We start from the raw sequence: 72,089 nt of genomic DNA on the forward strand, positions 1-72,089 counted from the left end.
GAACTCCAAATCTCCCTGCCTGCTCCCCCAAAAAAGGAACAAAAAACCTTCAAAACCTACCACCCCGCAATCCAAGAAGCCTTAGTTTAGCAACTACTGCCAACTCCAAACATCAGGATTTTCCAACAAGAATCTTTATAGGAAGAGAATTCACTCAGCTGGAGCACAACACTTTGTGTAAACACTGAAGTCAAGGCTACTAACCACCACTCTGCACCAATTAGTGAAGCTAGTAGAGCAGGTGAGATCCAGTATCAAGCCACACCTGTCTGCTTTAAAGAGTGGTGAAATGGGAAGAAAATGCTTTCAATCACAACAGCAAAATATTGGTTCATGGCACTGCTTTAACTCCACACGTCACTGACCTCAGGAACCCTTGGTGGAGGTCGTTTTGTCTTTTCTTCAGGAATCTTCTCCTTCAAAAGGACCGTCTGCACATCCAGTGCTCCTATCAAAGTATTTGGCTTGTAACTCAAGGGTTGTTGCATGGCCCAAGACCTCAGTTCAAGACTATGTTGGGCTGGATTCAGGTGATACCGACTGCATAAGTCAACCAACAGATCCATCACAGCTTTACTGCAAAAAAGATGTTGCTTGTGGTTAGTAGAGAGGAAAAAATAGCTGCCAAAAATACCACCACAGTTTTAATACGCAAGCGAAAAGACAGTCCAAGCTGTGGATGTGTCACAAGTTAACAACTTCTCTTCGGTAGAGAACAGCGCTAATGCTTCGAAACACTAAATGGATCAGATAAAATGTTAGGAATTAAATATTCTAACTTCAGTGTTTATGAACTGACAACTAACTCTTCACTAGGAGGCAAATACCAGTGCCAGTAATAGCCCTTACAAACATAAGCCAATACAAGCAAAGTGCATCTCATCTGTTAAGTGCATATATTAAGTTCTGCAATTCAAACACTGGTCTTTAACATGTAGACAAGCTATAAATAACTGTAGCTCTTTGAGTACCTAAACTCTACCTAGATAAACTCTACCACCACATAAATCAAACTTGAGTGTGTGAATCTGGAAAAAGAGGTAGATGGGACTTTCTTCCAACTTAGAAGTTTGTGGGTTCTTTCCCACCTCAATTCATTCCACACCAATAATCTTTCCAAGACTAACAGATCCCCTCCGCATTTATTTTGATGAGAAAATTTACCCCGTAGAAAAAGATCTGGCTTCAAGTATGTGTCTTATGATTAGTTCTCCTTGCTGTTGTGATGCTTAGAGCTTTGGATTCAAAAGACATGTCAAAAGATTTGTCATCAACAAAGTAACAGAAGTTGAGGGGGGGGGAAAAAAGAAAAAAAAGAAAAAAAGAAAAAACAAGAAAACAAAAAGGGAGGAAAAGGGGGGGGGAGGAAAAGGGGGGGGGAGGAAAAGGGGGGGGGAGGAAAAGGGGGGGGGAGGAAAAGGGGGGGGGAGGAAAAGGGGGGGGGAGGAAAAGGGGGGGGAGGAAAAGGGGGGGGAGGAAAAGGGGGGGGAGGAAAAGGGGGGGGAGGAAAAGGGGGGGGGAGGAAAAGGGGGGGGGAGGAAAAGGGGGGGGGAGGAAAAGGGGGGGGGAGGAAAAGGGGGGGGGAGGAAAAGGGGGGGAGGAAAAGGGGGGGGGAGGAAAAGGGGGGGGAGGAAAAGGGGGGGGGAGGAAAAGGGGGGGGAGGAAAAGGGGGGGAGGAAAAGGGGGGGGGAGGAAAAGGGGGGGGGAGGAAAAGGGGGGGGGAGGAAAAGGGGGGGGGAGGAAAAGGGGGGGGGAGGAAAAGGGGGGGGGAGGAAAAGGGGGGGAGGAAAAGGGGGGGGGAGGAAAAGGGGGGGGAGGAAAAGGGGGGGGGAGGAAAAGGGGGGGGAGGAAAAGGGGGGGGAGGAAAAGGGGGGGGGAGGAAAAGGGGGGGGAGGAAAAGGGGGGGGGAGGAAAAGGGGGGGGGAGGAAAAGGGGGGGGGGGAAAAGGGGGGGGAGGAAAGAAAAAAAGAAAAAAAAAGAAAGAAAAAAGAAAAAAGAGCAACCCTACTTAAAACCTGCAATATACATGGGATATTCTTGAGGAAGAGGAGTTAACTTTATAGACAGTACATTTCCCAAAGGACTTGCACTTTTTTCTATGCACAAACTGGAAAAAGTACATACATATTCAAAAAATGGACAAATTCACATGCACATCAAGCCTTCCCAGCTTATGAGCCACCACCATTACAACTGTACCTCAAGACTGCCTTCAGCTATAAGCTGTTGGCAGCTGAGACACAGCTCTGTAGAGGCTACCAATTTTCTTCCTAGGCATACGAGGATGGCCAGTATCTGGTTAAGAAGTCAGTGAAAGTCTTTGGGGGTTAACTAGAGAGATGACAATGACAGAAATCAAACAAGGAGGACTGATATCATTAGATGTGTCAGAGGCTTCAGAAAAATAGAGCACAGGGATAGCCAGTGAGCTTGTATAAAGGGTATCCAAAGGGAATGCATCAGGTAATTTTGTGACATTCTCATAGCTATCACTCTGGCCCTGGCCTATGTTGTCAAGGTCTGCATTTTGCAACCATAGTCAGTTCCAACACAACAACTCACAAAAGTGACCTGCTCGCACATACCAAGTCCAAAATAGAGAGAACCTAACATATACCAATATTTACATTGGCACTCATTACGGTGTGCAGCAGTGAACATTTTGAAGAGTGTCAGCCCCTCCGATACGTATCTGTGAACAGACAAGCTGAGATCTGTATCTTTTAAAGTGAAGTGTGCATGCTTCTTTTCTCCCTTTCATTACTATTGTTTCAGAGAAAAGCAAATAACCTTGAAGAACCACAGGACATGGTGTTCTATTTACTAGACTCTTTTATTTAAAGTAGAATGATAATGTGGAATGATAATTTTATTTAAAGTAGAATGATTATGTGTTGCAGCATATAATATTGGGATACTGCATTCGTATTTGGAACGTTAGCTTACCTGAGGTAAGCTATCAAAACACTTTAAAAAAAAAAAAAAAAAAAAAGGCAAGGCACTTCAGTTTTTTTTTTAATTACTGAAACCTCAAAAGATGACTCTGCAATTCTGTCTAGGTGCTACAGAAATTATGGAATGTGTTCGGCACAGGTAGTACTACCCTTGCACTATATTAAATTCCACTCTGAAAGCAAGGTGCTGTCAGTCATACATGTTGAACAAACTCATTGAGACAACAAACAGCTGAAACCCATCCCAGTGTGAATTATTTTCACCTAATTGTTAATTACAGAGCACTTGAAATCTAGCACTTGGAATGAAGTCTGCAGCATCCCATCCCATTTCCTACTGCTCAGAATTATGCAGCTGCTCCCAAGCTGCATCCCAAGATGAGGAGCATCCCAAGCTTCATCTGCACCCCTTTGGAGTTCACGAATTAGACAATATCTCAGATGTTTTTGAAACAACTTAAAACCGTACAGTATTCCTGTCTGAAACTGAAACTCCTTATAACGATTGTAAATCATCTCCTTAAACTTCTGAAGGATAAAAAGAGAGCAAGAGAAATTCTAAGAACTATATTCAAAATTCATGCCTTACCAAAGAAGCAGGTGTTAGAGCATAAAAAGAAAACTAGAGAATGTGTCTAGTTTAAAACTCAGACAAGAAGATCCAGATCACTCTTATTAGCAAGGAGCAGCAAGCAGGTTCCAATCCACTCTTGTTTTATTAAGCTATTTGACATATAAAATCAGTTCTGGAAAGCAAAGGGTAACAATTGTATCAACAATATTTATCATTGACCATTCATGTCATGCTATTCACCAGTCCCTTTCAAAGACATTTATAGTTTAGGGGACAGTAAACAGAGTTGATTTAGGGGTGGCTTGGCCTGATCTTTACTGAGATCAACAGAATAAACCATTTAAAAATACAGACTTGTATAACTAGAAAACACATGTGTAGGACAAAGCTTTGCTTTATAATATGATCTTGACATTGCTCCTCCCTTCATTTTTGTGCTGCAAGCATCCACAAAGAAAGTCTTAAATGGAGGCAAGAATCTTTATCTAGTTCAACTTCAAACATAAATGAGAAATCTGAAAAGATAGTTGATCAGAGGCTGGGAGGGCAGGGGGAATTAAAAAGGATAAACAAGAACAATAGTGTAAAGTGAGTGACTTGAAGGGGTCAAGTCACCCCCCAAGGGGTCAAGATTTGATGGGGCTCTAATATATCCATTTAAAAATGAAAAAATCCTAAATAATAGACCTATAAAAACAAAGTTTTGCACAACCAGACCAGTTGTGCAAACTGACTCTTAACGTGAAGTCCCTGGAATCAGAATTTTACCTTACAGCAGTGAAGTATTAGGGTGTGTGATTAAAAGGCAGAAGATTCAAGGACTGGGTCAACACCCTAAAATAAATATTCCTAGGAATGGGGTAGAACCAGCTGGACAAACAAGACATTCTAAGGGTCAGCTAGTCACTGGGATTCATCCCTGGCCTCTTAGGTAAAACATCACCGATCACCCTTTCTAAGTGTGCTGAGCTAGTCATTAAGTGTACCTCCCAAGACTATGGTGGATCTGTTTTGTCCCACCTTCAAGCAGTGCTCTTTTTCTTCTGTTCATGTGTTTTAATATTTAAGTGTAAAAGATGCTTAACTCTTCGCTGGCGTATATAAATATGCATGCATATATAAATATTGCATACGTAAGTATGCATTTGCGTGCATACTTACTTATGACAAAAAAGAAAATAGACTAAGTGTAATTTAAGATACAAATCCTTGACAATAGATAAAGGATACTTATAGATCACAGATGCAAAAATAAGAAACACAAAATACTAGAAGTATTTTATTTCTATTCCCAGCAAAAGGTATTTAATAAGATCCTAAACCAAAACTCATGCAGATCTGAAAGGCTATAAATTCATATGGCCATGTTGTCCAGAAGCACTATTTGATAATAATGTTATATTCCAAAAATATCCTGGAATAAAGGAGGCAGAACATTTCCAGCAAACCTTTCACGCCTTCAAGAAAGACATATTGTAACATTTAAATGAAAATGTAATTAAGACTGCAAATTAAGTCAGTGTTAATAACAGAAAGGTTTATTCCCAAGAGTGCTCAGTAATAAAGCAGGAACACATGGGTCCAAACTGTCCTTGGCATTTTCTGTATGGCTTGAGAACTCCTGTGCTCCATAGGTCCTAGTGCTGCAGGAACAACAGACTGTTAGAAGCACATGGGGGGAAAAGGCTGGGTCAAAACAGGGAAAAGCAGACCAGGGAAGCCTCAAGCCCTACAGAGAGGCTCTGGTTTGGCTCCACTCTCAAAAAAAGCAAAATCCACCCTTCACCCTTTGGCTGGCTCACCAGAAATTCAGGGAAGAGGACTGGACATCTTAAGGGTGAAGAACGCTGAGAGTTTTCATGAAGACTTATGTTTGACAGTGAAATAAATACTCCCTGTGAATTCTAAACAGGAAAACAAGTGTATTTTAATACATTTCTATTACTACACCCACTAAAGTGGTGCCACCTTTGTGCTTATATTTGCAGTATATGTTTCCCAAAGCTGGAATAAACTGTGTGTGTAACAAGATGAAAAACTCTTAAAGACAAACTTTCAAACTGAATTCAATTTTACATTTTTTTAAATGGAGACTCTAATAGAATATCCTTAAGTAGCACATCCAAATTTCCTTTTTCCTTAAACTATTTTTCTTAAAAAAAAAAAAAAAATTAAACCATCTCTGGATATTTACAGAGACCTAACAAAATAGAGTTAACTACAAGCTGCTTGACTGAGTGCACACAGAAGACAAATCGAAAGAGCTAGTTTTGACCTTTTATTTGGTTCATTTATAATAATCTTACATGATACTAATTACTACAGTAGTGCTTATGTTTTTGCACAATTTCCTTCTTCATTCTCTGAACCAATTTCCTGAAATTGGTGAACCCTTTTTCTTTTTGACGATGTCCAGAGAAAGGTTTTGTAAATTCTTCTGATATTTTGGGCACTCAAAAACAGATTTTATAAAACATATTTCAGTGGCTGCAGTAACATCACCAAAGATTTACAGCAGTATAGGTGATAGTAGAATTTCTCTGAAGTATCCTTTTCTGATATCAACATAGATAAAATGGATGAACTTACGAATCAGAACTTATTTAACTGAATCAGCTCCCATGCTTGCCTCAAACCAAAGTTAAACTTTTCTTTAACCCCATATATTCCTCAGATGCTTGCTTATCAGTATCATTATATTTTTATACATATCATTATATTTTTATATCTTTATATCCAATATATAAATACACAACACATCTTCTATATACTTGGTATCCAATCTACAATACTGAAAAAATGCAACAATATCAAAATACTTGTGCTTTTATCCAGATCTGGAGATTTAAGACAGAAGAACCCTATAAAAAATGTAAATGTCTTTGGAATTTTAAAATTTATTTTCCGTATCCTTTTTTCCCCCCCCACCCAGATTGATTGCACAACAGCGTTTTTAAAGTTTATTTTTAACTTGTTAAAAATAGCTTACCTCCTTCCTCATTTTCCATAATCTGCTATCACCTCCTAAAGAAGGCTGTAGGAGATTGACATTTCCTTCTAACTCGCCACCCGAGTGCTTAGTCCAGTATGGAAAAAGAGCACTTAGTGCCTATGTTGGGCACTTGTGACACTCAAATAAGGAGACCAGACTACAATTTCCTCTTGATCGCACCAGGTAATAGAAGAATTCCTCTATTCCCAAGGAATATCAAGATATAAAACAGCCTAAGACTAGCTCAGGAAAACATGGATCCATGCGCATGTGAGGGTCATCTGTGGGGAATGCAAAGACACCAACCGCCAATTCCTCCTTTCTACACAAACACTCTCTCGTGTGTGCCTCTCAGTACTCTCAGTGAGATCCACCTAAAACAGAGGAAAGCATGACTGAAATGCTCCATCACTGCGGACAGAGAAAGATGAATACCAGTAAGTGTGTGTTCCTATATAGATACATATATATATTTTACACACTTACTGGTGTATATATACATATATATATAAAGAAAATATATATGCATATATATATATATATATATGTATACATAATGTAGTGTAATTGAAAAGCTCCGGAACGAGGGAGCTAATCCATGCCTTACCTTCCTTGTACTGTGCTCTTCTGCTCCACCCCATTGGGCAAAATGACTGTGAAGTCCACCAATCTGTTAATCATGTTCTCCTTCACGCTCACAAGGCTCTGACCAGAAATTGCATCTAGCTCCGCAGGTGGCTTTTGCTCGCTGTGAATTCTACTTCCTGCAGAAGGTTGATTTGGTGGAGGAGGAGCTCGAGCTTTCATTCTCCTCCTTAAGAAACAAAGGCAAAAAGAAAATGACCATTTTTTTGTGTAAAGAAATGTAAGACATTATTAACAATAAACATTCCCTCCAGCCATAATCTCAAGATATTTATAAAACCTCCTATGATTTATGCCCATCTTCCTTTTTCAGGCAGCTTTTCATTGGGGTTGCAATTTATTTTTACCTCTTCCTCTCTAAAATACAATAATTTTGTAATGATGCATCAACTTCCACTGCCTGCTTTCCATGCCCCACAGAACATATTAGTTCCATAATTAGAATATGAAATAATCACTACTTTGTTGAATAAGAAACACGCTCCCATGAAGAGAGAATCGGGGAAAACTGAGTCCAGTCCAGATGTGACTCAGGAAAGATGTATATTTATGTAAATGCACGTTCCACACAAGTTAAACCTGCAGGAGCAGAACTCACTTGAAGCTTCATCCAGCTATGGTTGGGTTCCACAGTACTGCATTCCTTAAAAGACTGTCTCCTCCTCTGCTCTGACGCAGCAGTATTAGTTCTGGCTCGTCATACTTCATAGGGAAACGCCGCGAACGGGTCCAATAGCAATGATACCACTTCTTACCACCATATACTGAGAGAATATAGCTCTTTGCAAATACTCTGAAGAGAACTCATTTTTCAGGAGGAGGCTATACACATTAAGAACTACATAGAGAAAAGCTGTATAAACTTGCAAATAACATATTTTAGAGAGATAAACACACCTATACAAACTCTAAGTGTTACTTCACTAATAAACAGCCACATAGATAAGTAATGTAGGCATGGTCTTCCATATCTGGAGGGCTGGCCTCACACCAAACACATATTTAAGAGGATTAATGTTGATGATGAATATTCCTAGGAGCAGTATTCAAGTCCCATTTAAGTGAGATCTTAGCATAATATAGATGGAAAAAGCAGTAAAATATTTCTGAGAATAAATATACAGAGAAATATTATTTAAACATACTCTAATTTTTTTAATATGCCTCTTTTTGGGTTACATAAAGAGAATTATTATTTTGCATATTTTTTTTACACAGAAGAATGCACAGAAAAAAAAACCAAAAAAACAGACAGACATAACTGGAGCACTAACTCCCCCAAAACAGGCAAAGATGAATAAAATGTGTGAAATTAGTGGTTGGGTCAAAAACGGGGCAAAAATTTGCTCATAAAAATATACATGTTAAAAATTGAACATGATCAATACCACAGCAGCTCTTCAACAATTAAAAAAAAAAACAATGAAAAGACTAAACTGACTGTCTGAATTTTAGATAAGTGTATGGCAGACAGAAAAATGAGAATCATTTATCACATAGCAGTTTGAAAATGATCCAGGTCCTCCATATTATCTAATTAGCATTTGACAAATAATTTCTGTGACATTTCAGTCCACAAAAATCATTACAATGCCTTGAAATGCCACTTTCTGTGAAAGCTCATCAGGACACTGAAAGACTAGCTATAATGCAGATACTTTCATTTCTACATATATAACTGATATGATAAGCTACTAATAGGCAGGGAGAGCTTCCACTACACTTGCTAGCATATGACAATTTCGCTCCTAATCAGAAATTTACCCAAATATTCACTTTTTAGTCACATGGTCAATGAGTCATGCAGTCATCAACCACTACCTCGTAGCTCCTACTCCCCTTCCTGCAGAGGCTTTATTGCTTGTCAAACTGCCTTCACTTTCTATATGTCCCCAAACAGAACAGCACCGACAGTCTACAAAGAGGAGAAAAACAAACAAAAAAAAAAACAAAGAAAAAGATTCATCTTTTCCTCAGATCCACTTTTATTCTCTAACGCAAAGCTAACCTTCACCGAATAGCCAAGGGACGAAGCCTGCTGTGTATCAGTAATCTGGTCAGAGCTCTACATTGCAACAGGTCAGACTCAATTAAAGCAGAATCTGTTTCTTTCCAAGCTTCTTATCTCTCTAGACATTTGCTTGGGCAATGTTGGCCTTTGTTGGCAGATTGTGAGAGCAGTTAAGCACGAATCCATATCATGCCAAAGGAGTATCTTGCATACAAGGCAGCTCAGCAATCATGCAGTGTAACCACTTCAGGATTTCAGACTGATTTATGAATTACCTAATTCTTAACCTCCATGACAGCAACTGCATCAATGTAAACAGGCTCATAAATTTACACATACACAAAAAGCTTTCCTATAAGGCTGGGGAAAAATCTCCAAAACAGTTCTACTGAAAGAGTGAAATATCCAAAGAAGGTGGGAGGAAAGTGTCTTGAACCTTGCAGAACTAGTTTTTAAATCATGATTTACTTGGAATTGTAAATTTCAACTCTCAAAGCAAACAGACAGGAAATAATCAAACATTAAAAGAATAAGCGCAAGACTGAAAAAAACCACTGCAACTGAAAAGACTTGATATTTTAAGCCAGAAGTAAAGAACAACTGAGAATGACACCCATAAAGGAGCTGCAGGTGTCCGGAGAGCACGCTAAATGCATGCTCGTTCCCTGGCAATGCTATAAAGCAGCATCTCATCTCCTATAAAGGGAAAGAACAGGCAAACAAGGTCAGACACCTTAATGCCAATTTATAACTCTGAAAATAGGAATGCCATTTTTATTTAGCCACTTAAGATACTCTTTCCAGCCAAGACTACAGTTAATCTTCTACAAAACTGTTCATTAGAGAGAGGAAGAAGGAAAACAAAATAAAAAAGTATTTCGTTAAAAGGATGGGGAATACCCTGACAAACAATGCTTACTTTACATCCATAAAGTGTTTAACAACATGTACTGCTTTTGGCATGACAGTCACAACCTTTTGAGCACTATAAACCTCCTTTTCTTTTGTTCAAAAAAGGCGAGTGCAGGTTTGTAGAGAGAGGAGAAGGAAAGAAATTCCCACATAATCTCTTTTATCCAGCAACAATTCAGGTGACCTTGCATGAACTTTTCCACAATAGTGACTATGTATTCTCCTGAAATGTGGCAATCGCTTTAAATGCCTGATTTTCATCAGACATTTACATTTCTTGAGTGATATATAGCAAAGTTTTCTTAGCCAACTTCCTGTAATGACTTGGTTGTAGAAGGCAGTTTCCAGGGACGCATGAACCACAACCCAAAAACGACAAGCGTTTGGGTCTGCATGTACAGCTGTGTTCTGAATGTCTCCAGCAACTACAGTCAGAACATGGAGAAGCCTGATAGTAATACTGTTTACTCATCAGAAAAAAAAAAAAAAATCAGCTTTATCATAGCTATGAGAATCATAAAGGACAAAAGAAACCCACTCCACAATAAAAGCAGTGGAAACACGCATCTTTCCCCGTCATCAGTATAGAGAAACTTGGTAATCCCCTAACTGTTATTAGTCTGTTGATGAAGCTGCAAGCGAAAACCCTTTTAACCTGTATGATTTGATCAAGGTTATGAAAGATTGCTTCAATGCCACCCTTAGTACGAAACAAAGTAAAAACAAGCGGCTGATTCTAACGCATAGATGTAGAGGGCCTTTTACTAAATATTGAAACACTTTGTCCCATTGGAATCCAAAATAAAAAAAAAAAAAAAAAGCTATCGCCATGAGATAATCAGACAAAACACGTAAATAACCTACCAGCGCTGCTGTCTATCTTGAGATCAGGCTTCTCACAGTAGAAAAGGAAAAAGAACAGGCAAGTGAAGCTAGCAACAAGACCAGGGTTTCTGTAGCACAGCAAGTAGAACAGCAGAAATGAAGAAGAGTTCCACCACACCAAGGTACTTTGAAAGAAGGCAGGACAAGCCCTTTGGACCTATACTTTATTAATATATAACTACAATGCAGTAGGATGCAACCTTGGCCTTACAATCCCACACTGAGAAAACATGATCTGTATTTCAAGCAGACATGGTCTTGGGACTTCCACTTTCATGGGAGCAGGGAAATTGTTCTTCTTGAGATAAGGTCAAAGATGCAGAAACCTGAAGTGATCTTATGTATTTCTGTCATGCTCAGAGAAAAAAAACAACATAATCCTCTCTGAGGTGTTAGGCAAAAGATAAGACTTGGTCCCTTGGATTAATAGTTAAAGAGGAGCTTCACAGTGAACTGGTTTAGGTTCAAAATAAAACCTGGCCACCCATATATACATTAGTAGAATTGCAGCAGCATTCATTTTTGATATGGTGAACTAACAGTACAGGGGCTTCCAACCCAGAAAAGATCAATTGCAATCTTTCCATGGTAGAAGGTTGGAAGACCTGTAGAGGGTATCTTGGTGACCTTCATGTGCATGTCAGATGCTAGGAGGAAAATAAAACAACCTAAGCGTGCTCTGGGATTGGCCCCGTACATAAATACCGCATGCCTTCCGTGGAATATGGAGACAATGTAGTTAAGGGTTCTTGAACTCCGGATGACTCCACTCCTACAGACTTCCAAGGGGAAATACATGCACATCCCTGATTGAGGAAAGAGCAGATTAATACTTTCATACACACAAAATCTCTAGCATCTTCCACAGCAAAGCTATAAAAACAGCTATTAGGCAGATCTTCTACTTCCATCAATCAAGATAGACCATATGGGAAGACCTTTTGCCTAGAAAGCAAATCAGATTCCCTTTAAAGGGTGCTTCTCTCTCACTCTTCATTGTTCACCATAAAGGAAAGAAAACCCAGACCACAGACTGGGGAAAGAGAAGCTCTAAGAGAACAAACAGTATGTGAGGTTTACTCTAAGCAACATTCTTCCAATTTCTAGATATGTTAAGTCCAGAAAAAAAAAATACCACAACTGAAAATCAAGTAATAGAATAATATTTTAGAATAAAGCCACATCAAGAATTCTGAATGACATCTAGAAAAAGAAACAAATCTCACAATGATGTAGAATAGAAAACGGCAAGATGATGAACCGACTGTGAAAATGCCTGCAACTGCTATGCGGGCAGGCAGCTCAACAAGACAGTTCTACAAAGCAGATCCACACCACTTTGACATCTGTAATGCTTAGAACAGACTGATTTAATTTAGCCTTTGTTTTGCTCTTATTTGGAGAAAAAGAGCAAGCACGCATTCTCAACTTTACCTAGTCTGGCACAGGCAAAATATTGCTGTATTGGACACGTGCAATAGAGGTAATTTTTGACCTTTAACTGTCTTATGGCAAACATTACAAATATAAAATATACTTTTTTGCATAACATCTTGTTTCCTGTATTATTTTACAATATTTCCTTTTTACAATATTACAAAAAATATTGTATCTGTTTAACAGCTGAATTTTTCACCAAAGACCAACATCTAATCAATTACTCCCTTGCTGAGAGAATTCAAGGAAGAATTTGTGTTGTCTAGATTAGCTTATTTTTAAGCATTTCTTTTGTTGCGAATTCCCTGGCTACTAAGGCATGAAATTATTCCATGATTTTCTTATTTCAAGCATCTACTTCAATTTCCCATGACTTTCAAAAGATCACAACATTCTGAAGGAAGGATCACACTGACAGGTATGATGAAAATGATTCCGTTACAGGCATGATAAAGTCACCTAAAATAGACAAGAAAAATCATTTGTTTTTGGCAAAGAAACGAAAGTTATTTAATTATATTTTATGATCTTCTATTTCAGTAGATCTTCATCTACTGATGAGAAACCCTACAGCCTTATGTATGTTAAAAACAGTTCAATGCCAGAAAAAAAAAAGTCCAAAAGTGAATGGAGTGAGTGTATTTGTAGGAGAGAGAGCAGGGATAGAGGTACATGACTGCACTCGCCCATAGGTGAAGAAAACAAAAAAAATAACAAATCCCCCAAAACTGAGCTGAGATGTTGCACATCTAATCAAAGAAATAAAGTTCTTTGCATTGTAGCTGTAATTTTTAACCTCTTGCAAACTTGAGCAATGAAAGCTGTGGTTCGGTTTTCCAGGCAGAAATTTGCATGTGAATAAACTAACTGATTTAAGGAAAGTACAAGACACATCCTAACACAGAGTAGCGATGTGGCTACTGCTTGTAAAACATTATACAACTGCTGAATAAGAGAAGGGGAGTCTACTTGGCCAGGACTCAGACTCCTGCACTGATACTATTTAGCTGAATGAATGAGGAGTTATCATTTGACAGGAATGCCAAGTGATTTGTTACCATACAGCTGGTGTCCTCAAATAGACTTTTTTTTTTTTTAATGCCTCACCCACACTTTTAATGAGACAAGTGTGTGCTTGGCGCATGTCATCCTTCACTGAGAGCGTAATGTTCCTCTCTGTCATTGAGGAGACTCCACAAAACTAAGTATAATCAGTTTCATCAATACCTCTATGTTTTAGGGTTAAAGGAAAGCACTAAATTAGCACTCTGACTGCCTATATTGTACACGCTGCGTCACTCCACATTCACTTTACCGAGCCCTCACTTGCAAGGAAAGCAGGATGGAGCTGCACTGTGGAGGTGGATTTTAACTCATCAAGGAATAATATTGCATCTTATAAGAGCTTTTACACCCACTAACTACAGCCATAGTGGGTAGCCAAGGGGATCTACCTATATTGGTTCCCAAAGCAAAATACAACACACAGACAAGCCTGAAGAATGAGTTTCAAATAGCAGCCAAATCCCCGGACTTGGGCAAACGCCCGCTCCAGTTAATGAAAATACTGCCTGAGTAAGCACTGCAAGGTCTGGCCTAGTAGCTGTATCACAGGACTTCCGAGATACCACCCACGCATTGCGTGTGTGGCACAGACCACACCAGGAGCTGGGGCCATCGTGTGCAATCTCATCGGTTTTGCATTAGTGCAGAGGCATGACTGAGAAAAGCAGCTCATCTTAATTAGTTATTTGCCTCATCTGGCAAAATAAGTGTTAAAGAAAAAACAATACTCCTTGTGGTTAAAGGCAAGACGGTATAGATGAGCATGCTAAATTCCCACGTTTTAACTTGCAGCTCTACTGCATTGCTGTGTCAGAGATGCACCAACAAGTTTTAACTCTTCAGCTTGGGAGGCCCAAACAAGAAACAAAACATCCGCTGGCCATTTATTGCATAGGCTGGGTAACAAGCCTTCCCTTCATAAAATATTTTGCTAGGAAAACACAACAAGCAGCACACTCAGTGGGGATAATACAGCCTTACTCCTTTCACAGTGATACTTCCCAGAGTAAAGAAGATTTGGATGAAAAGAATAAAAGAAAAAGCTGATAAAGGCAACAAACATCAGTTTTTAGGATGCAAATGCTTAGCTACCTGCATATGAGCTAAGACTACCCACTGGTTTCACATCAGCCAAATCCAAGAGATTGGCAGGCGACGGCTGTTAAAGTGGCCTGCAGCGGAATCGGCAAAAAATCAGTCCAAAGCATTCAACGACCAGCCCCTCTAGGCCCTCCTCTAAGCCATTCTTCACATACTTCACAAAGTATTTTTGACTTTGTCACAGTCTGGGTTTAGCCCCAGGAATGACTATCATCTTGTCACTCCATGCAAGCAAAAGAAAAAAATGGGGGGGAAGGAGAAGGAAAGGGGGAAAGGAAGGTGTTTTTATGTTAATGGTATTTCAGTACAATGATTCTATGCACCATAGTTTAAGTACAATACATTAAAAACAAAAAAGCCACTGATGTTAACACCCCAGAAGTATGTAAAACTACATCTAAGCAAGTTCTGCTTGCAATATTTCTTGTCACATCCAGCTGATACTTCATTATGTGCTCTTTTTGGTGCTCTGAAATTTCCATCGAGCTGACTTAGGGGCATTCACAGTTTAGTGCACAGAGGACTACAACTATGCAAGTAGCCAGGCAGATTGAGTTTGCTGCAGGTGACAAACCCTGTGACTGAACCATGACAATCATGGGGTTAAAATACCATTGATCGGCAAGACAAATTGTAAAGTTTCTCTGTGGTATCAATAAATTTGTAGGGAGTTTCATACTGGCTAGCTAGATTCTTATTAACCATGCCCACTTGCAGCATGAATAAAAAGCCCACAGGATTTCCAAGTGTTTTGGAAGTAGCAGTGGCATATCATCCTCTGCACACTTTAGAAAAGAATATATCCATCAGGTATGTTCTGCCACCTGTCAGCCATCCCTGCAAAGACACTGCAAGTCTCAGCCTGTTGTCTTTCTGTCTTGTCTGCTGCCTCAAGTCCATGCTCAATGTAAAAGCAAAGGTTCAAGTCAGGAAATGTCAGTTATTAGTACAACCAAACACCACCGACAAGTTTTACTGACACACAGCAATTATGTTTGCTTTTATTTATTATTAGCAAACCAGTGCAAAGCAATGAGATGATGATTTGTTTCTAAGGGAGGGAGGGGAGGACAAAAGTCAAGCCATGCTTATGCAAGTCTGAGGCTAGCTCAGAAATACACTGTACTTTATGTCCTCTTAAGTTACAGCTACTGTGCTGATTTCAGCATGGTTGTCCTTTTTTCATTTGCTCTTATCAATAAAGAATCACTTTTAATAACGTTATTTATATAAAAGTTTATTGCTTAGCAATTTTGACTAATAAATTCTGCTGTGGTGACTAATATTATCAATTAAGAGACAATATCAAGCTGCATTTGCAGTTCCATAGCTGATTAAGTGTACCCTGTATTATGTTGTACATTTATGACCACAGACTTTTTATAAATATCAGTACCTTCTATTGGGAATCACTCCACAGAGCCTTGAGGACTCTGCAGATTAAGGCCCTAGTGCAGAGAAGTGCTTTCTTTATCATCTGTTTACAAGAGATACAAAAGATGGATTCATTTTGGAAAAAAGAAAAAGGAAAAAAAAAAAACACACAAACATGTATAGCTAGTGAAATCCTGCTGCAGTTTACCACACTGACTAGATCCTAATTCTAAAACACACTTCTAAGTGTAATGGGAAGGCATTGCTGAGAATTTAGAATAATATTTCTCCTGATGCGTGTTTTACCTAGGGACACATTTAATGCATCCATCTGATATACAGATGGAGAATAATTATGTTCAGAAAGATTAATTGCCTAAATGAGAGCATTTACAGTAAACACTAACGCACATTCGCATGTATTGGCATCCATCTAGAAGTGGTGGCAAGATCACAGCTGCTTCAGAAATCCTGCATACTCTAATGAGCCAATATCATAGACAACTTCTTAAAGTTAACAGGTGTCCAGGCCAGAGTAAAAAGTTTCTCAGCTCAATTCTGCAAGATCCTTTGGATACAAAGGAGCTTCCTTCCCAAACTAAGGAGGAGGGTGAAGTGCAGCAGGACTTCCCAAGTCTTTTTTTTTTTTTTTTTTAAACCAGCATTGAACTGCTCATACACTGGTGGATGAAGAAATACACATATATTTACTTATTTCAGACTGTCTGGTCTACAACACCAAAGGCATGAAACTACTCACTTAAAATATATATTCTCTAAATCCTAACTCTGTAGGAACCTACGTGCCACAGAAAAGGCCAACATCTAAACTCTAGGCTGAAGAAGTCTTTCTTTAGAGCACTGGAGATGTAACACTTTTGTGAAGTAATTTTTATTTTCACTTGCAGGGAAATAAAAGTAGGGATGCCAGGACATTCTTTACCCTCTTAATCACCTTTTAAATTAGCATTTTTAATTTATTCTTAATTTATACTCTAGTACACAGAAATCATTTACATTAGTAAATCATTTACATTAAAGAATGTTAATTATGCAAATATGCAGTGACAATGAGGTAAGAAAATACCCAACCTCAAAACAATAGTCTTACTGTTGTCTGAGCCCATAATTATGGGATGCCACAGTTGCTTTTAATAGAGATTTCCACTGCTTCATCAGATTTTTTAAAAAAATGTATTTTGCTGGTGCTGATTTGCTTCATTAATTGCCTAACCCAAAAAAAGCATATGTTCTGCTTTCAGTTTTAAAATACCCTTTTTTCCTAAATGGCACAATAATCAAGTATTTCTTAATTACAGAACTGAAATTTGAGGATATTTATCCAGAGCAAATCATAAATTTCATTACGAAGTAACAAATCTTACTTCAACTTCGCACCAAATTAAAGGACAGGAAATGCAAAGGTAATACACAATATTCTTTTTCTTCACACAGATAAATACACTTACAATGGCAACCAGCTCGTAGGTAGGGCTCTGAAGTTTGATCTTGATTGATCAATTAAGATGATTTTTAAAGGTAAGCCAAAAAATATTTGTTTAGTTCATTTCCATTTAAAATTATGCCTAACATTCCCTGTAGGCATATGTGGTACGTCAGGGATTTTAAATTTCGCAAAACAAACAGGGATGTGGTATCAACCTAAGCATTTAAAAGCCTCATGAGCAGTAAACTAAAGCACACTACGAGCAAAATTGTGATAAATCAAAGGGAATGTCAACACATGGGGACAGTATCAAATCAAGACGAGAAGCAGCCAAACAGCCTCCCTCCCTATCACATTAATTCAAATTAGGGACTATTACTTTAAGCGTTTTGCTGATCGGAGGCACTGATTCAGATCTTAGGAGACACACAGGAATCAGGACCACTGTGAACTTTCTAGATTTTATATAAACTTACAGAGCAAGAAGACCAGGATCTTACCCTCCAGCAGCAGACTGCTAGCCACAGAAGCAACATCGAAAACGAGCAACACTACCCAGAGAGCAGAAGGATCTACCACTTAGGAGCTTTAGACAACATTCAGAGATATCCCAATGCAAAGGTACTGGAGGTTGCTCTCTAAGTGCCAGTGGGTTGGTCACCCCAGTAGTGTCCACAGGACAGTGTGGACACGCCTCAGCTTGCTTCAAACCCACCACAGACCACAAAGCCCACACCATGAGCAGGGTATATGAGACCACCGTATGACAAGAACTACTATATTTACTCTATGGATGACACAAGGTACACAAGTCTTACATGCAAACAGCAAAAAATGTGGTAATTTGGAACTGGTCTTTTAACCAAGAGAAAAGATTTACATTTGCTTGTCAGAAAGAAACAAATAGTAATACTAAGGAAGTTGGATTTCCTTCAACCTCCTGTCTTGTTGAGACAGATTTTGATACCAAAAAGAGGTAAGAAATGCAACTGCAGCTTTTCTCTACCTAGGAGCACTTGAAGTCTGTCTTCAACTCAGTGTTTGATGCTGTCACTATCCTCTGAATAGGGTAGTTACAGGGTCTCTCCTCTCTACCCGCCACCAAGTCTCCCGAGACTTGCAGTAAGTGATTATCCCAAGCTTCTCTTTCCCCTCTTTCAGGTAAACTGAAGCCAAACCAATGGATGAAATTTGTGAAGAAAATACAGGCCAACAACAGCAGCAAATAAGCACCACTTTCTAAAAACATAAAGTATTCTGGCACTGCATGGTTACATGTGTTGGTAAACTGTGCTCAGATAAGGGTACCTTGTACTTTCCAATAGGTGCCATCTGGGATGAAGATGGAAGAGGGAAGGGATTAACTACAGAGCTTCCTCCTCTCATAAAACTCATAAAAACCAAAAGAGTGAAAACCTGGACTCGGCGAAGCCAATGGGAGTTTTGCCACCAACCTTGGAGAAAGCCAGGTTTTCATCCTGGCAGGGCTTCAGCAGAGCTCAGTTTCATGCCTGTGTTGACAGCACTGCTTGCATTTCCCCAGCTCGCACGCAGCCTTCACGCACAAGGACAAAGGACAGCACCTGCAGCCTGGGGACACTGGCAGCAACTGCATGGCATGGTCCCTGCCCCAGGCATCCAGCCTTTATATCTGCAAAGGCATATTTCTACGTCCTCATACTTTTTTTTTTTTTTTTTTTTAATAGGTAGAAGCATCTAATGTAACTAGCATATATAAGGAAGGAAAATAAACTGATAAAAAACAGAAAACAACCCCCCACTCCCTGCCAAAATTAAACCCCACATGTCAATAAGAAAAGCAAGCACAGTCCATTTTCATGCATTACCACCGCAACTGTACCCGTTCTGATACTAAAATTGGACAGAGGGATCAAGCAAATTTGAGGACTGCAGTCAGTAGTGCCACCCCACAGCCTCTTTGGTCACCTGCTCTGATAAAGGAAGGTCAGTGGCATAGCGATAAGTGGTGAAATTACCAGTCTACAGAGAGAGCTTTTTGGGCCAGAGCCTAACAGTGACTCACTCGACAGATGTTGGCATTCTTCTTCCCAGAGATGAGGATACTCAACATTAACAGATCTCTCCTCCTCCTTGAAATTTAGCGGACTTTCCTGACCAAGAAAATCCTTGATCCACCTTACAGAGGAAGTTTCCTCAAAATGCTTTTCTTCTGCTGAACCTAACACAAACGAAACCTAAACAAAACCTTGAAAGACTTCAGAGAACCACAGAATGGCTGAGGTTGGAAGGGACCTCTTGATCATCTAGTCCAACCCCCCTGCTCAAGCAGGGACACATGCAGGCTAAAGAGTTACCTCAACCAAACCCCAAAAGACTTGCTTTCCTACCCAAGTCAGAAGGGCTCCCCAGCAAATATAGAAGTGCAGATCATAGAATCATAGAATGCTTAGGGTTGGAAGGGACCTCTAGAGATTATCTAGTCCAACCCCCCTGCATACGCAGGGACACCTAGAGCACGTGGCACAGGACTGCATCCAAGCGGGTTTTGAAGATCTCCAGAGAAGGAGACTCCACAACCTCTCTGGGCAGCCTGTTCCAGTGCTCTGTCACCCTCACTGTTAAGAAATTTTTCCTTAAGTTCCTGTGGAACTTTTGGTGCTTCAGTTTCCGGCCATTTCCTCTAGTCCTATCAGTGGCCACCACTGAAAAGAGACCATCCCCGTCCTCTGCACTCCCTCCCTTGAGGTACTTATAGACACTGATTAGATCCCCTCTCAGCCTTCTCTTCTCCAGGCTGAACAGGCCCAGCTCCCTCAGCCTCTCCTCACAGGGCAGATGTTCCAGGCCCCTGATCATCCTTGTAGCCCTGCGCTGGACTCTCTCCAGCAGCTCCACATCCCTCTTGTACTGTGGAGCCCAGAACTGGACACGGTACTCCAGATGCGGCCTCACCAGGGCTGAGTAGAGGGGCAGGATCACCTCCTTCGATCTGCTGGAGATGCTCTTCTTAATGCACCCCAGGATCCCACTGGCCTTCTTGGCCACGAGGGCACACTGCTGCCTCATGGTCAACTTGTCATCCACCATGACACCCAGGTCTTTCTCCGCAGAGCTGCTCTCCACAAGGTCGGTCCCCAGCCTGTACTGGTGTCTAGGGTTATTCCTCCCCAGGTGCAGGACCTTGCACTTGGCCTTGTTGAATTGCATGAGGTTTTTCACCGCCCAGTTGTCCAGTCTGTCCAGGTCCCTCTGGATGGCAGCGCAGCCCTCTGGGGTATCAGCTACTCCTCCCAGTTTCGTGTCATCAGCAAACTTGCTGAGGGAGCACTCTGTGCCTTCATCAGGTCATTGATGAATAAATTGAACAGGACTGGACCAAGGACTGACCCCTGGGGGACCCCGCTAGCTACAGGCCTCCAACTAGACTCTGCACCGCTGATCACCACTCTCTGGGCCCTGCCATCCAGCCAGTTCCTAATCCACCTCACTGTCCACTCATCTATCCCACACTTCCAGAGCTGGCCCAGGAGGATGTTGTGAGGGACGGTGTCAAAAGCCTTGGTGAAGTCGAGATAGACGACATCCACCGCTCTCCCCTCGTCTATCCAGCCGGTCATTTCATCATAGAAGGCTATCAGGTTAGTCAGGCAAGATTTCCCCTTGGTGAATCCATGCTGACTACTCTTGAGCACCTTCTTGTCCTCCATGTGCTTGGAGACAACGGCCAGCATAAGCCGTTCCATCACTTTTCCGGGGACGGAGGTGAGGCTCACTGGCCTGTAGTTGCCTGGGTCCTCCTTCTTGCCTTTTTTGAAGACTGGCGTGACATTGGCCTTCTTCCAGTCTTCCGGCACCTCCCCCGTTCTCCAGGATCTTTCAAAGATGATGGAGAGCGGCTTAGCTATGGCATCTGCCAGCTCCCGCAGCACTCTGGGGTGCATCCCATCAGGGCCCATGGATTTGGGGGTATCGAGTTTCCTTAGGTGCTCTCTGACCTAATCTTCCTCTACCCAGGGCAAGTCTTCCTCTCCACCAGCTTCTTCTCTTGTCCCTAGAGCCTGGGGCTCTAAAGGGCTGCCCTTGGTAAACACCGAAGCAAAGAAGGCATTGAGCAACTCTGCTTTTTCTGTGTTATTTGTAACCAGGGTGCCCATCCCGTCCGCCAGCGGACCCACGTTTTCCCTGATCTTCCTTTTGCTGTTAATGTATTTGAATAATTTTTTTTTGTTATTTTTAACGTCCCTTGCCAGCTTGCCTTCCAGACGTGCCTTAGCTTTCCTTGTCGCATCTCTGCATTCCCTGACTACGTTCCTGTATTTCTCCCAGGGGACCTGTCCTTTTTTCCACCTTTTGTATACCGCTGCCTTCTGCTTGAGCATTGCCACAAGCTCCCGGCTCATCCACGCAGGTCGCCTGCCCCCTCTGCCTGCCTTCCTACACACAGGGATGCACTGCTGCTGGACGTGGAGGAAGTGCCGCTTGAAAACTAACCAGCTCTCTTGGGCCCCCCTGCCTTCTAGAGCACTAGCCCATTGGATTCTACCAAGGAGGTCTCTGAAGAGGCTAAAGTTGGCCCTCCTGAAGTCCATCGTCGCAAGGCTACTTACAGCCCTGCCTCCTCCTCGTTGAATCCTGAACTCCACCAACTCATGGTCACTGCAGCCGAGGCTACCCCCCACCTTCACATCTCCTACTAGGCCCTCCCTATTTGATAGCACGAGGTCCAGTAGCCCACCTCTCCTCGTCGGCTCCTCCACAACCTGCGTCAAAAAGTTATCGTCGACGCTCTGCAGGAACCTCCAGGACTGCTTATGCCTGGCTGTGTTGTCCTCCCAGTTGATGTCGGGGTAGTTGAAGTCCCCCATGAGAACCAGGGCCTGTGAGCCTGAGGCAATATCCAGCTGCCTATAGAAGGCCTCATCAACCTCCTCGTCTTGGTCAGGTGGCCTGTAGCAGACACCCACCACAGTGTCTCCCACATTAGCCTGCCCTCTAATCCTTACCCACAAGCTCTCAACTTGCTCATCCTCCACTCCCAGGTTGAGCTCCATGCATTCCAGTTGCTCTCTCACATAAAGAGCAACTTCACCACCTCGCCTTCCCAGCCTGTCCTTCCTAAAGAGCACATAGCCTTCCATGACAGTGCTCCAGTTGTGTGAGCTATCCCACCACGTCTCTGTGATTCCAATGAGATCATGATGCTGGGACCACACAGAGATCTACAGTTCATCCTGCTTATTCCCCATGCTTCGCGCATTGGTATACAGGCATTTCAGGGAAGCAACAGAGGCCACAGGTTTCCCAGGAGGGGTGAAAGAGGACCCTCCGTGATCATTTCCTATCCTCACTTCCCCACTACCATACTCCCGCTGGACGCCATCTGACCTGGGCTGTGCGGTACTGCTTGCCGCGTCAGTGTGCCACTCCCCTTCCCCCTTCTTGCCTAGTTTAAAGCCCTCCTAACCAGGTTGGCCAGCCTTTTTGCAAAGAGACGTGTGCCCCTCTTGCTAAGATGGGTCCCATCATTCCCCACTAGCTGGTGGTCATCAAACAGAGTCCCATGGTCATAGAAGCCAAAACCCTGTTGCCAAGCCCAGCAGCGCAGCCAGTTGTTAAGCTGCCATATTCGCTTTCTCCTCCTTGAGTCCATTCCCCTCGTTGGCAGAATAGAAGAGAATACTACCTGGGCACCTGTACCTTTGATAGCCATCCCTAGGGCTCTGAAGTCTTGCTTGACGTCCCTCATTTTCCCCTTGGCATCATTAGCACCCACATGAAACAATACTAGAGGATAATAGTCCGACTCCTGAACAATTCTTGGGAGCCTTTCTGTGACATCCTTTATTTTGGCCCCTGGCAAGCAGCAGACCTCTCTGGATGAGGGGTCCGGTCTACATATCGGTGCCTCCGTGCCCTGCAGCGTGGAGTCACCCACGACGATCACCCGCCGCTTCTTCCGGGTGCTCCTTTTCACTTTAGGGGGAGCAGCCTTGCAGCATGGATCAGACTGCCTCTCAGGAGAGAGCCCCCTAGACGGGCCTTGGTTCAAGGCCTCCTCTATCTGATCCACATGTTCCAGGGCCTTGTACCTGTTGAACGTGGTCACCGGTGGACGTGAGGTGGGCCGTGGAGGGGCTCTTCTGCCACCTCGAGTGGGGACCCGTTTCCATTGTTGGTCATCCCTGGATACTGTTAAGTCCACCCCCTCTACCCTAGGGCAAGAGAGCACTGGATTTCCTGACTGAATTGGGGGGTTCTCAGGTTTGCTTTCCTGGGAAGACTGCAGGATGCAGCTCCACCAGTCTATTTCTCTTTCGCATTCCCTGATGGCCCTCAGTCGTCCTACCTCCTCCTTTAGCTCCACCACCAGGCTGAGCAGGTCATCCACCTGCTCACACCTAAGGCAGGCTGTGCTTTCGCCACTCCCTGGTAACGTGGAGAGGCTCAGGCATTCCCCGCAGCCAGAAACCTGGACCGCTGCATGTTTCTGTGGCGGTTCAGTCTGGGTCACCACAGTCTTCCTGGCGGAAACTCTCTGCCGAGTGGAGACCATGTCTTTACCTGATCTCCCGCAGCTAGAAGAGTCCAGGGAAAAGATTCTTTTCCACACCGTTGGGAGACTCCCTGACCCCTGCCCGCACCTCCTGCCTGCGCTAACTGCCGCGCCGCGCCGCGCTCCCTGGGGGCAGCTTTTGAATTCCCGCCTGCCCTGCCGGCTCCGCCCCCGCTGAGTCAGAGCCGCCTCTGGCCGGGAGCTCAGCACTGCCCGCACGGGGGTCGGCGCTGGGGCTGCCTCTCGCTCTGTTGTTCGCCTCTAGACAAGGAACTCCGGGACGAGCGTCTGCTCCAGAGCCCTTTCCTTCGAGATGGTGCACAGGACATTGAAAGTTTTAAAGATACTTTCCTGACGTTAAAGCCAGCCTTAGCAAACAGCAGGGCTCCAGCACTTTTGGCAGATCTTGTGCAACACATGCTGTCTTTATTTTGGAACATAAACAATTTTCCCGACTTTCTTAAACAGAAGTGACAACTTCCAGCATATAATCTTGTTCATAGTGTCATTTATGATTATGGTGCTTAACAAGGTATAGTCCTGAGCAAAGGCACAAACAAAAGCTTTTTCGCCCTCTTTCACCTCATTTCACAGACAAAACACAGCAAGTAAATACTATTTTATATAAATTAAGCAGTCTTCTTTCTGACAAAAGTTTCTGCCTTCCAAAGCCTTTTGAATTGAGAAAGAACATGTCATTCACATCTGCCTGTCAAGCAGTTAGGTTAGTTCAATGTTACGGCATTAAAAGATTATTTCAACATCCTGGTAGCACCTAATCTTACTCCAACACACCATATAAAATCTTATACCCAGAGGCTTAACACAGTCACATATCCTAAAACAGTGCTGCTTCAAGGCTTATGTATTAGCTGAACTAGAACAAAATAAATAATAAATAAAAATAAAAACCCCACCACACACACACCCCCCACTGTGCAGAGCTAGATTTTGTTCTCAGTTTCTTAACAGCACCAAAAGCCTTTTCCTCTTCTCCAAGCTACCCAGTTAATTCAGGCAGGCCAGGGAACATACATCTAGATACACACTTGTGGTATGACTACCACGAGTCATATGTACCTATATGACTACCACAAGTGTTATCCAGTCCTGGAACAAATAGATATGAGCAACCACCCTCAGCTCCACTGACCTCTCACTGCCTGAAGCTGCTGAACCAGTGCTAGGCTCAACGGGAAAGAGCGGATTAACCACAGCCAGCCTATGATTGAGGACTCGGGCAAGGATTTGAATGGGTAAGAGAACTGGAATCACAATGTTTCCTTCCACATGGCACCACCTACCGCTCAGCGCTCCTTCCAGATCTATTTCGAGTCGTGAGGAAATGACAGCGATCCTGTTCGGGTTACGGCCATGAGCTGATCCCATTCCTGCCCCTCTGGAGGAGTACAGCTGAATGAGCAGTGACGACTCACATCGACGTGGACAGACCACAGCGTTTTGTGGCGCTGACTCCTAGGGAAGGGAAAACCTCGGCTGGGCACACCAAGGGAACCAAGGAAGAGACCTTCTCACCTTTCCTGGAGCACACCAAGGCTACTTCCCCCCCTTACCCAAGTTATAATACACATATTTATGTAGGCTATCCTTTCTGCTTGAGGGTCAGGAGGAGTATTATTAAATATTATATAAATTGCATGAATTTTTTAGACTAAGCCATTTCCCAGCAGCATTGCTTTATTTTCTGTGTAACTTCTGATTCAATACTCAACTGTACATCGAAAAAAATTAATGATTAGAGACTGATAAGGGCATAGGCCAAAGTGCAATGCAAAAAACTACCACTGAATGCTAGGGAAAGTTGCTTCCAACCAGGAAACAGCCACCTCTGCCTTCTTGGCAGAAGTCCACATTCCCAAAATTGGGCAGTGGGATCAGCCAGCCAAGTGCTATGTTTGGTAAACCTCTAGACTATTATTTTTTTTCCTCCCCATTGATCTAGTAAATTGTAACATGCCAAAAATATAACCATGCAATAACAGAAGACATGAGACATCTGCAGCCATCTGTGTCATCACTGCCCACATCCAGAACTAGGGAAAGAGATATCAGAGCAATATTGAACCACTGAATCATTTGTTGACAAGACTACCAATACCCTCAGGAAAGGGAGCACTGTTCGAGAAGCAGGTGCATCATAATGCATACTGACCTAGGCATGAGCTTCAAACAGGCAGTCATATAAAAAGCCTACCCCAAGGAAATCAAACGTACATGCACAGATTATCCAGTGCAACACATGCAAACACTCCCATTTCTCCATCAACATCTCTGGACTTCTCAACGTGCCAGCCCCATCCCCATTATCCTCACCAACCTCGTATTAAAAGTAAGCTAAGTTTTAAACACAGACATCCTTGGTCATAGGATTAGATATAGCAAAATAGGGTAAGAGAAAAATGAGAATTTCACTATTGCTTCTTCTGTCAAAATAATGAATTAAAAGTTTAATCTTTCATGGAATACTTGACATGTTGATAGTCTTGGCAAATGACAACCAAATTAAACATAGAGGAATGGTGTCACTTAATGAGTCTAATCACTTATTTTTAAACTTTGAGGGGTCTGAACAATTGAAAATATCTGGGTTGGGTTTACAGAGTAATTCCACACACTCTTTTCATGCACTCAAGCACAGCTAGTAGCAATACATGGCATTGAAAGAGATAAGAAACCTGAAACAGAAACATAAAAGTAAGGAAAAAATCCTTATGATTGCTTATCCTTATGCTCATGCTACTAATAAGAAAATAGTATGCAGCACATTATTGTTTTTAATTTCTACTGCTAGGGATGGGACAGACTCAAACCTGGGAAAAACTCTGCAGGCAGTACTAATATTCACATAAAGATGTAGCACTAGCATGAAGACAAGCTTCACAGAAGTTAAACTGACATAAAAATAAACAGCCCAGTCTTAATCTCACTTAGCAGTCACAACTATGAATCAGCACACTTATACCTATGAAGAACTGAGGTCAAGCAGAGAAGTGTGTTTCTGTGCTACATAGGTATATAAAGAGAATTTTGATCATTCCGTAATCATTTTTACTGCTGAACAAAAAATTCTGCTGAGGAGCCAGCAGCTAAGTACAAGGACAGGCTGTCAGTCCATGAGGCCCCGTTCATTTCTCTGCTACAGACTCCCTCTGTAAATTGGGAAGCTGTCTCCATCTTTGAGCCCGTCTAGTTTCTTCTCCTGCAACAAAGCTCATACGAAGCAATATACATATCAACAAAAGCTGGAGAGCTCGGGAAGACATAGAGACGAAAACAGAGACAAGATTTTCTGATGATCTGCTTAGTGGTCTACCAGTTGGTCAATCCGTAACAACTACATAAGTCTTGTAAGCAGTTTATGCATTAGGTTATATCCAAGTAGGCTTATGCTGGATAATTCAACCTTTTGCTTTGTGGGAATGCAAACAAATAATAGCAGGTGAAGTCAACATCAGCAGAGCATCTAAAATCTCATGCCTAGCCCAAGAAAGCTACCTGGCAAAAATAATGCACCTCTTAAAGTCACTTCATCTCTCACCTGCAGCAAGGATGTTACACGCTTTTTGCGACTACATGAAACGACAGAGACTTCAGAAAGTCTTCACCTGTGGCACACGGCAAGGTGACAACATTCATGCTTCTAAGGCTACCATTGCTGGAGCGCACGTGGAGTCCTCTGGCAAGAGGACTTGTGTCTTACAGTCTGTCCGAGGACTCTGCTGACACTATGTGTAATCAGTCACCATCAATGTGTTGAGACTAATCACTTCAAGGAAAATAAAGTTTATTTCATTTTTGCCCTGAATTTTTCCTCATTCACTGAAACCTAGCACACTGGTCACATCCAAGTTTTTTTTAGCTAGAAAATAAATGATCATATGCAAATACCTTCAGATAAACTTGTGTCAGAGTTTGGAAGCAAAAATACAACACACCTTTCTTTAATTCAAATAAAGCTGTCAAACCTCCATGAGCGTAGAAAAAAAAGTAACATCCCAGGCAGCAGTAAATACATATAGCTAAGTTATAAACAGCCCCTTCATAAAGCCACCTCAAAGGAACACTGCTTCCACATCAAAAGCTAAAGCCAGGTAACTGCAACTTCCCTGTACAGTCACACGGTAAAGGATGCACTAGCAGATGCCGACGACAGCAGACAGACTTGGTAGAGTAAAGAAAAACCCGGAACAATATTTTTGTTTCAGGTCATCATTACACAGTTGGTCTTGCTATTGAATAGTGTAAGATAAAGGCTGCAAATATTAAAGTAATATCTTCTCACAGGTAAGAGTCTTAAAAACATGGAGTCAGATTCCGATGGTCCTACTTGGCTTGGCACTTGCAGAACATGATGTTGTTTTAGAAAAGCTACTCCCACCTCGAGGTACTGATCACTGTCAGCAACGCACCCACACTGCCGCAACTGCTGCTCTGTTCATGGACTAACCCCTGGACAGTTACAGCAGGTTGAATTCAGCTTTCTGAGTTCGAGAGAGGTTTCTGCTCATTTGCCATGTCCATCCATTTAGAAAATGGGTGTATAAAGCCTCACAAAATAGTATGTGCCTATTTAGATGACTCAGTTTTATAATCTTGCAGCTATTTTCAGAGCTTTAAGAGTCACTATTTCTCTTGGGAGAGAAGCTATTCATTTCCATTACCACTTACCTCTACATACTAGTAAGTATTTTTAGTGAATCTACAATTTACTTGGGCTTTTATCCTCAATTCCAAATCACCACCTAAAAGGACAAAAATATGACCAATAATACATATGTCCCACTTGGGGGAGCTCTGCTAACCCCTAAACTCCTAGTAGGACAACACTGATAGTTTAAGATTTACCAGGCTGGCTAGAGCTGTTAACTCTTTCCTGCATTCCACATTATTCAAGCTGCCACTGCATTTTTATAATATGATAAAAAGCTAAAAGAGGAACCCCCTTTCCTCTGGTAAAGCTGTGCAAATCACAGTTATGCACTTACCTGTAAGCACCTCCATTAATTATCCTATAGAGAGAGGGGAGGGGGCAAAAAAAGAACAAAATTAAAAAGAAAAAAAAAGAGGAGGAGGGGGAAAGGAAAAAAAAATGGGACATTGCCCATTACTTCAGTAGGATAACCTTAACTTACCAATAAAACAGTCAATTCTTGGCTCTATTTAACACTGCCATCTTACTCCTGAAGTCCATTTTTGAGAGAAATTTCTATCCAAACTGACTAAAGTTGGGGACTTCATTCTTCCCAATTCAAAAAATAATTATACAAAATTGTTAAAGAATGCTATGCATACTGTATGGAGATCTAAAGCTGTTTTCAGATGATATTATACCAACAGAATTAAGAGATTCTCTACAGTAGAAAAAAAGAAAATAGAAAAAAATAAAGGAATAATAGCTATAAAGCATAGTTTAATATATTATTAATTAGAGAACAGGAAATATTCTTTTTAAATTATCATTATTTATTTGGTTTGATGTAAAAACTGGGATATAATAGCATATAGTAGATATAACTTCTTTAAGGCTTAGTAGCCTGGAACAAATTAGTAGTACCTGCAATTTCTAAAATGGATTATGTCCTTATAATGAAAAGCATCAGGAGACAAAGTAGGATATAAAAAAAGGCATATATATATATATATATACTTATATATATATACTTATATATATATAAAAAGCACAAACTGGAAAAAAAAAGGGAGGATAAAATGAACTAGCAGGAACAAAAAGCAATAGAAAGGAAAGAAAGACTGAAAAGAGACGTGTTCAATTTATCCTGTTTCTCGTCATCCTCAAATAAAGTTATGCTTAAAATCAGAGAAATATTATCAAGCTTTAAAACCTTCTTCCTTGGGTGTTTAATTAAGAGGGGAAATGAACCAAGGCTTAACTGAATGAGTGTTAAAGTACCACACTTTCAAGATGAAAAGAAACTGCAGAACTGCAGAGAAACCTAGTACTGCCAGATTCCCTGAGTATCTGCTCTTTTTTTCCAGTAATCTGCTGAAAGCTAATCTTTGATATCACAAGTCAGTCATTGTGCACAAGAAAGAGACCACTGTCTGTACTACTGCTGCATATACAGTGACTACTGTACAGTATCCAAGTTTGGAGCTCGAGAGAAAAGCAGAAACAGTGATTTACAGACAATATAATGGAATTACCCATCACAGGGTAACATCCATTTGATGTTACTAGAAATAAGAAATAATTTAAAAAAAAAAACAACAACAAAAAACCCCCCACCACCTTCAACTACAGTCTATCTCCTGACTATCCATTAAGCACATTTGCAGAAAGCTCTTACTGAAGGAAAATACTTAATACTGCATTAGGCATCCGCATTCCATAGTTAAGACTCATCTGGCAGTTGATTAATATGCCATGCAAGACTTCAAATGTTGTCTCTGTATACATAGCAGAAGACCAGCATGATCTATCTTTTTAAAAAATATAAAATAAACGCCAAAATAAGCACCTACTACACAGTAAGATTATGCATGCATACCTAATTTTTTCATTCTGAGACATTATCTGACACCGATATAGCAGTTCGGTGGATCTTTACATCCGTATAACTTCAGAGCAGATGCTGCAGTGAACAGATGCCCTCAGCTTCAAACAGATAGTAAGCCAATGTCCTGAATCAGTGCTTTTTCCTCTCAAGTCACTCGTGTTTGGTTCATGGAAAAAAAAAGCAGAAGATGAATAAAATACCTTTCAAAAACAATTATACAGGGTCACCCAGGCAGTGCCAACAGTTGAACTCAAGTTAACTTTGTAATTCTTTATTCTCTATTTGATGCTAGATACTATCACAGAAAAAATGACAAAGAATTGAACTTTAAATACAAGCTACAAGAGAGGAAAAAAAAAAATCAAAAAAACTCAAACCATACCTGTTATTAACGTCTGTATTTAGGGACACCCTGAGACAAACTGTTCTTTTCTTGATCTTGCATGCAACAAAAGCTTACAAACTACACTAGTAGAAGGGCTACAAGATAGATAAGCAGAAGCAAAGATGGCCAACTTCTGCACGAGACTAGAAACATGCTCTCTGATGCACTCAAATGCATCCTGAATTTCATCTGAATCTGATCTGCAGCTTGAATGCTGCAGAATCCAGCTGGTATGTTGCAATATTAGTTCAAAAAGGCAACAGTTTGCTGTCTAATGATAATGGCTAGGGTTCTTAGTGTAGTTGCAAAAACAGCAGCTCAAAGCAAGACGGCAGTAGGGGCAGAGTTCATTGTCCTTCTGAATGGCACCGTACACTAAAGCAAGGATTTTCCTGCTCGCAGTGCATTAAGGGGTGATCTCTGATTGAGAGCCATAGAAGAATCCCACTGAAGGATTTTTAATGTATTTTACATGATTAAAAAACTATTCCAAAGGAGTCAACAACCTTCTATAGGCAGTTCAACCCTAGCAGTCCAAATGATTAGTCTGATTTACCTCCTCAGAGATAGCTCCTTATATCCCTTCTCTTGTCAGTCTAGTCCCACACTAAATACCAAACAGTCCTGCTTCAGAAGCGTTTCTGAACTTTGTATCCCTAACATTTATAATCTTCAAAATAATCTGTACCTCTTCTCTCTTTTACAACAGAAATTCCACAGTAACAGATGGCAGACAGTTCAATATTGCACATTTCTCAATAGATGTTGCACCAACTAAGCACATGTACTTCGCTTTCTCAAACTGGAAAGAAAAGCATGCCTAGAAAAAGTTTAAGGAAACAGTATTTGCACACCAACTTCCACATGAAAAATCCAATGACAGAGAACAAAATCATGACATTTTCATCTGTGCATCACCATCTACAGTGAAAAAAGGGAATGTTGTCTATGTTTCGTGGTAGTAGATGGGAGCCCATGGTAACTGCCATGCACTCCTCTCTCTTGTCAAATCAAGGCACAGCATGTGGCAACATCTGTAAAATCTTTGCCTTCAATTACCCTGCTCAAAGATTCACTTATCTTTCCTTACTGTTTCCCAGTCAAAACCAAATCTGCATTTTGTGGATCATGTAAGTTACTATAAGCAGCCAATCTTTTTGAATCCCATCCTTTTTACACTCGCTACCATCTTTTGCCACCAATCTGTGCTGATGTTTAAACTGTTAACATCTTTATCAACCCACTTGCTACTCAAACTCATAGAGTGAATGGCATCAATTGGACAGCTGCAGACCGCAACTGAATTACAACTGTAAAAGTAGAAGGATGAATTTGTCCTCCCAAGAAGGCAGGAAAAATGCACACAGACAATTCTCAGCCCCTCTAAAAATTTATTCCATGAATGAATCCATAGATTCTCACAGAAGCGGTCAAAAAAGACAGACCAAACCTCACTCAGCCTCCAAACAAGGAAGTCAGCCCTTTCTGCATGGTCTTTTAAATCATCCGGCTTTCCAAGTTTTACGTTATGAAGTTTAGTGAACCCTCCTCACATTATTCCTGCTTCTGTGCTAGATTCACACTTCCACCAGATTCAGACCATTTTTGCTTCTTTCTGTGATCAACACTTCCTTTCAATCCAATCCCTCAGCACCAAAGTCCTTTCTTGTCTACTCCTAGCTCTAGGATAGCAAAGATGGTAGCTGAAATCCCCCACAGGTAAATCACACTGATAGGTGTGCCATACATAGCTGAATGCAAGAATAAACATTGCATTCTGTACCCGCTGCAAACAGTACTTCAATTTATATGAGCTTCACCAAGCCCAAGGCATAACGCTCTCAGGTTTTCAAGGACGGGTAAGGCATTTAAGAACAGCACTCCTGCTGTTTTGCATTTGAAGTGCCTGGTGCATGTTGAAAGCTCTCATCTAGTCTTTGCTCAACTTTAAACCATGCAAGAAAAGAGCAGTGGTAATTCAACCCCACCTCAAAAAAGTGACATATTTCGGTTGAAAATATTCACTGCGAGTAAGTAACAGCATTACCAGCAGCACATCGTTGCAGTAAATGAACAATATGAGAGAATCCAGCACCGAATAATGAGGCAAGCAGGAGGTCGCACCTGCCTGGCCATGCCCCAGTATCTCTTATTATCTTGGGCATATTGCTGGGCATGGTTCTTCAAATCTAAAATACACACAGCATGCTACCTTTCTTCTCTAAAATGACTCAAGAAAATGAGATTGTGTATTTATGCCACTTTCTTTATAATCTATATCTATAGATATCTATAGATATCTATATCTATAGATATAGAAATAATAGATGAAAACAAACAGATGAAACAGACTTAAGCTGATATTTTCCTGTGTGACTTACCTGGGCAAAATTTCACCTAGAAATCACTCAGAATTGAACTGCCCAAATTGAACTGCTGAAATATCACACATCTTTCAATCTTTCATCTATCCTCCCTGGGCAACGAAAGAGGGAAAAAAAAATAAAAACACACTTCCTTAGTAAGGTCTGGAGGCTTACTTTGTTTTTCTTGATCCTGGATTTATATTCATAACTGAGCTTCAATGAATCCTTGGTTGCTAAACAACAACAGCTCCTCTGTTTACAGGCATCAAGGAAAGGAAAGGGAAATGACTCAAAAAAAAGAAAAAAAAAAGAAAAAAAAAACACGGAATCCTCTCCAAGAGCCAAGCCTCAATTTACACAGAAGGAAGCATTTTCTTTGCAAGCTGGCATCTTTTCTGGGCAGGTTTTGTGAAATCACAAAGTCGTGTAAATGCACGGGATCTGCGATTGCCTCACGCCCTGCTCCTTTTGAAGTGGGTTCACACCTTCCTCTCTGAAATGGATTTACATGTCGCAACACCTGTGTTATCTTAGCAGCTCCTTGGCCAAGAATAACCCAGTGCACAGGAGTGGATTCTTTCCACACCTGAATGCTGAGTGCAGAGGGGATCATAACCCAGCCAAGCAGTTTTAAGTCAGCAGAAACAGGTCTGATTTTCAAGCGAAGGAGTCAGAACAGGCACCTCAGTGGGGTATGACATGTCACTAACTCAGCAAAGAAGAGTCAGCATGGAGGCTTGCACAGTCTAACCAGCAGAGGAGACACCCAGCAATCACTTGCAGACCTGAGAGCAGACAAAATATGCCAGGGGAGGGAGAGGAAGCTACATCACCCTGGATCTATCCTAAAAACACACGGAAGCAGACATACCAATTAACCATCTTTAAGGATACAACAGCTGCAGAGGCTCTCATACCACTCAGTCTCATAACTTTTAATGAGCCTCTCTCCATACTGCTCCTCATCACTAAGGTGCATCAGTCTCACGTTCTTTATCTTACTCTGAAAGAACATACAGCATCTATGTGTAGTTTAAAACACCATCTATGTGTTTTTACTTTAACTTTCAACATTTGCACAGAACCCATAAGCATTAGGATTTTATCTGACTGCTTAGATTACGTTTACTGGCAGCTGGATTCAATTACAGCAAAACAACCTCAAAACAATGAAATCACTCCACCTTTATTCATCTATTTTGATCAGAGTCTAGGACAAAATTATAATGAAAGGACTAAACAAGTAAAAAGACATGTTCCTCCTGCCCGATGGGAGTGGTAGTCTAGAATTAGTTTTGTTTGCTGTCATCATATTTTGCTTTGCCATTCAGTCTCCAAACTGTACAAGACAACTCCAGCATCTGGACCTCATTCATAACCACTGAGTTGTCATGCAGGCAGATAAACAGGTTCTCTGTGCAGGATCAGGGTTCCTATAAGTTAGGGCATCCATTTTTGTGTCTACACTTGTAAAATTCACTGGTCTTGGAGACATGGACTGACTCTAACCATGAGGTCAGCTCATAGGTTAACAACTCTAGTTTGTAGAGAAGTCTTCAAGAATATGTTATCCTTACACACACACACACACACACCCCAAGGGAAAGTACTTCCCACTCTTTTGCTGGAAGAAAAGTGATTGCTGCGTATCACATTTAGATGTGCAATTAATGCTTTCCAAGGGGCTGCTCTAATTTTTTACCTAAGGTATTCTAGCTTCTGTAGCCACTTAGGAACTTGAGAGAAGATAAGGAGAGTGTTAAACCACGCACACACTATGACTTACGAGGTTTTCTAGGTTTTACCTCAACCAGACATTTCCAAAGAGGCATCTGTTTGCAATAACTTATTTGGGCAGTTCGTACTGTTTTCTAAAGAAAAAGAGCAACTTGACCACATTGACCACATTTTTAAGGGCTACAGCATTTGACAGATACAGACGCATACACCTGGGTGACTATTTCAGTCCTCAGCACAGTTCAAGTTCACGCCTAAGTGACCGTAAAAAGTTTTTACAAGCTGCATAATGACCTCATCACCTCTTGCACAAAACCAGAGCTGAGGACATTCCTTGGACTGAGGAAACTAGACTTTACAGATTAGCTCCCACTATCCCCAAAGAGGGTTTAATGATGATATTTCTATCTGTGTTAGTTAGATTATTAAATACTTATCTATATTAAAGCACTGCATAGTGTAAACAGGCTGAAGATCACATCACTTAAAAGAAAAAAAAGTGATTTTTGTCTGACCCATCACCAACTTGTACTGAAATACTTACAATATACACTTGTATTACTGAATGCAGAATGGGATTTGTGGTTGTTTTACACATGCCACAGTCACAGCCCTGTGCTGTGAATTATCTGGGGATGGTCCTGAGCCTTACAGGTCACCTACAAGGTTATTATCACATACTGTGCATGAAATCAGGAAGCTCTAGGAAACCATGCACACTAGCACAAATCCGAGTTGACATGAACTTTCTGAGCCTGAATGTCAAGGCCAGTTATTGAGGAAAATGATGCCTATTCAAGAGGCATCGGGGAACATTGGAGGCATCTGGGTGCAACCCCAGAATTAAATGAAAATCTGGACTATAAAAAGTTTTATGTGCAAAGCCTGCAGAATCTATTCCCATAATCAGGCTTGATATTAAGCACTAGAAATGAAAACAGGCAATAGGCAAAAGCTTCAAAACTGCCATGCCTGATACGAGACAGAAGACGCTGACTGCTGCATTGACACTACATTTGAATAATTACAGTATTTTGAATAGGTAGCAGCAGGCAGTAAGGCAAAGGCAGATTTTTGTTTTGGTTTACAGTATGGCCACGTGTATATACGAAAACTACATGGAACTGTAATTTAGAGAAAGAACTAGAAGAAGCAGCCACGTACAGTGAATTGGTAAATCTATATAGCTCTACACAGAAACAGGGCATATTCACATCTTTACGAAACATTCCTCTGATTAAAAATCTTGTAGCTGCTCTCAGCCCAGCAATCACACTGACCTCTACCTCTTTGCTCTTTGCAGCAGGCAGGGTATTTTTACAGCACAACCACCACCCTGCAGAATATTTTGACCCCCCAGCAGTAGATGGAGCAGTTTAGTGCATTTACACCAAGTTACTCTCCTTTTTCCTTTCAGCTAAATTACAATCACATGTACAAACAGCGAGAAGCAACTCCTCTCAGGCAATTAAAGAATTGTAATGCTTAATCTTCCAGAAAGCAAGCTGTTAGTGACTTTTTTTTAAAAAAAAAATAAAGTCACTCCCATGAATGTACTTTGACCTGAGCAATACTGACTACAATCTTCACATATGCATATGCATTATACTATCATGTGAGTAACATTAATTAAAAGATTTTAGTTATAAGGTTATGTGTATGTGTGTGTATATATATATATATATATAGAGAGAGAGAGAGAGAGAGAGAGAGAGAGAAAGAGAGAGAGAGAGAGAGAATAAAAACACAATAACATGCTTGTCTGTTTCTTATGGGCTATATATATACACACACACACATATATAAACACACACACACTGTATTTAACTAAACATTTTACATTTTTACTATATACACTACACAACTCAAAACTGTGGCCCAAACTTTCATGTTTGGCTGTCTTTCTTGAGCTTTTTTGCTCCCACAGCAACTCACCAACCTTAAGCTCCCTCTCTTTTACGGAGATGCTCAACTTCAGGAAAGACCTTACCCTGCTGCCAGAAAGGTCAGCAAAAAGGCTCCACAAATGGAAATAGTTATTTGAAAGTTTCCTGTTCACCTGCTCAAGAAAAGGGGAGTCTGAACTGCTGAGAGGGGAGCACAGGCTGGATCAGAAGCACCCGGGATGCCAATACCCAACCATGGGACTCCTGGGCATCCTGACACCGTCATCCCCACTTCCGTTGACCTGTCCTGACATCTTCTCTGCAGCCCCACCAACCCCACCACCAGCCCCAAAGTCTTAACTTTCTTCTGACCTTCAACCAGCTGCTGGTACCAGAGGCCAGCTGAGCAGAACAGGGTACCTTCACACAGTAAATCACTGTTCGGGGCAGAAAAAAAAAATGCGGGAGGAAGGGGAGAACACCACAGACTTTTGGTGCAGATAATAGCTTGACATATGCATATATTTGTCCTTATTTATTGTAAAAAATAGAATCAATTTTACCAAGTTAATAAGGTGGAGTATATATTTTTTATTGTTTTATTTCAACACAGGGAAAAATGCAGCTTGTAGATACACACATTTACAGAATCATTGGCTTAAGAAAAAAAATAGCTCATGTTCAATGTAAATTAAAAGCCAGACAAGGAGCACTCTCCAGCCTGCATTTACGGTGAGTAAGTGGGAGGTGGCTGGAGGACAGAGGAGATGGTGGTAGTCAACTAGACTAGGCTTTCATAAAGAGTTCAGATATTTCTCAACAAGAGACTTGGACACAAGGAATTTTCATCTTTTAAATAGATGGCACTATTCTCTAGCTCTTCGATGTTTTACCGCCCAGTCTTTTCGTTATTCCAGTTCTCCCACTTGGCTATCACTTGTTTTTCCCAATTATTCAACCATTATTTAGGGTATGATCCGGTCATGATCCGATCTATTTCTGATCACAGTCAGTGGTCAAATAGCTACTAATATTAATGGTCAAAACAGAACATATCTGTGGAATTACTAATGGTGCCTTTTTAATCACTACTTGCTTTTCCTAAAGTCTTTTGAGTTTTTTTACTCAGTTCTGTAACTGAAATGCTGCCTGCAATCTTCTTGCACTTGCAGTCATTTATAACTGCTCTGATTTCATGCTTTTTAAAGAAAACTCCGTCAGATAAATAAGTTTACAAACGCAGTCTATATTTTCAACAAAACAAGCCACTAGTCACATTGCAAATAAATAACCCCATAGCTCTATGGCTTTCCTTTGAGTCACGGGCAGAGAGCAACTACAAGCGAGAAACTCACATAATAACTCAGAATAACCCACACACCCACACTCCATGCGCCCAAAGAAGATCATTTCCCAGCAGACATTTGTGGACTCGTTACTAACGATCCAGCTGCTAATTTAGCATCTGCTCTTGCTCTCAAGTTACCATCAGGTCCCTCCCTAACTCCCTTCTGCTCTGAATGGGCAGCACTCACGCATGGCTTTGCTTCTTTAAAATGCAGGGGTATATTTAGCAACAGTAAGCAACTTCACCGCGATAAGCGGGCGGGAGGTGTAGCTCAAGTGCACTAGGTAAATAAAAAAAATTATCACTCAAATTAACAAGAGACAAACTTATCAAAAACAAATTGTTTCTGACTTGGTCCCTTCAGGAAAGATTTGAAGGAAAGAAAAGAAGAAGCTGTGCATATCAACTTCTTCCAGGAAAAATCTCTCCCAGACGCCGAAGACAAATTGTTACAGGTTAGATCAACTAGAATTTCTTCACTATGAACACAAAACATACAACATATGCTACATATATTCCACTATATAAATAATCTCAAATTTCCAGATATGTTTTTGTTAGATTGGATTCAGATATTAAAATATTACTTTAAGCTTAGCTGAAAAATGAAACTGCCACCAGCAAAGAAAAGCTTTGAGCCTTCACTCACAATTCTGCCAAGTTACCACATGAAATGCTGTCTGCTCTCTGTTATATTTAATTTTGGTCATTAAAAGTGAATTCCATGACTTGCCTAGTAATATTACAGAGTTACTCAACAGTCACGTGCTCTGATTATTAATAAGTATGAAGTAGGATGAAAAAAATTAAGCTACTGAAGTGCTAAAACAATACAGCTCAGTTTACTGAGTACGGGCATACACATTGAGTTACTCTGTGATAAAACAATTCAATGCAGTTAGGTATGAAATGTTTTTTTAAAAAAGGAAGGCCTTATTCACTATGAAAAACAAGTGTTATTACCTCTCAGTTCTCCCATTTAAGTGTTGGCTGAAGTATTATTCTACTGGAATACATTTTTATGTGCAAACTGTAACAACTGCAGCACATAATGAACTACAGACTCATTCATATAGAGACATTTATTTATACTCAGACATGGTAAATGAAGTGATGCCAATATCTAGATCTGTAACCAGAGGTCATATGGCTTAGTATCAATTTTATGTAATTACAAAGGTGTGTATCAGAATACACTTACACTGTTTAAGTCTGAGAAGAGCTGGAACCGGACTAAGTGAGAACGAATGTCATTATAGTCTACTTAAATGCTGCCTATGAGTCTAAGCCTAAGGTTTTACAAACGCTTCTTCAAACATGCTGGTTGCAAAATTTACAGGCAACCATGTGAAAAGCGACAAGTATCATTATACTTAGACAGACAAAATTGCTCTTTTGTGATATTTTTTCCCCCCTACAGCACATGAACCCCTGGTTCAATAAATCCAGGGCAGGAAAGTTGAAGACGTCAGGAAAACAAAACAAAACAAGAACCTCCAGCTCTGATCAGCAGACCTGGTTTAATCTTCAGCACATACCCCCACGCCTGTCATTTAAGAAAGTTAATTTATACAGATGGGCACTTCTAAGCCTTTCTACGTTCACATATTTGCAGTTGCTTGCAGTTATTTGCAGAGTTTGCTCTCTACATACTCTGGGTTCTGCCGGGCTCGTGGCCTTGCAGGCCACTGCCAGCAGCGAGGCCACCGTCCGAGTCGGCCGAGGGCTGCTTAAGCCTGCGCAGTGAGTCTGAGCCACGTCCAGCGAGAGGACTGTGCAGCCCAGTGCAGCAAGGACCGAAAAGCAGAAGATTGTGCAGGTGACACCTTGGCCAGATGATCAGCAATGACAGGGGAAATTTATTCAAACTGTTTCAAAATGCAACACCGGGATGGCAATAGGTATTCTCCAAATACAAATTCAAGAATGTAATTGTCCTCTCCTGTCATGCTGCAAAAATCAGAAACAAAGGGAGAATTTTAAAAAGCTAGAAATAATAAACTTGACAATCGAAGGGTAGTTTCATTTTTCCCAAGTGATTTCTCCATACGATTTCTATTTATTCCGAGTACAAGAGGGACATGCTTTCAGACAACTTTAGCAAAATGACAAAGACTCGAACTCTCCGTCTTGTGAAATCCTCATGCGCCACTGCCAAATCTCAGAAACACACTGTGTCATAGGCACTGAGCGATACAAGACTATATAGAATTTCAGCAATTGGAGTCTGCATCAAATGTCAACATGGCTGCACTCTATCATGCAGTAATAAAAATGGATATCCTGCAGTCTTCCTCCTCCACAGGCTTTTGGAGAATCAGAAACCACCTCACAAATTTTTTCAACTCAGTACCACTTCCCCTCCTCCAGCCCCCCCCCAAGTAAAGTACATTTCAACAGGACACAGTTATCCACACACATCTTAGGATCTGTAGCTTGCACTGTCTGTCAAATTATTATCCTCGTAAATACATCTAGCATGTAGACATTTGCTAGCTGTAAACGGACTCCAGACCAGTTCTGGAAGGAATGCCACAGTTGTACAGCCCAGTGGGCATTTGACTCCTGAAGTAAGATCCCATACAATAGCATTTATTTTCCATATTAAACAATTTGCACAAAGTACAGCTTTTACATCTTCTGCCTGTGACTTGGTAAGAAAGTCAAATGTAATTCATCTACAGAGCAGATGAATTTTGCATAGTGTGGTAGAAAAGCATCTACTTACACCCTAAACCTTCCTTGTATCTCTATCCTGCAGTTATCTAGACATATACTACATACACAGCCTACTCAGGAAAGCAGACAACTCTAAGGAAAGCTCTTATGGGGACCTCGCTATGCCTATATAGTTCAACTATGAAAAACTCTTTCTTTCTGGGATAAGCACTATGGACACTTGGCAACAAATGAGAGGCATTTCAGAAAGTATAATTTCAAGTTCATCTGGTTGCAAAAGCTTTATAAGGATTTTCCCAAGTACTACGAAAGTGTGTACCTGGTTGCTGAAAATGAGACAATTTTTCCTCTCTCCATTGCATAAATATACAATAACAACTTACCATGACATTCACTCTTTTTCTTTCTATACCTATTGACGGTATCCTTGCTAAAAGAAAAAAAAAAAAAAAAAAGGCAGCACAGAAAGTTAAGAAAAGTAGTTTATTTAGAGAATTTTCCCCTTAACTAAGTCTTGGTGAAAGTAATTTAACCCAGGAAAACCCCTGCTGCTGATATGGGGCTTTGTCTTAATACAACACATACTTATGAAACATTTACAGATACTTGACTACCCTTGCAGGCAGCCAGGTGCTCAACAGGGCACGAGGGGTTTTGGGGCCATCTGAGCTCTCGCGTTGGGCTCTCCCAAGCAACTCAGCCCTTCCCCTGCCGGACTGAGATGGCGAGACCGATGCAGCCTCTGTGCTGCTGGCACCTTCCTCAACCATCTGCTCGGGGCAAAGGGATACCGCGTCCTCGCGATCCATTGGAAAGCAGAGGCACAAAGACAGCCTGCAGAAAAGAAGCAATGGGATATATTCCCCTTTTTGAGGCAGCCTTTTTAGGTAGGACACATGCAGCATGCATCTCTACCATGGGCTGACGGGTGTCACCTGTCCCAGGGTGGCAGGGGTGGGCTCTGCCACATCTGCCTCCGTCACTGTGTGCTATTCAAAATACTACTCAAGCCTGGTGCACACACGCTATTTGCGTTAAACAATTTAATATTTGAGATTCTGTACAACTGTTTATATTATTATAATAAAGGTACATGGGAATTTGCATTAAAAAAGAGTGGCCAAAACCAGTTCCATACACCACTTAGTAAAAAAATAGATTTGCACACATGCACAAAAAAGAAAAAGAAAAAAAAAACCCACAGTGCTGCCAATTTTTTTCCAGGGGAGCGTAACCTAAATTGCACAATATGAGGTAGCTTAAGATTCCTTTTTCCACTGTTTCGGTACTAAATGGGATTTAAAAATATAAAATTATTCTCAAGGAGCAAATTAGTATATAAATAATTAGAACTGCATTGCAAGCACCATTTCTTTCCAACTTTCTCTTTATGAAAAATCAAACAGCATGGGGAATTTACGGTGCTTTTTGTGGCACGAAACCCAAGGTATCTGTATAAACAGGTTTGACACTCGAGGCAGTTTTCTGTTTGTAAAGCGTTTTCCAGTAGACCTGGCTCTCATTCCTAATAGGAGAAAGCACGGTGTTTAACTGCCAGAATGCCAAAAGATCTCGTTCCAAAATGACTACAGCTAATTTCAGAATAAGTAACAATAAACAGCAAACCAAGGCTGAGGTGGGCAGGAGTCTTAAATGAGAAGAGCATGAGGCGGCATCAAGCTGCGGGCTTTCCGGAAAAACAGTGGTAGCACCGTGTGTGACCTCGTGAAAACAATAACGGGGAGGACAGCAACCATGGACCCCTTTGCCCTTTGGCAACGCAAGCAAGGTATTGTTCCATAGGGTCTTTCACTGCAAAACACTGGTGGAAACAAGGTGCTTTCAAGTTGACTGTAATAAAAATAAAGGCAACAGCAGGTAGAGATGGTAGAGCAGAACAGTAGGACCAGGGGAGAGTAGCCAAGCCCACTTCTCCTCATGCTAAACGCATGTTAAGATTTAAAACTGCTGCAGAGTGAATTTAAGACAAGCAGTAGCAGCAGTTTTGCATTCAACACTTGGCCGGTATTTTTGCCATGCTCTTTTTTGGACAAGTGCAAGCATCAGTGCCAACAGAGCCCAATAAACCACAAGCACAGACAACCTCTGAGTCTGCCCTGCCCCTACCAGTCATTCCCTACGATACTACATCAGCAGCTTTTCCAAAAAATAAATTTAAAATAAATAAATATCTGGTTTGACTTATGTATAAGCCAGGAGGTCACCCATCAGATGGTCTAAATTTAAACAAAAGAATATAACTGAAGGAGGAAAAAAAAAAAAGAAAAAAAAAACCTCTAATTTATGATCCTGGCATCACTGAGTGCTAAAAACCCCACTGAAACAATGTTTATTAATCACACAAGAAAATTACTAACTAACTAAAAGCAAATAATTACACTAAATAATAGCTTTCATCCACTGTTGTTTGATGACTTCTGAAGCTCATGACTTGTCTTCCTCAGAAAAATAGGATCTATATTTCTTAAAAGAGAAATTTTGCTGGTATCTGACCATGAGATTGAGTACTAGTTGCAGAATAACTGAGCACCTGGGTCAACAAGGTCTTCTCTTGTTCCTTCCAAAACCATTGAGAATCATTAGGAGACTCCACCTGAGTTTGATTAAAAGGTAAGGAGAGATGCAACTTTACCTTGGTAATGAGGCAGCTCAATCACCAACATATAGTTCTTAGATTGTGCTTAAATCTGCCTTTCGAGATCATTTCAGAAAGGTGGTTTGATCTACAAGCCTTAAATTGAAAGGGAAAAACAGACCAACCCTAAAGGTATTATTGAAACTTGCACAGTAACTTTTCATCCTCTTCCTAAAAGTTTTATAAAATCCAGAAACCTTTAAGATTAAATACAGTGTCATACTTAACCGGAAATGAGGTATACCTATTGTCTTTTTTATTTTATTAATTTATATGTTTCGTTCTGGCTTCTTTATCCATCACACATGGGTATACCTGTATTTATCTCAACAGAAAAGCTAGATCCAGTATGAAGAAAGCAATTTTGTATTGATACATGTTCAGAAATAGTAGATTTTACATAAAGATAGCAATCTTTGACTGGCTAATGTCAGGGCCGAAGTAAAACTACCTTCCTATAAAAGTCTTTATTAAATTCTAGGATGGTGCTGAGGCAAACGACAGGCAAACCTTAGAGAAGGCCAGAACAACAAGTCCAGGCCCAAGGATATACAGAAAGGAGAGTCTATTTCCCATTTCTCTCCCTCTAGACAAGGGACATCTGTCCAGGGAGTGAAAGTAAACAGCAGTAAAAGAGAAGACAGGAAATGAAAGACTGTGTCTGTCTAGAAAACCACAAGATTATGCACCCTGGAAATCATAACATTATTTTAGCATGCTCTGCTGTTCAACATTGCTGCAGGATGACCAAGTGACTCTCCAGCGCAGCACAGGCAGAGGAACGGAGCAAAGGAGAAGTGAGCAAAATAATGTCAGTGATTATAACAGCAGCCATTCAGCAACGTGATCTGACCTACTTGTAGGTTTACTTAATGGCCTTGTGGAACCAGTCACAGGAACAACCGAAGGTGTCAGAACACAGAGATTTTCAGGGCACCAGAAGCTGAAGATGTAGGCTAGGACCTGAGCTAGGTATCTCTGGCCAAGCAGAGAGTCCCACATAAGAGGCTTTTGGATCGTGCACGCTTGCCAGAAGCAACGCTAGCACCGTGACGAGCCCAGCGCGAGCACAGAACACTGTGCTGACACTGAAACATGAGCTACACCCTCAGGGAACCAGCAGCGATTTCTCTGGCATCTGTAAGAGTGGAGCCTTGGTACCAAGTACCAGCAGAGATTACTCAAGAAAAGGGGAAAAAATAATACATAAATAAATGGCAAAAATCTGGAGTCGCACCAAGATATTCTCTCATCAGCATTCAGAGGGGCTGCTCAGAAATAAAGCGCTGCAACAAGAGAAAAGCAGATAAAAGGAGAACACAGAAAACAGGGATTCTCCCCCTGCAGATTTGGCTCAAACTATTTACTGATTTTAGCAACTCCTTTCACGGCAGAGACGGAAAGGACGACATCGGTGCACAGCAGAAACAGCCACGCAATCCTCAGTGTCTTTACCAAGGTGGTGTTTTTGCTGCATGTGCAAGAGATTTCATCATAAACTAAAAATACATCAATAAATAAAAAGGCAGCAGGAACAGTAAGAAAAGTGAAATAACGTTTTATTCTAAAACAACTCCAGATTATTTCAGGTCTCCTTTTTGGGATCTGCTAGAGAGGACAAAATTTAGTTCTTACTAAACTCCCAAAATAACGCCAGGCAAACAGCACAAAGAAGAAAAAAAACATTTTAAAGGTTCTCGGACAAAATTCACTGCTGTGTTTGCCCTTGTTAACAGGTTGTTCCCAAGGAACCCCAAAGGCAAAGGGGGAGTGTTCCCTTTGAGGCAGGCCCTCACTGCAGCAGGCACGAGGAAGAAGTAAGGGCTTTCTTATACAAAATTCACACAGATAATGTGAAACTGGCCTCTCTATACATCTTGCCTGGAGAAATCAGCTTTAAGCAAGCTGACTCTATACCCGGCAAAGCTGCTCCATACAAAGTCTTGCAAGACCTTCATGCAACCCTTGGAGGCAAACATGGTCTCTCATCTCCCTTGCATCATCCCCTCACACCCACATGAGACACTGCGACTAGAGAGACAGCACTCTCACCCCACACCAACAAGCCTCCTTTGCAGAGGAAAGGGCTCTGGCAAACTAACTGCAACAGCTCTCTGACCCCCAAAAAAGGTACAACCCATCCCCACTGGTGCTCTAATATTAAGGCCTTGGAGCTGCTTTGTTGTCTATTACAATGAAAACATCATTCTCAGGAAAACTCACATCACATAATTATACATGCTTCAAAAATTATTAACAAAAAAGCGATCATATAAATAAAAGCATTCATGGTCTTGGAATTAAAGACAGCAAATGACAAAAATAACGTTCGAGAATTCAGAAAAAAAATCTCATCAACTATCAGTGTTACTCATCTTAAATCTCAATGGTATGCAAAAAAGAAAAGAAAAAAAAGGATTTAACATTAGTTTGCAAAAAAGTACCAATACAGTTTTACTCTTCTTGCTCAACTTCACAATAAGATTTCGGTGACAGTTGACTAGATCAGCACGCATTTATATAAATAAATCTGACACACAGCAAAGGAAAACAGATAGATTAAATCAAGAATTGTATGCTGTTTACTAGTGGTCCTTGCTGTGAACACAAAGAAATACTCATCTGATCAAGTACTTCTGGATTGGTACTTGCTGTTGAACTTCACCTTGTGGCTACACTTAGAACACTGGTAACGTAAAAACATAGTTTTCTTGCTCAACCTCTGTGCCTGTGGCATGACTTCACATGGTATCTGTTTATTTTATTGAATAAAGGAAGCTTCTACTGTCAGCACCAAAACCCAATCTGGCTCGGAAAGTCTGAATTTTCTTCTAGCCTGTGTCATTTGTAGCGCCTACTAAGGAAACATGAATTTCAAGGCAACAGCCCCAGGTGTACCCACCAGGCTTATCTTTCTTTGTTTCGCTTCTTGCTTGAGGCAAAAAGGGAAAATCTGAACTTCTGGGTGGCAGTGGCAATTTTGTGTAGTAAAAGTCACACTAGATTTAACGCTCCACCTTGCCTGCCACAGAGCAGGTCAGTAGACATACGTTTTCCCATAAGCAAGGTCGCTCATTTTTGACGCTCAGAAGAAGCATTAAGACCAAGTTCATCACTGAGCTAAAAGACCAAGATCGTCACTGGAATTGGCCACCAGAGACTAGTGACACCTGCCCATGTAATACACTGAAAAAAAAAAAAAAAACAAAATAAAAGCAAACAAAAAAAGAACCCACAGTTTAATGCTCAAATATGAGGTTGAATTTACAGGAACACAAGTAAAAAGATTTTTTTTTGTCCAATAGACACTCTCATCCTGGAAACTACAGCAATAATAAAGGAACATAAACAGAAAAACGTGTTCAACACCTTTCTTTCTCTACTTCTCTATTTACTCACAAAGCTGCTTATCTGGCGGGCCCAGGAAACACTGACAACATTTCTGGTGCAGAAGCCGTAAAAACAGGTATCAGAAGCTGTTGCACCGTCAGAGCGACCACAGCACTGGTCTGCCATGCAGTCTGTGACTCACTTTTCGCATTCATCAAGACCCTGGCTGACATTGCAATGCTGAAACTATGACAATAATACACTATTCACAGGATCACTTATTTAATGACAAGCCGTCTGGCTCACTGGGCAGCTAGCAGCTCTGGAAATACTCTATACAGTCAGAAAATTAATATGCTAATAGAGGCCACGGCTGCCATTATGTGGAATTGCATCTACTATGACAAGATCCTTAAATCACAAACGTATCTGAAAGCATGGGTTTGAAGTCTTCTTTTCTTTTTCCCCCTCCCTCTCTCCACTCCCAACTTCTAGTGCAGAAAGCAGTTTCACACACTCCAGAAAAATAAATTTCTCAAGACCCCCTGAAGCCCTTGCAAGAAGCATTAAAATGTGAGAGCTGTCAACTTCCATGGAAATCACAGTAACAAAGCGACACAGAGCACTGTACTATACAGAACATAATCTCTGCCAGAAAATCAAGTGTTTACTGATGCTGACAGAGTAGCTAAAGAGTGAGCACAGGGCAATACTTGTTAGGGCACTGAATTGCGACGCAAGAGGAGCGAGTTCCTTCCCTGACTCTGCCACAGGCGTCCTGGCTGCTTTCAGAGCGAGCTCTGTGAACATGGCCACATTTTTGCCCATAAAAAAAAAAAAAAAGGAAAAAAAGTAGTTTCTCAAGTCTTTAGCCCAAATGGATTTTGTTAGAAAGCCTTCATTAATGCCTGTAAGGCAATTCAAGTCTATGATAAGAAGAGACTAAAAAATATTTAAAATACTTAAACATTTTTTAAATATTATAATATTATATTTAATATGCCATATTTAAAATGACATTTAAAATGCTGTATAAGTTTAAGGGTATGCACACATATTCAAAAACTATCATTCCTTTCACCCTGGCCAAAGTTATGGGTGCACTCTTATCTGAGTTATTCATCAAAACATCAATATGCTACCTCTGTAGCAAGACTAAAGAACTCCACCCAAACCACATATTTACCAAAACGACTTCAAAATAAGCATGTCCAGAGCATTTTGGTGGTTTTGTTTTTTTTTTTTTTTTTTTTTTTTTTTTTTTTCCTGATGGTAAGATAGGTAATATCATCTAAAACTGCACCCAGAATGCTTTAAATTGTAATTCACACACACACCACTGCCAACTTCATCTCCTCCAGCAGCCTGGAAATTCAGTGTACCCGGTGAAGCTGGTGGCCCAGACAGGATGACAGGTAAAAGCTAGCACATGAGAAGATGGTGCTATCACCTGGGGAAAAACACAGTGCTTTCATAAAGACAAGCAATTTGACCCACATGCAAAGTTACAGGAGAGAGCGCACTGAGGGGCGAAATCAAATTGGAATTACAAGGAAGACACCAAAAAGTAATATGGAGACAAGCTGGAGCAGAAAAGAGACAGTTTCGTTTCATCTAACAGTGTCAGAAGAGGTGAAGAAAAGAGAAAGATGGAGAAACATAGTGGACAGCCACAGGAAAGAAAATCATGGGAAACAATTAAGCAAATAAGGAGAGTGCACTATCATGACTATCTTAGAAAGCACAGAAGGGAGCCTCTAAGCCACCTCAGTGCTCAACTGGGGAACATCATCAACATCCCTGGAAAAAGAAAAAGAAGAAGAGGGGAAAAGGAAGATGGGAGAAATAGGGAAGCAGAATTCCAAAAGCAAGGCTGTCAGAACTGGACTGTACAGCATTCATCTCGCCATGCGGCTTATTCTTACAAGTAGCTTGCTTATCTTCAGCAATCCTGGGAGGGAAGGAGAAAAAAAAAAAAAAAAGAGTTATGTCCATACGGAAGTGCAAAATACAGTGAAAATTGCCTTGTTTTGTTTCGTTTGTTTCGCATAATTGTAGGTGCTGTTGCATGAGTTTTATTTAATGTGACCTATCTCTGCTGGCACAAAAAGAAATATGTCAGATCCAAACTGTTTGAGAGGAGAGGGCTAGTGCTGGCAGTGGTGCTAGAAAAGAGATTACAGAGAAAATGTTTGCAGCTGAGATACATATAAGCAGCTCCACCTGACCATTGCCAGAGCAGCCTAAGCACAAACCAGGACAAAACACCAGGTATAAGGTCAAAAGCAAAAGTGTTACTATTTTGGCGAGTTCAAAAACTAATGTCCAAAATAAGTATCACGCTATTAGCCCGCATTTCTGATTGAATTCACTGTTCTTTGCCATCTGCTATTCTGCACATTACACAGAAATCTCACATAAAGCAGGTGAAATGTGGGCAGCTTGCCCAGTTTTCCAGTTGCTCAAGATTTTGGTTTAAAGATTGAATTACTTCATTAGTTCTGTATATCCTAAATCCTGTGACGCCTGGACACAAGTTTACCAACGCAGACAGACTAGTGTGCAAAAAATACTAGCATTTTAGTATTCTATGGCAAATGGCTCTCTTTGGGCTTTTTTAAAATAAAGTTTCCATATAATATATGGTAAGCATACGCATACATATGCATATGCATTTTGTGCGTAGCATAAGCGCCAAGAACTTTTTTTCCTTAGTTTAGACGTGCAGTTTCACAAAATAACCTGCTCGACCATGTGGGCTAGGCATAAATAGCAGCAAAAAAGTGTCTTAATTCATTCTCTAGCTGAGGGTTTGCTTTCCCAATTCTACCTGCAAACTCTGCTGATGTTCCACAGCTTTTTCCTGAAGTCACTCCAAAGCAGGTGCCACTAGGGTGTGCGCACTGCTGTTTGCTAAGGGTTACTGTAAGGGCCTGGGACAGAGGGAAGGAAGCTAAGCACCAAAAACAAAGCTCCTACACATCTTTTTTAAATATAGAGACTTTTCCTGATACAGTGCCAACTGCTTTGCCCAGGGCTACCCAGGAGGTTTCTCTGTGCTCAGAGGAAAAGGCACGGAGCAGCCAGCCCCTGATTTTGGGGAGATATGGAGATGCTCTCAGCACCCGCCAGGTGAAGATGCTCAACACACTGCAGGATCCCTAACAGAGGACCAGAACAGAACTGATCCCAAAAGTCCTCGTTTTAGGCTCAGCTCCTCTGTACCACTTCAAACGGATGTACGCCAAGTTATGGCCAACAAATTCACCAATCAGATGTTCGAGAAAGGCAGAGACACTGCCTCTGCTCTCACTAACAAAATGAGTGCAGGTGCAGACACCAGGGCACAAGGGAGCACTTCCCTCTGCTGGCACCTGCTGCACAATTACAGAAGAGGAAATTCTTCCTTCTTCTTTCTGCTGCTTTTCTTAAATTCAACCTTAAAATCACCCTAAATTACTGTTAATTAAATGAAACACTATGAAGTCCATAAAGCTTTACAAAGCTCATACCTAGCAATTAGTAATAATAAAATTCTTGGTAGTGAAGTATACCAAGAACTGTTCTTGAAATTGAGAAATGGGGAAAACCCTGTGGCACCATGACAAACTTTTGCCTTTGCTATTTAAACAAAAAGAAAAAGAAAAAAAAAGTAACCTGCTTCTAATGCACAGTTGTCAAACAGCTGTGCCATGAAATACATGTTTTCAAACTATCTGCACGAGACACACAGCAGCAGGGTCTCTGTCCTCCACACTGCACCAAATGATACATTAAATTTGCTCACTGTTTAACAAAAGAAATTCTTAACACAGCTATTAATGATTTACACAGAGACAAAACAGCTCTGCCTAAATTTTGTCTAGAATTGTAAAGCTGCACTCCTTTTTAATCTCTTGCTTTTATAAATGCAAGCTAAATTAATCAATAAGATAGAAATTTATACTGACTTCCCCTCCTGTGTGAAGGAATACGCTTATGTCTTAGTCCCCTTAAATTAAATGTTCCCCAACAAGTGCCATAGGTGCAGATCACCTTGGGACTTACAAGGGATCCAAGAGGACTAAATGAAGCTGTCTTCTTGACACATTTGCCTGGTGATAGGAGATTTCTTCATTGACCGAGTAAAACCTAGATCCCCATACCCACTCATTTCCAGCATCGAGGCTAGTAATACTGGGAAGTTAGGGCTGTACCAGCAAAACCAGCACCAATGGCACAGACTTTGCCAGACTGAGAACACTGAAACTCCAAGTAAAACCAAGAGTATTTCAGCTCTTAACTGAATTAAGGTAAAATATGCCACCTTTCTTTGCTAATGCATATGACAGCTTTGCAATCAGGCTCAGCAGGAACAGATTAGCACCCACTCTGTACTTTACATGATCCCAGGTGCCCCTAAACTTGAGACTAAATACATCTTATGCCAGGTAAGGAACAAGGCAACTGAAGTTTAACACAGCTAGTTTTTACACACTCTAATTTCTGTCCATATATGTGATATCAGAGTCTGACTGTGCAACCCACTCTAAGTCTAAAGTGATAAAAACTGACTATATAGATGCCACAGACCTTTGGGTAATAAAGCCCCTGAGATTTCAGAGGCTCTCTCCAGTTTTTATCTCCAAGACGCACGAATAATGTGGATTTGTGTCCAAAATTGAAACTTTTTAATTAATCTTTTGAAACCTAGCAACCAAGACAGGGCTTTTAATCAACATTACATTTGGGAAGGATGAGTTTTTATTACTACAGCAGTGGCATTTTCCCCTTCATCCATCACTGCCCGTTCTAACTTTCAGGTTACCCTCAGAATATCTCCCTCCATCCCTCCCTTCCATTAAACACAGAAACTACGGAAACAAAACATATCAAAACTGCTGTGGTCTATCAACTCGGACTTTGAAGCTGTCTTCTATGCAGCTGGCAATGAATTTATCACACAGACATTATAACCAAAAAGAAAATGGCAGAGCTTCTGAGCTGATTGCCGCCCTTTTCGATATGTGCAGACAGGGTGAAGTAGAGCAGTAAATCGTTAGGAGTAGACAGCGCAGCTCTCTAAAGGTGCCCAGCTTCTCCTCGGACAAAAGAGACCACTCAGGACTTCACCTCGGTGCTGCATTTCAGTGCCTAATTAACTGCCTGATTTGCAACATTATGTTCCATATTTATTCTTCAAGAGCCCCAAGTCAGGCTGCGTGCGCTATGGGTCTGGCATAGCTATTAAATAACTGCCACTCAAAGGGAACTTAGAGCAGCAGCCGGCCCAATATGCGTGCTCACCACCACAAACACACAGAAGAAAAAACAGAAAAATTAGAAGAAGAAAAAAAGTCATTTTTAACATGAGAATGCCATTTTTTAAAGTGTTTTTCTTTTTTTCCCCCTTCTCCTCCAAGACAACAGGGTAATGGGGGTAAGGAACTAATGGCTGGATCAACCTTTCCAGGGCACCCGGCAGCACTCTCTTTCCGCACGCACAGAAGAAAAGCCAAAGGCTCTGCGCAGGGGCAAGGGGGCACCCGACCAAGGCAGAGCTTGCAAAACAAAACAAATAAAATAAACTTAATAAAATAAAAGCCGCAAATAAATAAATAAATAAATAAATAACAACACACAGAGCCACCTGCGCTTTTCCAGGCGCCGCTCTTGACCACCGACGCGCACCCGCCCGCGGCAGCGCTACCTCGAGCAGCGCTACCTCCAGAGCGCCAAGCCGGGGAAACAACCCCGAAACAACCCCAAAGCAGCCCCAGAGCAACCCCCTGCCCCACCGCGGCCCCGCGGAGGGCAGAGCAGAGGCTCCTTACCCGCTGGGGGGCTTGCCAGCCCCCGGCTGCAGCAGCGTCTCCATGGGCGGCCGCCGCTCGCACGGGCGCCCGGTGCGCCAGCGGGGCGAAGGTCGGCGGGAGGGAAAAGGACGAGGGGAGGCGGTGGAGTTTTTTTTTTTTTAAAAAAAAAAAAACACGGGTGTAAAAGAGGAGGCTGACGCTCACGACCCAGCTTCTTTCCCCGCGCCGCCTCGCGGGGGGGCAGCAACGTCCCCCTCGGGCGCCCCCGCGGTAGCAGCAGCGGCGGGAGCCGCCCCCGCGGGGCAGCACCGCCCCCACCCGCCGCCGCTCCGCGCCGCCCGGCCCTGCCGAGCTGGGCCGAGCCGGGCCGGGCCGGACCCTCCTACCTGGGGGAGGGTGCGGGGAGGGGCGCCGCGGTGCTCCGCGGCGGCGCTGCCAGCGCGGCCCCGTGTGACCGCCCGCGGGGACACGGTGGCCGCGCTAGGGCCGGCTCCGCGCCCTGTCCCGCCTTTGACTTTCGCAGCTCTTCTCGCGTCCGAAACCAGCGAGGGCGGCTGCAGGCGGGAGAGCGGGGATCCCACCGAAGCCGGGGCCTCCCGGGAGGGACATTATCCCCGCACCCGGGAAGTAGCGCTCGCTTCCCTCTGCCTCGCAGGGCTGTCAGCTCGCTGCAAGGCAGGAAAGCAGGGCAGCGGAGGGGGCACTTTGCCATCTCAGCGCGCTGTTTCCCAGCCATTCACCTGGCTGCCGTGTGCAGGAGAGTGCCTGCTGCACGTGTGTGGAAGGAGAGCGGGGTGGAGGCACCTGCCTCGGCAGTTTCTCTGCACCTGGCCTCCCAGGAGAGAGCGACTGGCTCAGGCAGTGGGAGATGGGAGCCAGTTGTGTGCATGGACCAAAGGGTTACTCCGGTGAGTGACTGCGAGCAGTACAGGGGAGCGATCCCCAACTTACCCCTTGCCGTGGCTACACCATTGGCAGTCCCACAGGCCACTCTGTTGGTGATTGCCCTCTTATCCAAACCCTTCTCTCCCTTCAGCCAGGTTTTCAGTTGGTGTAGAGAGTCCCTCGGCCCACCCAGCAGTGTCAAGTGTCCAGCAGGAGCACAAGCAGCTCCTTTAACTCCAAAAAGCAAAGGGAAAGTTCCTCCTCAGTTTGGTAAATCAATGTTATCAGCTGCATGGAAACAATGACTTTGCTATCTGTGAGAAAGTGCCATGCCAGGCAGATCGCAAATCCTTGGAAACATTTAGACGTTGGATTAATGCACCAATAACAGAAAGGAAAAAAAAAATCTTTTCTGTACTGTGTGAATGGAAGATTCGATAAATCTTGTCCCAAGGATTTCGCGTTATGATCACGATATCTGATTTTGTGCGTCTATCTCCATGTGTAATAAGACGATTTATTGTAATATAGTCATCTATAATTTCTTCCTAACGTCACTTTGACTACTTTAGGTCTGTCCCCTTTATTCCTGGCTCTGCTTCCCAGCGGGAAGGAAAGTTGTTTTCTGTCCCTTCTCAATACCTTCCAGAGGGCCTAAGAGTAAGAGAGACAAGTGATTCCCTTAGCCTTGCTTAAAAGAACAAAAATACAAATTCATAGAACTCTAATTTGCCTGGTAAAAGTGGTAAAAGTGTCTGATACCTATTGGTTCAGTAACTGTGGTTCAACACTTACTGAGTTATATGAGCCAGAGTAACAAACCAATTGCCTGTTCTTAATTTGCCCCGTTACAAAAAAGGAAAAGGCTAGTTTACACATGTATTTTTGCAGGTGGAGTAGATTCAGGGTGTGCACACTATCATTTGAAATAGCACGAAGAGTGAATCTAGTAAATTGTAATTGAATTTCATAGCTCTATTCATCATTTACTTATTCATCTCCCTTTTCTCCTCCTAAACCCAAATGTATGCTTTCCTACTCTGGAATATATTCTAAGGCTGCACCAAATGCATACAGGAGCCCCAGGCTGTTCCATGACTACATCCAAAGAAAGAGCTGCGCTGCTCCATTTAAAGCATTTAAAACCCCCAACAACTTCCCCTGCCTTGACTGAGATTTCTGCTATGCAGTGATATACCTATATGCCCTTATATCCTCATTCCAAAGGTGTGCTTGGCCTCTGTCCCACCCATGTCCAACTTCTCCCATCGGTGCCTCACGCTGTCCTATACCCTGCTCTCACTGCTCCCGATCTCTGCTGCCATTAGGTCTTAGTGCAACCACCTCACTGCCTTCCCTGCACATCAGCAGCTCTGCTGATGACCCAGATTTTCTACCCCTCTCCTACTGGCTTCACCATCTCACATCAGTTCATCCTAGTAGGACTGCGTTAACATTTTCTGCATCGTATTTAGCCAGCTGAAGGTCTGAGCACAGTAGCTAGAGCCACTCTTTGTGGCAGGCCATGGGCATTAGCCTTTTGCAAGGTTCCTGGAAGCGGGCCCAATTCTCAGGATTTCTAGTGTGCACTGAAATTTCCACAAGTGGAAGCTGTGTTAACTTCTTAGGCATCAGGAACTAGCCCTGAGAGGGGCTGCACAAGTATTTGCAGATCTCAGGAAATGTCTGAGATACTGAATACGTGCGGTGCCACCCAGGACTGATTTCTTAATGGCTTCCAGTCCATACAGTTTCATGACAGAACCTCTCCATTTAGCCAACCTACCAAATATATATCCTAAGAAATTAAGGCATTTCACTGATAACATCTTCCCTATGAAATACCTTACCATTGCTATTAAACACCTGAGAAAAGAATACTGTATTAATCAGTAATTCAGTTTCATATTTCTGCTTTTATCCAGTCTTCAAAACATTATTCTGATTTTCTTGACCTTCACTGCTAAATTATATTACTGAATCAAACCTTTTGAGTCTACATTTTTTTGATAAAACTATCTTGCCATGTTTCAAGAAGTTTATTGTATAAACTTAAGTGAACATGTAAAGAATCTAGTTAAAACAAGTCCAATACCAAAGACTTTTTCTTTCTGTCATGTAGCAAAAAGAAGGTAAAATTAGGTCAGTATTAGCCAATATACACCAGTTATCCAAGACTTTCCTCTAATCTAGCACAGTTTATATCCTTTGCTACAACTTAACTGCTTGAGCAGCATCTTAGAATTTGAAGCCATTTTTCAGTTTAAAGAGCAGAACAAAAAATACAACAAACCTGATTTTTTAATAGGAGAAAACTGTGAATAGAAGTTACTTAATATGGGCAATTTTAGTTAACAGTAAATATACATTTTTGCCACATAAGTCCAACTCTTTTTTCCCACTCTGGGAAGCAATCTGGAAGTTGCCGTTTAAGCCTTATGTAAGACAGTGGATTTGCTGTACTACTGCAAAGTTCCTGGCCACATAACACAGTTGGACCTATGTGGCCTCAAGCTCATGAAATTCTTTGATTTTCCTATCCACAGGAAAAAAAAATGGAAGGGAAAATCAATTTTCTAGGCTTGTTAGACTCCTGAGTCCCAGAACTTCCCACCCTTCCCACTTCCCACAACTTCAACAAGTTGTTTTGGGATTTAACCTTATAGGTCCTATTGGTTTTATAAGAAGCTTAAAATAGCCAGGAGAAAATTGTATCAATTTTGGAGAAGCCTGTTGGAAAGATACAAATCTTTTTGAAAAAGTAGTAAGTCATCGCTAGTCCCTACGATGCTAGTGTAACATGATCAAAAACAAGCGTCTGAATTTGCTTTAGAAAGACAGTTATTTAATGCTTAGGGGCACTCAGGGGGGAACTGGACCATGCAAATTGTCCTTGGCTCTGTCCACAGTTGCACAGCAAATCACTGACAAGTGTCTGGGACGTCTTTTGTTTCTCTTACTTGTCTAGCACTGTGTCTAGGAGCCTCATTTATGACTCAGTACCAAAGTTCACAACACTTCGGAGAGAACAACAACAAAAAAAAACAGTTCCTGTTCTGAGAATCTAAGGAACTGCAATCTTATATCTCTCTATGGTTTTAGAGATTTAATTTAACAAGTCTGTGGTGTAATTTGGTCTCCGAAGAAAGAGAGGAAGAACAAATAAAGGTAGGATAAATAAATAAAGGATGACTGGATGTCAAAGAAGTCATCTGAATGAGCAAAGAGGATATGGACATAGGTTTTATATTATATAGTAGGTGGCAACAGCTGGGATCATTGTTACTACTTCTGAGCTGTCAGGTAATCACCTACTTTATACATAGGCATACTGAAGCTTGCCCTTGTCTGTAGTTATCTCCAGACCTATTCTGTCCTGAGACAGAATCTGAGCCTTTCAGAAAACCTGCTTTTATCTCCTGAAACTTACTGAAGTCAATCAAGAGTTTGGAGGATATTCAAACTCCTGGAAGAGGGAACAGGGACTGCACTTTATTGCTTGCTTGATACAACAAGCTGGAGAACCTTTCCCAGCCCTCACTTGGAAACAGCTGTTGAGGGAACCTCTGCTTCTGCCTCTAGAGCTCAGTGTGGGCTGGAGAGAGGTGGTGGGGAGAGAGTGGCTGCGTATCGCAGCCCAGCAGAAGTCATTTGATCAGAGCTGGCCAAGCACAAGTGCTCAGGACCTGCAGGACATATCTAGCACTGTCACTTTGGATGAAATCCTTACAGAGAGGCAGGGTGTTTTTGTGTTAGAGAGTATTTTGGGAATGTGATACATATGTAGGGAGAAAGGAAAAAAGCTAAACTAAATGAGTTTCTGTGAACTTGGCCATCAGGAAAAGTGGGTTGTATGCAGTTAAAAGTGGACACAACAGACATCAGTGTAACAGATTGAAGATGGTACATGTCTACAATGTGCTGACATAGTCCTGAATCTAAGAAGTGCAGACTTTATTTTAAAAACTGAATGTTGATTAAATGCTTATTCTACCATTCTTTCTTTATTTCCCCTAGAGTTTTACATATGGTTGCTCTTCTCTAACATTTCAATCAATGTGTTGGATGAATAGCCTTTCATAGCCACTGTTCTCTACCATGTGATTTTTTTTTGCCCAGGAATTGAAACACCAGCACCAGTCAGCATTTAAAAAAACACCAACGAAAGGGTAATTAACTGGATAGATGACTGGTCTCACTGAAAGGGTCGGATCTCTCATTCTTCAGCGTGGTCGTTTTGACACTTCTGAGGGAAAATGCTACTGTAAGATTCTACCCAAACTGGGAATAAGCTTTGCATGACTCTCACTCATCTTTTGAGTTATTGTATAAACCATGTAAGAGAAGGTAATAAAATTATCCAGTGGGGAAAAAAAAAAAAAAAAACCTTATTGAACAGCATGCCACATTATATGACTGAAAAAAAAAAAAAAAAGGCATTAGGACTGTCTTTACCAGCCTGCAAAATAAACTTGAACCAAAACAGGAGCTAATCTGTGTAAAAGCAGCTCTGTGGTACTGAACTGCGCAATGTCTCTCAAGAGTGTTGGTGTGTTGGTCAGGGTGACCTGCTTACACCCATTTCTCGTTGCAAGGGTTTTGCTCTTTGTTCATCAAGCCAAGGAGAGCTTGCCATTGCCAAAGCAGCATTTCGGAGAGGAGACTCATTGCCTCTCAAATGCCAGCACTGCTCAAACTATCCCCAACACTACTCTTTCCTCTACCAAGAATGCATTGTGCCATGGAATCTGTATTTCCTTGAAAAAAAGTACATCTTCAGGACCATTCAGCCCAATAGAGCTAGCAGAATGGGAAAAACAGAATTTAGATGGAAAAGTATTTGCACAGAAGCTCTTTTTCTTTTTCTGAAAATAGTTATTTAGATGTGTGTGAGGTCATAGCATAACACTTTGGAACGACACTTTTACAGTGATTCAGTTACAGATAGACTGTGCTTTTGTAAAACAGGGCAGGAGTGACATGGGGGCAGAAGGGATATTCCATGTAGTGTCTAATTCTAAGTGAGAAAATAGAAATCTCTATATAAGCTATTGACATGGCCTATTCCGCATTTTTCCCTATGCTGCATGCATTATGTGCACAAGAAGATGCGGCTTCACTGTATAAGCTACTCTGGACCCCTTCCTTATACTGTAATCCAGCTTTCCTTTGAACAAGAACTGTTCATGTTGTAAATAATGGCAAGGAGGAATGCCTTCCTCTGATAATGGCTTTTAAAGAAAAGCCAAGCTTCGGAGTGAGGAAAGTCACTTACAAAATGTTAGTCTTTGCAATGATTGCCTTTAAAAACCAGTTCTAAAGTGAGCTACTGAATACTTAATACCAGAGTTTCTATTTCCAGATTGCTATTTCTATTTTCCTATGTATAATATGGTCAAGCTATAATCAGAAGAATTATATCCACTTACAGCCATCTCTAAATATGTAGCACTGCATGAGATAAACTTTATTTTAAAAGTCCCAAACTATTTTATAGCTCCCAGTCTCGGGTAAAATTTCTCCCACTTTTAATTAGAAGTTTCTGTATAGCTTTTCAATGACATTTAGAAAGTTTCAATAATATCCCAAGATTTAATTTTAAAATTTCAAGATGGATAAAAAACTAACTAGATTTTGGAGATTTTTAATGGTCACTTAACGCTATTCTCATTTCACACTTGTATCACATCTGATGCACCTTAGTAAGGTAGTTAGCCCTGATTTACAGCAACATAAATTAAAACAACATTTAGTTCTGTATTTTTATCAAATACAAACATATACATACATATTTATTAAAAAAAAAAAAAAGAAAGAAAGAAAAAGAAGAGCAGTATGCTTGGTACTGCTATTTCCATTCAGTTAATTTGTTCATGGTGGCCTGACTTGAGTAACACCTTACGGCACTGAAAGGTTTACATCCATGTGAAAACTCACCAATATTACAGTTATGTTCTCTGATTCATTAATATAAATAGGATTTTCCAGCATTTCATCTCTAGAAGTTTCCATAAACTGAACATGGACATGAATAACTATGTGCTTTTAAACCATTAAATGTTCTCTGAAAGGCATACCTATAATGTATTCCCACCCCAAATACAGACTACATGAACCTGCTGTAATCATTGAGTTGTATGAGAAAGAGCATCCTTTAGGACAGAGCTTCAGTGACTCCTGTGACCACAAAGGTGTCCAGGGAAGTCACGTGAAGTCTGACAATGGAACTGCATAAAACCTTTTATCTAAATCAGACTCAGGTTACAAAAGTGCAGAGATAAATAAAGAAAAAAAATAGAGGAATTTTCACTGGGCATATTTGGATTGTCATTACGTGCAACAATTTATTTCTAACCACTGCCACAATTTTAGAGGGTTAATACCCCACCATCCTCCCTTCTGGGACCTAACCTGGATCTTTATAGAAAAGATGTCTTAACTCTCTTAAGACCATCTTTAATACATTTCTAAGGCTTTATAGTTTTACATCAAATAGGTGACAAAATACTTTCTTAGTTCTGTTTTTTCTAACATACCTTGAGATCAATCTTGTTGTTTATCTTTCCAGAAGGTATCAGGTAGCTGGGTAGAGTGAAGAGAGAGGAATGAAGGTCTTGCAAAGACGTCCAGTTGTACCAAACCAGGAGAGCTTGGGCTAAGGCGAAGTACACAGTTGCTTCACCACAGTTACAGGGCAGATGTGGTCACTCAAGAACAAGGCGGGGTAACACTTTTCGGAAATGGCTGTGGTCACCTTCCTCACCCTGCTCCTGCAAGTGATATGTAATTAGAAACAAGAAAAACTCTCCTTGAATCAAACAGGATGCAGGAAGAGATAAACTGGTGAGCAAAGAGGGATGGAGGAAATATGGATCATATGGAGAGAACATGACTGGCCTGTTCCAAAGTCTAATGATACTGGTGAGAGGTTTTTCCACTGTCTCCATCTGGTTATGCCCAATTTTTCACATCACCAGCAAACATGGCAGTACTGCCTCAGCTTTTTACAGAATGTTTTTCTATTATTTGCTCCTGTCTTCCTTCTGAATGTGATGGTGATCGTCTCTTACTGTATCATAGTCACTCATACTGGTGCACCCAAGAATTCTCTGTTAACTACACTGGCTTTCAGAGAAATCCACTTGATTATAGCAACATCAAGGAAAAAGGAGTCTCTAACATGCCTCCTACCTTCCATATGATATGCAATTAACCTTTGGAACTGCTTTATTTATCTGTCCTCTCTGAGATTGTGAGTTCTCCCTATGCATTACGGTTAGGCGAGGGGCAGGTATAAGTTATGACATAATTAAAAAGAAACAACACTCCCTTTCTTTGGGTGAGTCATCTGCAGTTATCCAGGGAATGCACAGCATGAAGATTACCTCCGGCTCCCTGCATTTACAATACAAAGCAGCTACTATAACTTACGTTGGAAAAATACATACGGGACAACCCTAATTTGTAAATACAGAACACCAATTTCCCACTGTTCAGGGCTGCTGACCAGAAAGAACAACTTCCAAAGTTTGCCTGCAAATTTTCTCTGAGGCTTGGCACCACAGGCAGCATTGCTGTTGGGACAGCCCAGAAAGCAAACCGTGGTGCCCAGAGTTGCTCTTGGTTTTTCCAGGGCCCCCGTGGCAAGCACACTGCTCGCAGCAGCAAACGCCTGGCACAGCGCTTGTCGCCCAGCGTGTTGGCACAACTCTGCTTTCCAAGCAAGGAAGCAGCGAGCCAAAGCCCCACCTTTTCTTCATTGTCTCCTCTCTCAATGGAGAGGGATGACAGAGTGAAAAACAAGAGTCCAGCAGAGGCTGAGCTTTTCACATCACGCAATTATTGCTAAAAATGCCTTAGTAGCCACTATGGGTGTAGAATGCACACTACAGTGTTTTTAGCAGAGACATATGTACCCATAGAGATTTAAAGAATCTCTAGTTTGTTTAATATTTATATTTATTCATATGGTGAACTGTTCATTTATTCATATGGTGAACTATTAAAAAAGCCCACAGATCTCTATGTAAATGTTTCTTCTTTTAATAGAAGATGGCAAATGAAAGTGTAAACCCTCCTAAAATGCATTAAATTAAAGCCTGTAATAACAATGGAAGTGCTCTCACAGCCATAATTGCCACTTTAATTCCCCAAAGTCACACTGACATCAATGAACACTACTGAACTAAAATGCACTAAACCTTTGAAAACTGTAACTCAAAACAGTATTTTTTTTTCAACTATTCTAATCAACTGAGATTTACAGTCTACATCTTTCCTACATTTCTCCAAGGGAAAATGATAAACAAGAGGGTGACATTTCAACCGGTCCCATATGACATACCACTGGTCCCATATTTATGAAGGAAATAACAGTGTGCTCCAGTAAGAACCCATATTCATGCATTTAGATGTGGCAACTAACTATCTAGCACAGCAGTGCCTTTGTGGCCTAGGTCATGGCTTCTGTGAAGATGTCTCATTGCTGCATGCGCTCAGCACTTATCCATGTTACCTGCATGCACAGAAGATAATCTCCTTCAGAGAGACTGAGGATGCATCACCTGTGAGACAGGGAATACGGATGTGCACGAGAACCCTGCTTGCGATTTGGGAAGCATTTGCTCCCCAGAAGTGGGATGTTATGTAGTAGCAGCTAGAAGGTGGGAGCACCCATCAGGTGGTCTTGCCTTCCCATAGGAGTGCAGTCAGCTCCCATCTGTACATATTTGCACGTGTTGCCATAATCCAGTAACACAATTTGCTTCTTGTGCAAGAAGATTCAAGGTGGAGCTCAGCTTCTGTGGGAGGTTGTCGTAAGAGGAGACCTACAGCAGCCTGTGCCGTATGAGGAATGCAGAGTAACAGCTTCTCGGCAGGGTCACACCCTGATCCGGCTAGCCTCTCTGATCCTTTTCCCAACGTAAAACAGACTTTTCCAGCTTTAAATGCTGCAAAATTTTGAAGCAAATGGGATCGTCTGGGATTTGGAGAGTGTTTTGCTCACCCCTTCCATTAGAGCTCCCACAGGCTGTCTCTCTGTAGAAGCAGTGTGCCTCTACATGCTTTTTATTTTCTGTATGACAGGACATGATAGCATTCCCAGTGGGAAAAACAACAGTTTTCCAAACTGTAGGTTTCAGTGCCCTCGCCCATAGCTACTTAGCTAACTACAGACAAAACCCTTCTTTAAGGATTTAGCCAAGCCTTGCTGAGTCATTACCAAACTCACAGAGTACCTTAAACCGTAAGAAGGCCCCCAATATACAGTCAGTTTTGCTCATGTTTAATTTTGTAAAATTCTGTAAAATTTTAATGTCACGACATAGTAAAAAAAAAAAAAAAAAAAAAGGACAATTTATGGAACTTCAAAGGTGGCATTTTTAACCTTTTTTTTCTTTTTTCTTTTTTTTTGTTGAAGTGTATGATATTCACAAGAGTGTCATCTCAAATTTAGTTTCCCTCCAAAAAGCCTTCCTCATGGGCTTCAGTTTTGAGGTGGTTCCTTAGAAAATTTCACAATGATGTGGTTCATTTATACCTTGCAATTCCATTTCCAGGCTACTGGAAATGTCTAAATACAGGTCTGGAAATTACATTTGTTACTGTACTAGTTTATGAATATCTCACTCATTCCTGATGAATAAATACTAAGCATAGCTATACCTGAAGCTTTCAGATATATATAATAGTGTAAAATATCTATACTTATATATTATTTTATTATGCTAGACATCATTTTTGCATATTGACTTGGAAGTTCCAAATGCCTGAAATTCTTGAGCGCCCATGAGGGTGTGGGTATCTTTGTTAATGCTAGTTAATTAATGCTAGTTAATGCTAATCTGATAGTTAACACTATCTTCAGATTTGTTGGAAAACTAAGGATATCTGAGATAAACTGAATTACAGAATTCTGAACCAACCCTAATACATATTTCTGATGAGAGGGTTCTAAATAAACTAATATTAGAGTCCAACAGCTGAGCCAACAAATTCATCCTTTGTTTGAATTTTATCAGCTCAAAACCTGTGGTTTTGCACTATTTTAGTTAAAAAAGGAAACAGGCCGTAGAAAACACAGGGAAGGGAACTTCAGCTAACATGCTTTCAGTGGTCATGTGACAATGTGTAAGCAGAAGACAGTCAATAAGGCAACTTTGGATCAATTATTGGATTAAGGCTTAGGAGGATTAATGATAGAGAAAGAGAAGAATTGATAAGAAGACAGAAAGTAGTCCCAACTTCTCCAAGGTCTTACTGCAAAAATGCACCACCCCACCGAGTTCCCAACCCTGGGCAGCCTCTGCCATCTCTGCTCCCATCTCCGAGGCCCCAGTAGACCACAACTCCTTGGACAAGCTCTCTGGGGCAAGGGGGAAGCAAACAGGGAACACTAACAGCCATGCCCAAAACAACTTTTTGGAATATGTTTTGTTCCTATGCCTGCAAGGCATTGCTGAGAAATAGGGAGTTGCAAACTGGAGAAAAGTTTGCAGCGCTAATATTACTGATGGTTTCATAATTTATTCGCAGCCTTGTGAAACAAGGTAACTGGGTAACTGGCTATCTGAAGCTAAGGCAATAACTTCCAGCAGCTGGTGCAAGCTAGCAATTGTGCTTAGCTAGCAAGGAGGTTGCAAGATTTTGCCATTACAGGCTTATACATGTGTAGGAGACAGAAAAAAAAATATTGGTGCCTCCTCAAAGAGCTATTTTGAGTTCTGCTCTCAGCTGAGCTCTGTTAACAGCTGGGGGCCAGGAGCAGTCACTGCAGCAGTTGCTTGACACTGGGGTTTGCTCTCCTGACAAACAGCTTTCACATACTGCAAGTGATGGGGAAAAGTCTAACCTAGGAATTGCTTTCTTAGAGAAAAAGGCTGTATTATAATTAAATAATAACTATAACAATCAGTTAACATTACTCTGTTTATCTACCTGGCTAGAGATTGTCTCCTAAAAAACAAATACACACAAGCAAAAAATTTATAAATCATTTGATTACTGTTTGCAAAGGGGGAAAAGATATGTTAGTAAAATTTTCCCTGCTTTCTAGGTGTGGCCTCAAGCTGCTGTTTTAGGAGTGACTCCCTTGTATTTGAACCCAGCTCTTGCTCCTGCCAGCCAAGTCCTGGCAAAAGGGTTACATCTGAATATTGATGCAAGGTTTTCATTAAATGGCCACATATTTATTTTTCCACAGGTTGTCTTATATGGCTGGTTTGTAGGATGGAGGCTAGTCTGGACTATGCCACTACAGGGCAGTCTTATCTCATTAGTTGGGAAAGGAAGTGAACATGGAAATTCTAGGAACAAAAAAGGACAATGTCATGTTAAGGTAATTAAATACTATACCAGGCTGTCACAGACTCCTTGGCTCTTGACTAATTACAAATAATACAGGGTACATGGGATGAAACTTAATTTAGGATGCAGTTTCCTAGGCCACTTCAAATTAATCTAAGATGGCATAATTTATGAAAGAAGCGGTCTCGCCAGCCTGTCTATCTGTTCCCAGCAATAGCATTCCCTCTTTTTCTCTCCCAGCATGCTGTTCTCTCTTTTTTCCTCATATGATGTTCCCTCTTTTTTCCCCCTTCCCCTGAATGCAGACATTTGTCTCTAGGTGGCTCCAAACGAGGCAGGAGGCACAGCCCTGCAGCTCCACACTCAAGTCAGGCCATGCTACAGCCTTGCTGGGAGCTGTTCCTGAGAACCACCCAGGTTAAAACTAGAAAAAAAAGGGAAAAAAAAAGGAAAACAAAAAGGCAGGGGGGAAGGGTTTTATTAATAGGTTAGCTGATTGGGGGATGTGTGCAAGTGTGTGACTGCTTCTTTCAATGGCAATGACAGCTTCAAGCAGTCATGAAACAACAACAAACTCTGACGCCTGTGAAGCAGTAGAACAGTTAGGACACTGGGACCCAAAACTCTTTGGAGCTGACACTAATTCTAGCATTCGCCAACTTAATGTTCTGTGTTACTGCCATGTCACACATTAACTTCTGAAAGTCACAGCCCATCAGCTCTGATCCACTGGTGGATGGTCCGAATATAGGCAAGCAAAATCCTATTTTAGCTGTGGAAATACAAAAAGAACCACAACAACTGCTCTATTTCTAATAGTTAAAAAGAAATCTGATTGACCTGTGAAGACAGTGTCTCTTCTACTCCTGTGAATGGGTAGTTTGTCTTTGGATACTATAATGGTACACTGGGCTCAGTTCATGTGCGGTAGCTATTGATCAGCAAGCCCAAGCTGACCATAGCAAGCACAGAGTACCCCCCCCTGTGTGTACACCAGCTTTTGTTGAAATTTATATACATTTTCATGAGTGTAACTACACAGCTGAGTGTCTATGCTTGTTCTTATGTGATGGCACAAGATAAAATGTGACTGAAGACCAGTAATTTAGAATGCTTACCAGAAAGCTGCAACTAAAAGAGGGGTAAACAAAGAGGCCCTGTAGTATCTTTTAAGGTCACAAGCTCATTTTGCAGACAGTCTGCTTTGCTGTGCTTTAGTAGAGCAAAGGAACAGTAAGGCCGGTCCATATAACTTGGGTCTAAGTTTTGTTGAGGTTTGCTCTTCACTGTCAGAGATATGCAAAGGGTTGTGATATAAACAAGCACTGTTTACAGGCATCTTCCCAGTAATGGCACTCTATTGTTAAACATTAATTCTCAGGAATGTGTATGTTGTGCAACCATTTTGCATGCTATTTGGGGCTGTTAGCAATTTGTAAGGACACTTCTGGTAATTTAGGATCAAAGGGTAGGTTTGGAAAAAGTTTCCCACACAAAATATAGCAATACAAACATTAAAGAATAAACTTTTTTTTTTTTGCTTGGCAGCCTAAGTGCCCTGAAGTCTCCGTGTTACAAACATTGCATTATTATTCTAGTGAGAAACAAGTAGAGCAAAAAAGACACTGATATTTTTCCTTATCTGGTATATTTACATTCACAAATGAAAGGTAACAGGATACAAATGGCAAAGGCAAGTTAGCAAGAAAAAAAAAAGGCCAGGGAAATAGAGCAGTTTTTGGATCATTTCTAGTGCCACAAGAAAGCAAATGCACTATTTTTAAAGCAAGCTTCTTGTCAAAAGCTTCATGAGAGAGAATTTTCCATTCTATCTATGGATGAAGAGGAAAAAGTTCTCCATAGGGAATTCAACAGAGTGAACACCCACAATTGCCAGCCTCTCCCAGGGAGTGTGCAGCGATAGTGAAGGCTGAGCTAGGTTTTCTTTGTCTTTTTGGAGAAGAGGATGTGAATCATAAACCCTCAGAGGAAAAAAAAGAGAAGTTTTTCACTGAGGGAAAGAAGAAAAAGAGAGAAGTTATCCTGCTGCCAGTAAGCACTCCTGCTAGGTCTATGGCTATAACTTTAGAGGGACAAACGCTTCCCACTATCCAGACCAATCATGCAGCTGGTAGGTAACAGCTAATTTTATGATTTAGTCCAGATCTGCCACTATGGATCACGTGGTCTCCTGAGTGTGACTTGAGTGCACCACCAGGCTGTCCACATGGTGTCACATCCAATAACTACTGAAACAAAAATCTTTTGTTATATGTTATGCCTCCTTTTGTTTTCTCTCTCTCTTTCCTTTCTTACTCTAGATTTACAGTCACATTTATACATTAAAAAAAATGCAATTTGCAGAGTGTTTGGCTGGCTGTAAGTGTCATCTGGGGCTGATCTGCTCAGTTTCTAGAGGCTTCTACACCAATAGAGTTATTTCTTAAGTGGTATTACATCTGGTATGGCCATTTCTCTCTGAAAGACTTATTTTGATGACTCACTGGGATATGGTAGATATACTTAAGTAAGTCTTCTTTGTGGGAAAGTGAATCAGCAACCATGAGAAAATACACATGCCTTGCATAAATGGCAACAGCATGTGTTAAAACACTTGTGAAGTGAGATTCAAACTGACCCTGGTAAGGAAGAGATATCCAGAACACACACTTACAGCAATTACCTGATCCAGTGAAGCACAACACGTGGAGCAGAAAGCTCTTAAGTCTGTAACCTCAGAGTTTGCATGAGCAGCTGTGTCCGCTCAGTCCCTCTTCAGGAGCCCAGCTCTTGTTGGGGACGCTTTTCAAAATGCTCTCATAGCAAGAAATTGCCTACCTACATCCAAAGTCATGGAAAATCCCAGCCCACATTGCAGTGACTGGAGAAGAACTGAGTGCTGCCAAGCTGGAACAAGTTCTAAGGGAACACCGCGCACCATCCGTCCATTACATAAACCTCAGGTAAGGGAGTGGCAAGAAACTTTCCTGCCACCAACCATGAAAAACAGTCCCGGGAAAACAAAGCAGTCACTGAACGTGCTTTAAGAACCTGTTCAATCTTGGGAGCATAACCTCGCTTCCCCAAAGGGCCTCGTGGCAAATACAGAAGAAATCAAAACACCAGACTAAGCTGGTGCACTCAGCGATAATGTCATTTCTTCTAACATTTCCAGGCACAGACAGCAGCTGCAGTTAAGTAGATAGCCTCAGGAAATAACAACCTATTAGTACAAAAAAACGGGGAGAAAAGTCATTTTCTTTCCTCACGGTTTTTTTGCAGTACATGTTGCTCAAGTCAAAAACTGCTATGAAATTTTAAGAGTAAAACCCAAAACTGTCTACTGAAGACCAGTAAAAGAAGTTAAAAAAAAAAGTTGATCCCAAGCAGGGTCCTGAATGGGTTTCCAAAAGTTGAGAGGGCACCAACTCTGGGCACCAAATCCTGAACACAGAAGGAGGATCCTGCTGCCTCAGTGCTGATAAAGCCTTTGAGCAGAGATCTCAGCAGAAACTGGATATGGAAAAAAAAATGCTGTGTTTCATACCAAATCCATCATAGTTCAGTACTTAGTGCCTTTGTATACATGGTGATGTGAATGGCCAGGACCTACCCTGTCCCGCACAAAACAGCCATTCTAAATGCCATGCAAGAAAATGCTGTCAAAATCTACAGAGAGGGGAGAGGGAAAAGAAAATGACAGCTTATGGTCACAGCTTATGCACAGCTCTGGCAACCCTTGATCTTGTCAAGAATGTTAGGTTGGAGAAATTTGGCAGATGCAACACTTTGATTTGAGAAAACTCTATAGTGCATAAGGGAAACATCCCAAAACTTTTAGGAGAGCCAAGAAGATGTGAATTAGAGGTATCAAATTAACATCTGTGCTAATGAATTAAGGGGAGTGGACAGGAAAACCATGAAAATGCCTAAGCAGAGTTCTTCATAAAAACAACAACAACAATGAAACCTTTACTTAATGCCTCTGCCCTTGAAATAGTAGAATCCAAAACTTCCATAGGATTTAGTGGGAGCTTCTGAAGATTCTTCCAAATTGAACTATTACTGTAAAGATAATGAAGGGCAATTTGAAACAAAATCTTCCTACTCTCCCAAAATGTTCATAAACCTTCTGAAGAAAAGACTTTAGGCTCTTTTAGGAATTAATAAAATGGAAGATTGGACATGAGCCATTTCTCTTTCTGAGATTATATCAGGCATGAAAGGTACCCACCAAGTACCCATTGCTCCTTTTCCTCCAGGGATTGTGTTGCATAGAGCAACACATATCACTTCATAGCAAGAGAGCTTTCTAGGAAAGCTGTGCCTAAGAGAAAGGCCAGACCAGAAATGTGCCAAGTCTAGAGCTATTTAGCACCTCCATAAAAGAAGAATGGAAACCCTTGTGACTATTTAAGTGAAGACAAACCTTATGGACACCTTAGCTCTATCAAAAGCAACAAAAATTAAGCAAATAAAATGCTTTTATTACTTTAATACCTTTTTTCCCTCAGATTTCTGATGTACCTTTTAATAAGCTATCTTAGGAAAAAATAATAATGAAAAAAATCCTAAACCAGACCTATTGCAGTGGAACTGAATGGTTATTCAGTAGCTGTATAGTAGAAATATACTGATTTCACTCTCCTGATTTGTTCTGAGGGAAAATAAAAGTAGAATGCAAACAAAACCTAAAAAAGATCTACAGGTTGGATTAAAAATATAGATAATCAGTGAAACATTTTTTTTACAGAAAAAAGCTTTATGTCCATAACTGAGCCCAGAACTATTTTCCTTGTTATCACAGTACTATTTCTTCATGTGTAGATACATATATTTATATTTATCACCATCCCATAAGGGGTCAAATGTGAAACTTAGAATTGTGCTGAAACTTTCCCCAGAGTCTCAAGTTAGATAAAAATTACTGTAGAAAACTGATTCCTTGAACTTTGAATAGCAGTCATGGCTTGGTTAGAGGAGAAAAGTATAAATTATTTCTAGGACATGTGGGAGTTTAATCTGGCAAGAAGATCCCAGTGTAATGTCTTCATTCTGTCTTTGTGCTTTCCTCAGAGCCAAGTTCACGCCAGGACACGAGACGAGGCTTAGCTTTGTGCTCAGTAGAATTCTCCAGCTAAGGTGCTCTAAGAACAACCTGACCCCTAAAAAACAGCAGACAACTAACAAAGAAATCTAACTGTGTTAGCCCAGGGTAGAAACTCACTGAACTCACTGTCCTCCCTTTGACAGAGGCCACCAACAGTGAGCACCTGGGGAAGAGAATAAGATCAGGACCAAAGAATAATGATAATTTCAGCTGCTGTAATCAGCACTGAACTACATAAATAAGGTAGTGCTTTCATTTGTTTTTAATTGAAGTCTAAATTCTTTAGACCTGCATGATTTTTCTAAAAGTGAACGAATAAGGGGAGAGAGGAGGAAGTTTAGCCACACCATAATTAACTACTTAGTGTAAATCTTCCCATCAGATTCATGAGACAGATTTCAGATAAGCAGCTCAAATGAAGGATTATCTTGCTAGCAATGCGGAAATGTTGATCAGCCTGATATTTCCATTCTGCAGGCAAGAGTTCACACTGGCTGCTCACTATTTTCCACAAGGAGGTAAAGCTCCACAAAGGTAGCAGATCTGAACCAGAGAGGATTTTATTTTTAAAGCCCCTGAACATGACAATTTTGTACTTGTTTGTTCTAAAGCAGAAATATGATGTTGATATAAATGATGCTTGTTTAAGAGGGGCTACGAGGCAGATGTATTGCCTAATGATATGATGGATGGGATACACCATACTGCATATCTGTTACTGTTATATTTTAATGGAAATGTTGGTAGTTAAGAGCATTATATATTCTAAAAATATTAAGTTTAATTAAATAAATCTGTGTCTGATATAATTTTCTCAGCATATGCTTCATGGCATTTAAAGACAAATGGAACTCATCTAAGCCAGTGCATTTAAATTTCACACACACACAAAAATTCTATTCTCATGAGAAAAGCACTGAAAAATTACAGGGAATATGAACTGGAACCTTCTCATATGAATGACAATCCTTTATACACCAGTTATACCTGATGTCAACGCAACCAATGTGACTGAACAAGGTACTTCCGTTCTCTGTGGAAGGGAAATACTCTATGGAAGGGAAAGGATTGTTCATGCTCATCTTTTGCTCCATCTGCTTTTTACTATGTTGTTTTTAGCACAGAGGAAGGGGAAATGCTTGGTTGTCGATTACTGTTAATCAGGCAACATTTTGCAGAACATTTCAGTATTTCTGACTGCTTTTCTTTGCAACAATGACAACAACATTGGCTTGGCACATTAGCCTGGAAGAAGATCAATGACATTTCTGTGGGGTGCAGCATATTTGGACCTAGAATATCAGTATAATAGTTCATTTACTTCAGCAGAGTTACCTGGGTTGCAAAACTGAAGCAACATTAAGCTTGTTGGTATTCCAGAACAACCTGTGAGAACTTGGTTTGCCAGGTAGATATGCATGGATGTCTGATGTTGATCCTGGTTAGGATGATAATGCAAGCACATGCAAGTAAGTTGTTTTCTGCACTCAGGCCAGAAAAGAGTAGAAGTCATGCTATGATCAGAAAAGTGAATATTTACAAGTAGGCTCTTCTGATGCCAGAAGTCTGAGTCCTTCATTTGTTGTAATTTAGACACAATCAAGGAAATTGGAAGCTAATCGTACCTACAAGGCAGCCAATTTAGGAATCTTTTCTGTAAGATTCTATAAAAGAAATATATACACAAAGACAAAAAAGGAAGGCTGTCATTTTGTCACACTGACAACTCACTAAATACAGAAGCTTAACATAATTTTTCCTCTTGCTAGCAGGTAACAGTATGGAATTTTTTTCTCATATATCATCTTCATAGACTTCCTTACTTCCTATTCTCAGAAAATGGCACTATAGTTATGCCAGACAGCTGCCCCAGTGTCTTAAATATCCGTAAGGCAATGACAGTACCTGACCTCAGTTTTCTTTACAGAGTTGCTGTTCACATTCAGCGCATTTCATTTATTACTCTTCTGTAAATTTTGCACTAAGTAGAATGAAAAAAAAATGTTGCAAACCTGGAACATAGCCCTGTCCTATCTTCAGTCAGAAAAAAAATTCCTTCCAAGAAACTCACTTTTTCCTGAATACATACCTGAGCAGATAAGCCTCACCGTAAGATTTACAACAAATACACAAG

At 41.2% G+C, this 72,089-nt stretch overlaps 1 protein-coding gene across 1 annotated transcript; it reads right to left on the reverse strand.

Moving 5' to 3' along the window:
• Positions 1-365: 365 nt before the first annotated feature.
• LOC148594606 (protein cordon-bleu-like) lies at positions 366-52,786 on the reverse strand (the record flags this gene model as incomplete). Its single annotated transcript, XM_088525167.1, has 3 exons — positions 52,672-52,786; positions 7,128-7,334; positions 366-576 (listed from the first exon to the last, which is right to left on the reverse strand). Coding segments are annotated over exons 1-3 (462 nt in total), but the record flags the coding sequence as incomplete, so codon positions are not given.
• Positions 52,787-72,089: the final 19,303 nt, after the last annotated feature.

Source organism: Tinamus guttatus, unplaced genomic scaffold (assembly GCF_059628265.1).
Source record: "Tinamus guttatus ecotype Peru unplaced genomic scaffold, ASM5962826v1 Tinamus_guttatus_pri_ptg000224l, whole genome shotgun sequence".
Taxonomy (NCBI): Eukaryota; Metazoa; Chordata; class Aves; order Tinamiformes; family Tinamidae; genus Tinamus; species Tinamus guttatus.